This window comes from Hetaerina americana, unplaced genomic scaffold (assembly GCF_022747635.1).
Source record: "Hetaerina americana unplaced genomic scaffold, ioHetAmer1.1.p SCAF_8, whole genome shotgun sequence".
Classification (NCBI taxonomy): Eukaryota; Metazoa; Arthropoda; class Insecta; order Odonata; family Calopterygidae; genus Hetaerina; species Hetaerina americana.
In genome coordinates this window covers 65,813,814-65,885,902 of record NW_027287427.1, presented here as the reverse complement: position 1 = coordinate 65,885,902, position 72,089 = coordinate 65,813,814, and the positions used below count along the sequence as shown (strand labels likewise).

At 39.7% G+C, this 72,089-nt stretch overlaps 1 protein-coding gene across 1 annotated transcript; it reads right to left on the bottom strand.

Annotated features, from left to right (window-relative positions):
- Positions 1 to 41,943: 41,943 nt before the first annotated feature.
- LOC139698130 (uncharacterized) lies at positions 41,944 to 63,669 on the bottom strand. The gene is made up of 3 exons (XM_071597054.1): positions 63,653 to 63,669; positions 62,672 to 62,813; positions 41,944 to 43,673 (listed from the first exon to the last, which is right to left on the bottom strand). Exons 1-3 carry the CDS (start codon positions 63,667 to 63,669, stop codon positions 43,386 to 43,388), a joined length of 447 nt encoding a protein of 148 aa, XP_071453155.1. The 3' UTR covers positions 41,944 to 43,385.
- Positions 63,670 to 72,089: the final 8,420 nt, after the last annotated feature.

Here is a 72,089-nt window from a genome sequence, read left to right as displayed (position 1 = left end):
TCATTGCATGCTACTTACTCTATGGATAAGGTAAAATTGCACGTGAGACCTGTTTTTGCGAGGTGGGACCTTATTACCCGAGCCCGACTGGCAGTTCGCATGCAGATTTGTTCGCAGATGACTTTAATGTAAATTCCACCGAATCATTTTGATACAGATAGCAAACAGCAAATCTCTGTTTAGAAATCTCCGCCATATCCGAAATAAAAAGAGCCAAGGTGGTGAAAACTGCTCTGAAAGTTCTGGTCATATCATTTTTCTGTATTCAGGGAATCAGATAGAATATTGAGCAAACACGCACAACTTGAAAGGGAGCACACTATAGGGATAAACTGAAAATTCTCGAAGACCATTGAGTCGCGAAAACCTACATTTCAAAGAAAGAGGCTGCATGCAGGACCAAATCAATGCACGGTCGCACATCGCAAACATTTTGTGCTGAATATCTCGTTAAAATTAATATGAAGTGTGTTATTTTTTCCCCTTGAACCACAGACATATTCACTTGTGACTTTTCTTATTCCCAGATATTAATTAAGAACTACTTGGAGATCATTTTTCTCAACAGAAGCTGTTATGAAGTTATTTGTAGCAATTGTCAAAGGACCTTTTAAAAAAGGTTTTCAGCGTATAATCAAGGGCTTTAGAAAGAGTGAGACGATCACACTGCATTCAATATGGGTTATTTTTAGAAGAGGTATTTTGGAATAAGTAAAGGCTTTTTGAAAAAATGATGATTAAGTATTTAAAAGCCTTTGAAGTAAATCTTGCTGGCCACAAGTTAATTTTTCGCGGTTGAATAAAATTTTCTCGTAATTGGTTTTTTTGAGCTTTGCTTATATTGCGTTCAAATATGATTATAAATAAGGAAAATCAATGAGTTGGCATTAAATTTTATACCAAAAAGAATAGAATAGATGGGCACATATATCTGTTTCCTTGGTCTTCACGTAAAAACTAAATACCAATATCCAATTTTACCACAGACACAATTTCTCAACTCAACATACTATAAGCAGTAGTGGATACTCTTGGAAAATTATTGAATTTAATCAACGCTTCCTCAATTTAATTCAATAAATAAGACGAAAATAATTGAATGTCACTGAATAAGATCGTGTCAAATAGATCAGAGACTTGGAATGTTAGAAAAATGTTGAGGAGAGGGAACTTAGAAAATATAAAGCAAAGAATGGAGAAACAAATATAAATATCTTAAAGTTGCGTGAAGTGAGATGAAAGGGCAGCAGGGATTATCGGAGGGATAATTATATTAACATACATTAATACAGCGTAAGGGGCGTAGAGCCGGCAAAGCATGGGAGTGGCAATAAAAAAGGACCAGAAAAAGAATAGGAGTAGTAGGAGCTGAGCCAGAGAATACTTTTGTATAATTAAAAGCAGAACCATAGAATTTGTTAGTTTTTCAGGCTTGTTCAGGTCTGCATGCCAACAAGTAACCATAGCGAGGAAGGTATAAACATTTTAAATTATCAATAAGAGCAATTAATTGCCGGTTTAACTGGCAGGAAACATTTGATAAAAGATGGGGGATTGAAACTCAGTGGCAGACGAAGGGTGAGATGATAGTGGGGCAGGGTACTACCATTTAGGGAAAAGTATGACCGCGGGGAGAAATTAGTAGAGTTCCACAGAAAACAGGTTTAATATTACATATTATTATATTACGCAGTGTACTGCAAGGCACCGCAAGGGTGTGTAGCAAGGGGTGATTACGCACCAGACCACTTTTAACTCGAAATACTCCCTACCCCCAGCGTCGTTGGACAATGCTCTTCTGATCACTTATCGTTCGTGGGAAAAATTATGTTTTAAGTTTAATTTAGCGTAGGGTGTCAGGTTATCGTGCTACTCAATTTTAAGAACTGTAGCGATAATTACTCTATATATCCGCCCAAAATTTACTTTCAATAATAGAATACCAATAATACATAATAAAATTTGAATATTATTCTAAATAAGTACTTATTCTACCAATATATATTTACTTGGAAATTTCATGAAGTTCAAAGCGGTTTTATCTGTAATTATGTACTAAACATATAAGAGTAGTTTTCTCTGCATATCTTTTCATGTTTTGATAGAGGAAGATAGAGTAAACTGCTCTTTTAATTGAATGCGAGTACACACCTAAATTCTTAATTTCCTACAAATATTGTCTCAATTCCCACATTCGCAAAAGAATTCAATTTCTTGCCCATGCAATCGGTACCGATTTCTGAAAAATCAATGTTAACGCCGTCTAAAGTTATCTTCCAATATGACGTAGATCTAAACAATATTTGCGTGAGCTGATAGAAAATTAATTAAAATGAAAAAGGAATTCAATTACTAAAAATCATTCACATATATTTCCTTCGTACCAAATATTTTGATTATCAACGATAGGGTCAGACTCATATCCATTTCATTCTAACCTATAATATGTAACAATACTTTATACACTAAAAAATATATTTTTCTTTCCAAATATAATGCACACTTGTTCTTCCCTAAGAAAATTTTAAAAAGAAATACAGGAATATTACCGAGCATTCATTCTCAAGAAAATCAACCCTTCAAAACTAACCTTACGTATTTGACTACCATTTATCAAATCACTCATCGAGAAGGACGACGGAGTGACCCTTGAATGTAACCCTGCTCCAATTCGCAAATCCCCCTTCAATCGCCTCGCTTGTTTTTCACACACCGACGACGCCCCTTAAGAAATATTTTCCCGCGGAAACCCTTAACCGGGGAAGGGGCCGGAAGAAAGATTTGGAGTCGAAATATCCTTAAGCATTCGCGAATCGCCTCTCTTTTATTTTTCCACCCTCTTTTTCTTTTCACACCGAAAACACTCTCCCTCCACTCGCCGTTTCCAAGAGGGGAAAAAAAGTTCCGTCGTTCTCGCATATTTCCCTCCCCCAACTTCCTCTCCCCTTTTTTCCCCACTCCCTTACTCTCACCCAGACGCAAACCCAGACGTCCATTCCACGCCGTCTCTTCTCCTCCTCCTTAGACGGGATCGGAGACGCCAAATGACTCCGGCCTCACGGTCTCACTCCTTCGACAACCCTCCGCCTTTCTCCCCCATGCCCGCCGCCACTCCCCGCAATCCCCTTCTCTCCCTCCCCCGCGGTTGAATCATCTGGCGAGGGGAGCGGTTATTTGGAAGAAGATGATCAACCGCACCAACCCCCTCAGTTCTCCATAAAGATGAGTTTTTTGAAAATGGCGTTGGGTTGAGATTGTACGACTGCGAGGTACTTTTCTGGAATTAAGTCGCCTATTTAGTTTTCATAAATTAACTGTGAAATTTCGTTATGATTTCGTCATTAAATAACATGGTTCATCATTTTTTTTATTTTATTGTTTTTTATTTCAAGTTTAATTCCGTTTACACCAGATTGATGATATGAAGAATGGGATGCGAACGAAAAACAGTCACATAGTGATTGAGCAATGCGTCGACAAATACAAAAGAGGGTTAAAGGAATTCCTTAATTAAGTGCCATAATATTTGGTATTTCACATTTTGGAATGCCTGTGACGCTTGAGTTAACGATAGAAGTCAGAGAAAATACTAAGCATAGATAGATTCATTGTTTTTCTCAAGCAAAATCAGAAAGAAGCATTTTCCCTTTTCACAATCCTTAATCATTTTAAAATTCTTTTTTCAAGAATTAGTTTCCTAGCTATGATACACAATTAACCCACTATATCTCCATTCTTGGGTTGTGTTCACGCCAATGACATATCTACATCTACATCAATACTCTGCAAGCCACCAAAAAGGTGTGTGGCAGGGGATGCAGCACCAGGAGGAAAGGGTAAGGGATGAGGGGGTTAAGGTTTTTCAAATGGATGGGGAAAGGTAAGGGGAATCTGCAAAAGAAATATATAAATATAATCGTATAACCATGCGCAGTCGCTACCTTGTAGGTTAATACTTATTATGTCGAGCCGGCTCCTGCGGGATTTCGATTACAAGAATTCTGGTCTCTTTTGAGTTGAAGAGATAGAATTTCCAAAAATAGTTTTACGAGCAGGGAAAAAGTTTTCATAAATGCCTACAAGGAGACCATCAAAATAAGTCTTTAGTGGTCTCTTAGTAGACATTTATTATAAACTCTTACCCTTCTGGCCAAAACCTTTTTGAATATTTGAACCCTTCAACCACTAAAAGACCAACATAATAAATCTTTGATGATCTCCTACTAGAGATACAATAAACTAAAACGGGTTAGATTAAGTCTTTCTTCGAAATATTTGAACTACTAGTGTGGCAAACTACTATGAGGCAAAATAGGATTGAAATTCATTCTAAATTCTCGTAAAATATTGAGAGTAAATGAAGCCAAAGGTTAAATTTCTGTTCCTGGAAAAAACAGAATCCCTTTGAACTTTTAAACACACATAAAATAATCATCTCTTTAAAAATCCATTGCTCTGTGCGCATCATTTTCTTATGAAGAAAAAAGAAACTTGGTTTCATTTCTGCAATATACAAGTGTTCTCCCAGCTATAGAGATAATCGTGGAAACTAGAAATCATCATCTTCAATTTCATCATCTCTCATCGCATTGCCTGGGACGATACACTCCCTTCTCACCGCATTCTCACTTTCGTCCCCCGGTCTATTTTTTTACCTCCATCGGGGCACCCGCAAAGTGAAGCCCCAGGGCTTGCTCGGGGGACGAGGGAGAACCAAGAGTTATCGTTATAGTCTCCCATTTAGCCAAGTCCATGAGCTTATTTCTCTGCCACGCGCCATGTTGTATCTCTCTCTCTCTTTAGGCTCCTGCTAGGCAAGTCTCCTTCTGATACCTATCCTCCCGAACAGTTCTCTACACCCTCTCAGCTTAGGAAACTTTTAGCTAAATCCTATCTTGAATCCCAATTCCTCTGTACCCTCGCACCACTCTCAAAAGCTAACCCTATGCTAAACTCGTGCCCAAGCTTGTACCCCTACATAAGTCTCTAGGGCTCGTACTAAAGATTCAACTCTAAAAACCATTTAGATTCCCTTACCTCATCGCTTTAACAACACTTCAGAGTAACATTTAGTGACCCGAAACTAGCGAACGAAATGGATGTGTATACATGAAATGGGTTCATGTATACACATCCACACACACTCGCACTCATCATTAAACGCAAAAATATAATGTATAATCTTGAATGATCTATAATGTCACACATATATACCTACAAATAAATAAAGTTTGATATATTAGTTTAAATTGGTCATATGGCCCCGGAGGCAGTAAGGATCTCCATTTAAATAATCATTTAACTGAGAAATATTTAAAACGGTTTCAAGCTACAGTGTCCTGCTTGTATAAAAATGAAACTACATGTATATACAGGTATGTTTATACATGTAGTTTCATTTTTATGTGTATGCATATAAAATTTGTTGTCTCAGGCGTAACTTTATGGAATGTGCATAATATATTGAAATGAAATGGAATAATTTACTTTGTAATTCCACACACTTTATTTAAGGGAGTTACACGAATGGTATGCTAAACGAGATGCTATATCCCATTATTTACTACTTTTATGCGTGGAATTGTCCCATAAACTTCATTGGGTCGAGGGGCTATACTTTGATAATGAAGTCCGCCAGACATGCAGTGGGATTTCCTTTCAAAAAAGAGCGAAAATCAACCATAAGCTTGCGTTACTACGGAAAAATAAAGGGTCCAGTTCAAAATCAAATAAAGTGTATGGAATTACAAGGTAAATTATTTCATTTCGTTTCAATATATATGTATATATACACACATTGTAGATTCTTACTTGAAGAAGGCCTCTGAGAAGGCCGAAAGCGTAAACAATCTACAATGTGAATGTCCTTTTAAGTGTTATCTATTTTATTAGTGCTCTATTGTGCCGTCCAAATTTTATATATATATATATATATATATATATATATATATATATGATGTAAAAGCACTCACAAGAGCAACATAACATTTGGACGGCACAATAGAACATAAAATAAAACCGACTGAGGCCTTCTTCAGATTCCAAAAGTACAATCAATCTAACATGTGAGTGTCCATTTACGTGTTATCTATTTTATTTTGTGTTCTATTGGGCCTTCCAAATGTTATATGTATACTGTATATATAAAGAACCAGTTAGATCATGTACATATGTGCATGCGCAAACACAATAGGTATGAAAAAGGATCGGGGAAGAAAAAAGTGTAACAGATCCGTTCCACTCGTCTCGTTAACTAACTCCTGACTAAAAGGTGCCTTGAAGTGGCGTAAAAGCGTTGAGGTAAAGGTGTGAGTGAACGAGAATGAATCTTTTGGGAAGTGCCGGTTTTGTGGTGTGCTGGGGGAAGAAGAGGATGAGATTGCGGGGAAGTGGTGATGCTCTGAAGGTTTGGGGATGGATTCAGGGAGACGTGAGGGCAAGTTGGAAGGGGTGGCGGACAAGGAAAGGGGGGTTCGGAACGCTCCGAGAGAGCGACAGGATATTGGGGGACGAAAAACAAACGCCGTCGCACACCGGGAATTTACTAAAGTCTAGTTGGATGGCTCGCTCAAATGAAGTACTTTGTCAATCTAGGGCCCGTTGAAGTTACAATACTCTAGAAATTTAGCCATTAATATTCACTTTACCTCAAATAAACTAAATCATATTCTCGCTGGTATTCAATTCATTCTACCTGAACCAGCCTTATTCAACGATCCTTTAAGAGTGAACTAAATTTAAAATTAATTGAGTGTGAAGTTAGCATTCCCTTGACCGAAGTGTGTTTTATCCTATGATAACTTACAATCATTTGGAAGCACTATGATTATCTCACCTACTTTGTCAACGATATTTATTACAGCATCTACATGAATACATTAGCTCTCAGTAAAACCTGGAAGAGAGAATTTTTTGGGATCAAAATTGGATAGGAAAGCGATAACTTCCTTTTGATATAAAGGGTTAAGATCTTGGGGCAGGGGGGCATAGCAAGCAATGTCGATTAATTGGTGTAATACATCAGCGTCGTAGTCGTTTAGTTTAGCACTAGGACGGATGACTCTTCGTCCACCATCGTGATTATTTATCATCCAAAGATGTATCCATTCTTTCTCCACCTAATCACAAGACCCCCCACTTCTATTTGCTGCCCAAAATTCACAAAACCAATACACCCGGACGCTCCATTGTCTCCAGTATCAACTCACCCAATGAACGAATCTCTGCATTAATATCCCATTACATTCAACTCATTGTCACTTCGCTCCCTTCCTTCATCAAAGATTTGAACCACTTTCTGGAATGATTCCATGTAGGCTTCCGCGGAGATTATTGATGTAGGAAGTGGTTCTTTCGGGTTTTCTTCCGCGTGTATCCATTTTTCGGACGATATTTCGCCAACGTTCCAGTTGGCTTCCTCAGGTCCACTGAAGTGCCGATGCAGGTTTTGGTCCAATATATATACCCTCCGTTTGGCGCCTATTTTTAGGAGGTGTGCTCTGATTCGTTGAAATCCTTGAGGACACGTTTCCACGCGCTGGCGAGGGGGTAGCCGTCCTCGCGGTTGAAATTTCTGGGCGTTTTTGCAATTTCAATTGCCTCTTCCTCTTACGAAGAAATTGCAAAAACGCCCAGAAATTTCAACCGCGAGGACGGCTACCCCCTCGCCAGCGCGTGGAAACGTGTCCTCAAGGATTTCAACGAATCAGAGCACACCTCCTAAAAATAGGCGCCAAACGGAGGGTATATATATTGGACCAAAACCTGCATCGGCACTTCAGTGGACCTGAGGAAGCCAACTGGAACGTTGGCGAAATATCGTCCGAAAAATGGATACACGCGGAAGAAAACCCGAAAGAACCACTTCCTACACTTTCTGGAATGTTTACACTCCATTCCAATTCCTCAAAACACAAGTATTCTCACGGCCATAACATACGTTACATCCCTTTACACCTCCATACCCCACAAAGAAGGAATAGAATCCCTCTAATATTACTTCTCCCTACGAGCCATACCACAGGCCCCGTCCACAGATTTCCTCATCGAACTTGCCCAACTCGTCCTCACCAAAAATGCATTTAAATTTTAAAACAAAATCCACTTACAAGCAAAAAACATTGCAATGGGCACGCATATAGCTCCTGCATACGCCAATCTTTTTATGGAACAACTCGAGCATACCTTTCTCCAACAACAAACCCTTAAACCACTCTTCTGGGCCCGCTAAATTGATATTGTTTTCCTCCTTTGGTCCCACGGACGCGAAACTTTATCTCCCTTCGTTTTTTCTATCAACTCCCCCTTCTCGGTATCTTTCACTTCATCTATATCTAATTCTAATATTATTTTCATAGATATCGACATGCACCTCCAGAACCATAAATTTCATTAAAATTTCTTCATTCAAATCTTGAAAAAAATGCATATTACAGCCTAAAAATTGAAATTATAAATTATTCTAGGTGTATTACTTTTTAATACGTTCGCAAAAAATTGACACAACCCTCACGATTTAATGAGAACCTGATGTACCCAATATTTGATGAACATGGCATGATGATATTAGTTGCCGAAAATGTAAATATGACTGCTATGACCAATACATTTTGTTTTAAGCACACTATTTTAAAACTATATTATTTATTGGAGAATAAATGACCTGGGACGTAAATGTTTCAATCGGTTACACATTTTGCTATTCATTGCTCATAATCCGATGCATTTTTAGCATGGTTCATCCAAATTGTGTTTCATAGTTGAGTTATTTCATCTAATATGCGTTTCAACTTAAAATTGCTATTAAATTGAAATGCAACAATTTCAGAGTGCAAAAACCAAAAAAATCTCGGAAGAAACAGTGCTAGTTTTTCTCCCGATGAAGACGGAGCTAAATTCAGCCGAAATTATTAAGAAATAACGTGCGAGTTTACTTTTTTTGTGTCCTTATATTGTTTTTTGCTGTCCAAGTGTTTTATTCAACAATTCCATGTTACTCCGACGAAATCATCTATATAATCTATATATATATATATATATATATATATATATATATATATATATATATATATATATATATATATATATATATGTATACTCATTTATAAAGAAACAGATATAAGGAAAAGGGATAGGAACACACACAAAGGACGAACACAGGAGAGGTGGGGTAGGCGGAATCCAGCAGATCACGAATGTAAAAATATTTCCTAGACCGTGATATATATATATATATATAAACTATGTGATTTTTCGGGTACCAGGTCTTCCTGAGAAACCATAACCGGCTCAGGGAAAGGAACTGGCCCCCCTACCCTGATGTGTTAATTTCACACGCCGTATAGGGCTTAGTACTGGGTGAACTCTACCATCACCTACCAAACCGACCTTCGGGTTGATTACTGTGTCTATGGTTTATATATATATATATATATATATATATATATATATATATATATATACACACACACATAAAGATAGGAAAGACATGCTGAACGTAATAAAGGGAGGAAGGATCAATTGCAGTGTTGGGTCATGTTATGTCTTGGACGATGTCAAGAAATGTAAGAATATTTTGTGTCCATCCAAAACCTACATTAAACGGTAAACTAAATTAATTCTTTACACATGGTAGAATATTAAATTTAGCGAATTAATGAACAAAACGAAGGAAAAAATATTTCTAAATGTTTGCTTTTAACATGAACTCCATGCTCATTTGTATACGTATGAATTACTAGACTCATTCTAATTTATCAAATGTTGATAATATTTAACTGAAATAATATTGGTGTACAGGTGTTACCAAGTATGGTTTTAATTATTATTTACTACGGTTATCAACCCAGAGGTTGGGTTGATACTTTACCCAATTTATTAGTGTATATGTTTGTATGGGGGTATATTTGTTGGTACCATAAAGCAAATGGGCTGCAAATTTTTAAGAAGTAAAACCACCTGCACACAAAGCGGGAACCCTGTGTTCACAACCGAAAACTGTTTTACCTTTTAGCCTACGAGACAAATTATTTGCAGGGAAAAATATTTCATTGCTTCATATTCCTGTCTCTCGATTTATTAAATGGCTTCACTTGCATATTGACCTTCTCTAACAATGAGTACGTTCAACGCCTGATAAAATGTCTAACCGATACAATCTCGGAGGAGCTTATGAGAGGCTTCCGTAAATTCTCGTTAGAACAATTTAAAGGGCGCTCCAATTTGGCTTCAACTTGGTTATCCAGAAAACCCCTCCATCGAATTAATTAATCACCGCTAACGGATACAACTCAATATGACTTGCGTCTGCGTAACGCAAAGTGCGAGCAAGCTTAAGTAAACAAGAGACTCGAAAATGCTCGTCGGGATAGTTTTAGGTTCCCATGACGCCCGAAGTAACAAATTTAATCATTCATTCCAACGGCACGATGATGGATGAAGAAGTTTAACAAAAGACTAATAAGAAAGAGGACCCATTGTCCGTTGCACAAAGAACCCCGCCATGCTTCCCAGCCAATGTCTTTATGAATTTACGAGAAACTAAATCTCACTACCTTCTCTTCCATCTCTTCCTCTCCTCCCTTCCCTCTCCTCCCCCCCCTATCCCCGGTACACCTTCCCCCCCTCCCCTTCCTCCCCACCCACCCGTGCGTGGAGCATCAAGGCTCTTGCTTCTCTTTTAAGGCGTTTGGTCGTCTATCAACACCAATTTCGAGACAGTCTCAAAATCGTTTTTAGCCCAAACTTCATCAGCTTAATGTTCCTCTCTTCCTCTTACCTCCTCTGCTTCCTCCAATCCATTTTTACTTCCTGAAATTAAACCCCCACCCCTTCTAGTCCGTCCCCACTCCTCCCCCAACCCCTCTCTTCACTCCATTCCTCACGCTTGCTTTCCCTTTTCTCTCTCCCTCACCCTTCCCTTTCCCTTCACCTCTCTCCCTCTCTCTCTCTTTCATCATCATCCTCTCTCCTCTTTCACTCCGGCAAATGCCTTTGATACGCAAGGAGAGAAGTTTAATCCTTTTAGCGATCACGCGCTAAGCCAAATATATTTACCCCGTCGTGCTTTTGAGCAAAATCAATGCCTTTCCCACTAATACGCGCGAGGCGAGTAATAGAAAGATCCCCTTTTCGGAGATGGCTAAAAGTCATAATGCATCCAGGGAATGACTGAATATTTTTTCTCGTAATTTCTGGAGTTTTATTATCCATGAGCGCGTGTGGCCTTTTGAAAGAAAACACGAGCCATCGGAAGCCACTATAATGACGACGGAGGGAAAGAGAGGTTAGTGGTAGCGTTCCTCTTTGGGGAAGCAAGCCTTTCAGAAATATTCATGACCTTGTTCAAGAATACTATTTACGACCATAATCGAGATTACCAATTGTTTACCAATTTAAATAGTAAATGGAAAAGAACCAATGGTAATTAATGACGCAGTGTGGTTTCATAACATAAAAGGAAAATTTTAATCGTAGAGATCCTTACATTTCGCTTTCATAAATCCTTGACAATTTATACGACTTTGAAGTAATATAAAGCCGCGCCGACAGGAAAATGAATCCTGAATATAAAAAGTTAGAGTCATTTCATTGCTTCGGGAATGTTTTGGGAGTGATCACAATATTCCTTTGGGCTTACTAAATGATTTAGGATATTATACTTAAGGGAATTATATACACTACCAGAATATGCCTTGATTAAATCTGTTTATTTTGTATAAATTCCGGAAATGTAACAACTGATTGATTAAAACATCTCAAATACAATGGTATTGTGATCGCATACCTATTCCATTCCATCTATAAATTTCCTCGTTTTCTTTAACGGCGTGTCAAATCAGTCTAAACCCAATGCAACTAACTGAACGCAAAGTTCTAAGTTATTTCCATCACTATGAAATATTATTTAAGTTCATTTATAGGCCGAGTTTAAGGAAAGATAAATTAGTTAAATTTATAATCTGAAATTTTTCAACAAAAAAAAACGCAATAAAATTTAATTATACAATGGTCAAGGTTGCTTTTTTGCAACAGTGAAATAAACGTGATTCTGCAATATATTTAATATTTTAATTGTCACTTTGACTCTATCTTTTAAAGCCATGAGTTTTCCGATTTCCAATTAATATAAAGACTACACAAAGTATTGGTGAACCATTTTCAAAAAATTAAAATTATATTATGAACCCCTACTTAATACGTTTCCACGAATCAAAATACTATCGAATTTCCATTACTCTGGGTAAATTGGAATGCGAAATAAATTTAAAATCTATGTCGAATCCCTCCCAAAGTCTTGAATCCTCTATGAAATTCCAAAAGAAAGGTAAGATTTTGAAAGACTTACCTTGTTTTCAAATTAAAATCCTCTAGCCTCGAAATACCAGACTCCACCGAATGGCTTTTGTAACAAAATTCCGTTATCGCTGCAAAGAGAAATATATATATATTAATATATGTCAGGGATACAAAAATGTTGTTAATTCTTAAGAAATAGTTCATCGAGGACTTCGGGTTTTGAGCCGTTAATCATCGTGAGCTTTTTAATGTAAATAACATCTTTTATTAGAAAAAAATTTTAATGGGTAGTAAAATGTAAACATGCAACGTTATACTCTTGGTATATAAAAAATTTACATATCCATCGTAAGTTAGTTAACAAAAGTGAATTTTTAATATAAAATACTTCTTTACCAATGACTTAACACCATCGAATCTAGCGGTTTTAAAATATTTTCTCATTAATACTTGAACTCAGAAATCCTGACTGTGTTTAAATGTATAAAATTTCATTTTCAATCTGTTTAGAACTCGGGTAATTAATTTTTTTAGCAGTTGGCATTATTTTTCATTAGTTCAGCCATTAAAAAAATTGACAATGCCTTATGGCTAGCGTACTTCGGGGTTTTTATAAAAATAATGATACAAAAAGCAATTATACACGGACATTTATAATTAATTACACCCGTTCTCCAAACAGATAAATTTAATGACATTTTAATAGCATAATTATAACTTTCTGCGGAGAAATCACTGAAAAGGGGTTCATAGTAAATGGGCTGTAATTGCGCCCTAGTTCCTTTATGTAAAGGACATACATGAATTGGATTCTTTTAGAACCTTCTCAAGAACTTTTTTTGATGCAGTCGGTGAATTGTAGCGATTCTGAGGTAACTCTGCGGTAGTTTGCAATAAAGCATGTCGATAAATCATGCTAGGAGTTACTGTGCAAAACATATGTCGTGTTTCATTTTTATAAAAAATGGTGTGCATAATAATTCGAACGTATGGAGAAATGTGTCACTGAGAGCCAGCAGCAAATTTCTCCATTCGTTCGAGTAATATATTTCACTCACATAGATCAGAGAAAGACTCAGAGCAAACTCCGAGAAAAACCAAACATGATGGAGCCCATATGGGATATTCCATTGTGCGGAGCCTATCTGATATATGGTGCCGAAGGAAAGAAACTCAGATGCGCTCGAGTAGGAATCGAAATAAACCCTTCCAAATTCCATAACGACCTATAACTGGTTGTCTGTTGTAAAAGAGGATACTATGAAAGCTTCACAAATATAAATATGGTTAATGGAGTTCTCCAAGAATCCTTTACTGGTCTTTTTGATAAAGAGATGGGGGAAAATAATTTTTGGGACGACCCACGCGGTCTTTTTGGCGCTAAAGAGCGTACTTGCTCGGCTACTCCTTTTCGCTCGAGTTTCTAGTGGCGATGATTCCAAGATTAACTTCTCAACGGCGGGTCCTGGGTCCGCGGTCTCATTATGCAGGCATTCTCCCCCGTTAATCTTCGGCCCGCTCCGAGACCAACTCCTCTCCGGGTCGTCTCGCCACGAAATTCCTCGTGACCCCCTGCCGTTCACGGAACCCGTCCCCTCTCATCACCTCAACCCCCCCACCCGCGCCCATCACGAGAGAGCTCGGAGGCGTCTTCACGCAAATGTGTGCTGGAGACGGCGTCAGGAGACACCCGCATCCCCCAGTATCCATCTCCTCCTCCTCCGGTCCCTTTCTTCCAGGCCTTCGCGCGAATCAATTACCGGGAACCGATCCCCACCCCCCTCGGATACGCACCACCCACCCATCCCCTCCGTCTTACCCTTCCACAGTTCCCGCACGTCTCCTTTCTGGTCGTGCACGTGTCAGCCCGACTCACATCCAATCGGAGTCCCCAAACACGCATACACACGCACACCCGTCTCCCCTACATCCTCCGCACGCAATAACATGCACCTTCATCTCCATACACCGTCCCACTCCGCCACCCCTGGTCCGACCAACCCTCCCAAGGACCCCTAATCCCAAAAACCTCACGTCCCTTTCCCTCCTCACTCCCTCCCTCATCATCCCATCCCGACCCCCTCAAAAACCTACCCCTTCTCTCCCTTTTCCTCATAGCGTATTTCCACGCAAGAGACCCTGTTCGCTCATCTCTTAATGATGAAATCGAAATGAAATTAGGCAAAGCTGACTCTCGTCCCCGAAGCTCCTTCCACTTACCCTGCCACCCACCCTCACTCCACCGATCCCCCCCAAAAACGGCTTCCCTCCCTTCTAACCACCCGCCCACTCCCCTACCACGCCTCCACCCCGTCCCTCCATTGCATCTCCGTGTCGTCCACCCCATCCCTCTCCGCTTCACCATTGCTGTGTCCCCGCCGCACTGTACACCCGGCGCTTCCTCGCCCAACTCCCCCCTCGCGTCACCCCACCCTCCTCGGACCGCTACGGGTCCTCTATCTTCTCTCCCTCCTGTCCGCCGCACCTTCTATGGCCGCCACCCACATTTCACCCTAATTAAATGTGTCTCTGGGTGGAAGGAGGGTGGTAGTGCGAGATTGGGGGTGTGGGTTGGAGGTGGGAGAGTGGCATGGGTGCTCCGGTATAGGGGGATGGCCCCGTGTGTGCGTGGGAGCTCGTGTGCCAATGTGGCTGTCACTGTGTGAGTGTGTTCCGGTGACGTTGTTAAAAGGGGAATGAGGGGGGAACTCTGTAGAGAGTGACAGAGGGAGTGCTCAGGGGCGGAGTGCTTGAGGAGGGGGAAGGGTGGACGCGGGAGGGAACGTCGTCACGTCACGTCACGCTCGAAAGGAGGCGAGGGGTTTGACCTGGCCAAGCGTGACACTGGCAGTTTTAGGGTTTATCGGAAGTGTGAAGTCGTGTGATGACGTCCGAATCGTTCGCGCTGAGCCAAACAGGTAACCACCAAGAAGATTAGTCACTCTGTGATTAGTACGTGGAACAAGCCGCTGTCGTTCACGGCAGAGTTCACGCAACAGATTCGCGAACACGTTCCACCTCGAGGCGTGAGATATAGGTGCAGTTGAAAAGTAGTCACTCAAGTGTGACATGGGATAAGGGCGCTTGATAAGATTAAAAAATTTTGGGCACAATTTCAATGATTGCAAAGTAATATATTATATAGATATTTCGTTCAATGGAAAGTTATAAATAGCCTTGAGCTAGATTCACGACATGGTAAAATATTCAGGAATAATCGTGAAGATATCAAATTCCTGTAGACGCTACAGTCACGTGAAACTAGTTGATGAGTGAACGTAATTTGAATGCGGAAAACAAGGTGTGCATTATTATTAGTTTCCCGTCATCACGAATAAAATTCCACTATGCCTCGCCATCAACTATCTCTCATGCCGATACAAATTTGTACGGCTACACTGGAAGAGGAATGAGATTAATGTCGAGAAAATCACATCTTAAGCTGTCAGCATATCGGAAATATTTCGTCTATTCAAAAATTTCACGAGGAAATTCAAGATCTATATTCGCTAAATTCTATCTGCCGTCGGTGAATAAGTAAAAGCATTATTAGGAATACCGACAAAAAAATCGTGGATCATTTCAGAACTGAATGTAAGCGTAAAATATCCCACTCTACAAAGACATACACCTGAAACCCAAAAATCTAGGAGTGGCTTATCGGAATCCTAGGGGCATACGGTCACAGGATACTTCGGTAGAGGGAAAAGATAACATACAGGGTGCATTCCAAAAGTATTTTTTTCAAGCAATTTATTCAAAAGATTTACTCAAACACTGAAAATTCTTCAAAATACTGTCCTTGTGCCCGTACACATTTTTCCAGCTACTCTGCCATAACCGGTACGCGCCCTGGAAGGCGTCTTCGAGAACCTCTCGGCCACAGCTGATTGAATCTCTTCTATGGACAATAAACGGGTTCCTTTCAGGACTGTCTTAATCCGAGGGCACAAAAATAAACCTGCTAGGGCCACGTCAGGACTATAAGACAGTGGGGCAGCGTTGGCAAATGGTGTTTGGCCAGGAACTCGCGGACTCGTAGCGCGTTGTGGCAAACACCTTGGGCACGAGCTTGGTGCACACTTTCTTCATCGCTAAATCTTCAGTAATAATTCGAGAAACAACAGTAGACGACAATTTTAGTTTGTTGGAAACCAACTTGATACATAATTGGCGGTCGGAGTCCAACAATGATCGAACAAGAACCACTTTGTTGTCGGTTTTGCTGGTTGACGGCCGCCCAGAGCGTTGTTTGTCGTGAACCTCTTGCCGGCCCTTCTCAAAAGCCTTTAAACACCTCGTAACTTGTGAGTAGGACAGAGCAGAGTCCTCATAACCCTCACGAATTATTTTGTCAGTCACCTCAAGAGATATTTTCAGTTTACCACAAAACTTAGTTATCGCATTACGTTGCTTGACCTTCGATTCAATTGTTTTCCTGACACGGTCGGCACGCAGAGACTTCCGTCTTGCTACTTCCACAGCTTGGAGAGCACTGAGACCGGTTTCGCGGCAAATCTTTGTGTCCCCTCACCTACTTCAACTGGATCGATCCCCCTCCAATTAATAGGAGTGGCGCGGGAAATTTACATTACTTTTGGAGCGCACCCTGTATGTTCCTCACTCGAGAGAATGGCGATACTATATTACCTTAGTCACACTCGCATCCTCTTAACCTGGTTTCCTCTAAACCTGTAACGAATTCTAAATCTACATCTTTATGATACCCTGAAATACATGGCTGGACAATTTGGCTGGGGACATCCAGCACATGACGTGCAGCATCACATTTTAACTTTTGCCTAATTCTTACTGGTCAATACACATTTCAAATATTGAATATAATATCAATTCAGGTTGAAAATCTACGTCATCTAAGTTTGAAATATATCCCTACGCATGTAAGATCAGCTCCAAGTAAGAAAAAGAAAAAAAAGGTTTGTCTCAAATAATCACTATGTACTAGATTCATTATAGTTTTAAATAAATACTTTTGTCCCTTGCGTGGTCGTTTGCAGTTATTCTGATCATTTAGCATTCGAGAGAGAAATGGCATCTTAAATCTATTGGTTCTACACTTTATCTCTCCAATATTATATCTATGATACGAGGGTCATCCGGAAAGTAGTACCCGTTCGTGCCGCATGAAGTGCTGACGACGCGAGTAGCCGCTGGACGAGGTCAGATAGCTTCAGTGGCTTGTCTGCCTTCTCTGAGCCAAGTTGCGTGACGCTAGCATTGCCTGTGTTGTTTCTGTGATTGTTTACAATGTTTAAAAAAATTGAGAACGCCGCCAGTTGTGAAGTGAGGGCAGTGATTAAATTCCTCAATGCAAGAAACGTTCGCCCATGTGATATTCATCGCCAATTAAAGGAGGTGTATGGAGACAATGTAATGGACGAGTCGTCTGTTCGGCGGTGGTGTCGCAACTTCAACATGGGGAGGGGGAACACACACGACGATGAGCGTTCGGAGAGACCGTCTGTCATTACAGACCAACTGGTGAGCTCAGTTGACGAATTCGTGAGGAACGATCGGCGCGTCACAATTGATGACATCTGTGAGCATTTTCCCAATGTTTCTCGAACAATTGTTCATGAAATTGTTAAACACCATCTGCATTATGCAAAAATTTGTGCAAGATGGGTCCCTCGCGTATCTCAATGAGCTGGCGGCGAAGGACTATGCAGCAGGAATACAGAAACTTGTCACACGTTATGACAAATGCCTTAATTTGCTTGGAGATTATGTTGAGAAGTAGTTTAAAGTATCCTCTTTCAAATAAAATTTTTTATGTTTGTTAATATTTACTTTTGTGTCTTTAGTTCACGAACGGGTACTACTTTCCGGATGACCCTCGTATTTCCTACCGTAGTACGATGGGACTAATAATACATTTTTTACATCATCGCTAAAGAGTTTTGCTTCCAATTTATGCAAGAGATTAAATCTGTATATTCACCTTTGCTCCTTGAGTGATTCCCAATTTAATTCCTCCAACAATCTAGATACGCCGTTTATCATGCCAACGTTTTTAAAATCTAGCTCCTCTACGCTGCACGCGATCTACGAGCAATTCTGGTTAAAAGGTTCTGTGAAAAATACGAGAAAAAATAACAATTTACGCAAGCTTTACTTAATTTTTGTACTTTATAATGATGCCAAAAAAGTTAGCACGAACGTAGGTGAACGAAGTAATCTAATTTTTCCCTGGCATGAGCCTAATTTGAATAATTAAAATTTTTGAATTAATTGGTGTTATCCATCATAAATTACCGTTTAAATAATATATGATCCAACAAAAAAGTGTTTAAGTCAAAAAGGGTGATAATAATGGTTGAAAACACGTAGATACATGTGTTTTGGAAATATGAATTACTGGAACTTTCCACGGTAAATATTTTGACCCCGATGATGGCTCGATAACGTCCACGCTTGCCGGCGAAGAGATCACGGCTTCCATTCCCGCACAGGTGGGTTTTCCTCCACGGGAAGTATGGGTATTTGCAATTTTCTTCATTGTTATGTTTCGGGGTAAGGCAGAAGGTGGGACTTCATAGTCTCAATATAACCACAATAAATTATGATAACGTTGAACCGACTCCTATTCAAGCTTCTAATGGTTATGCGCGGTTAAAAATCCAAAATCCAACCTACAATTCCCTATTGCCACGAAATCATTTGCAGGGATCAATTCGCCAATGCTATAAAATATTAGAAAGTAAGTATGTGAATGATAGGGTACAATGTATTTGGGACCTGAATTTTACAATTTCACAATGAGAATATGTTTCCCTAGTCAAGTGATATATTTCACTAAGGTCCCCTCTTTATCTCATAGAAAAATAGACACATCGTTGCCTATCTAACTCTCCATATTATTTCTTAAAGTTTCCCGAAATTCACTATTTTGTTGAGTCAATCCGCTGTTAAAGGTGTATTTTTAATGAAAAAGTATTGTAATCATCCAAATCTTCAATTCCACGTAGTTTTTGCTGCCTTTACTTCCGTTCAACATGCCTATTATTCTCCTCATACGTGGCTTGCCTAAGGTTCTCCCTTCAATCACAGTCTTCAAAATTTCATCGACAGTTAAATCACCCTGTACCCTCTTCTATTTTCGCTGAATTTCTGCCAACATCCTTCTCTTCTCCTATGCCACGCCTATCACTTCGATTCTTTTCCCAAGCGTTCACTACATTTTGGCCATTCTTCTCGATATCCACTTCTTAAAATCTCCCAATCTGTGCTTCTTCTTCCCTGAATGACCATGTTTCCGCATCATATAAAGCTACACTCCGAGTCAATGTCTTCAGCAATATTTTCTATACACCCTTACTCAAGGTATTTTTCATCCACTACTTCCTCTTTGTATTAGCTCCATGATCTAAAACAGTTCTTCCTTTCATTTGCCTTATAGTACTGTCGTCTTCGTCCAAAACACTCCGTAGATTGGTGAAGTTTTCTGCCTCTCGTTGTTATCCCTTCGAGGTTTGATATTTAACTTAACCCTCTTGTTTCTTGAGGACTTAATTATCTTTGTTTCACTTACGTTGATTTCCATTCCCATGTCCAGCTCCATAATCATTAACTGATTTTTAGAGCTGAGTAATGATGATAATATTACGTTTGAATGAAAAAACTGTTATAATTTAGAAAAATCAACATTATCAAGGCAGTAAAAAATTCCTGGAGTTGTAATAACTCCTTTCTATTTTAGCCTTAGTGATTTTTAATTTCCTTATAAATCGAAGCATTCCATCGAAGAAACTAATTTTATATGCATCACGATTATTAGTCTGGTGAAATATCAATGACTATCGGACGATCTTTCAAACGAAATCTCTAACTTTGGAAGTTTTCATAGGTCCAAGTTGACAGGGAATGAATAGAGCTAGTGTATAGAAGACGAAGGTAAGAAAAGAGGAGTTAGAGAGGAATAGTCAAAGCAGACAGGTTTGTGGTTTGCGGAGGAAGGGAGGTGGAGTGGTTACTGAATGGGGGTGAGGAACTACGTCCAAAGTCAATCAAGCGACATTAATTTTAAATGGCAATATTGGCGGATGGCATTGCGTTAGATAGGAAGAAAATTGAGATAGGAGGGAGAGAGCTAGAGGGATTTGCCAGTTCTCAGAAGGTCGGGAATGGGCGGTGTAATTTCAGACAAATTGCAGAAATAAAAGCAGACGACAGAATCGGTGTATAGCCGGTCGGATTGAGATAGGATCAATGCGGTTGTCGCGGGGTTTAGTCACGATCATGAGGGAAGACAGGATAGGGAGTCTATGGTTAAGAGATGAAAACGAGATGATCAAGAATTTCGAAGACGGATGTGTCCATATTCTCCTGTGCCTTTCATCGTATATACGTACATGGAGGAAATAGTACAAAAGGCTTAGGAAAAATTGGAGATATGAATGAAAAGCGATAGGGAATACATAAAATCAGTTAATTTTCAAGTATGAGTTAGCAGTCAGTCAAAGGGTTGCAATCAATTTTGAGCGCACTATAAAGCCAGTGTTATTAGTATGCGGTGAAAATGATTGTAAACAAAAAATGTATAGGAATTTTTTTTTCAAAGGAATGCTAAGAACAACATTCAAATATGTGGTCATAAACAGGAGCAGGTCGAACAGTTCACCAATATCGGAAATATTTGGAACCAAGATAGACTAAGTGTTAGAGATATCACAAGAAGAATTGTATTGGGACTTTGTTTAATATGGCGCGGAAATATGGTCGTTGAGGCAAGATGATGAGTATAGATTGGAGGTTTTTTAAATTTCGGTGTGGAGAAGGATGAAAAAGGTAAGTGGCCAGAAAGGAAAGCAATATATCAAATAAGTACTGTCGGTGAGGGAGGAAAGGCCATTGTTGAGGAAGTCCGCAGAAGGAAGGAAAGGTGGACGCAGCGTTTCGATTGAAAAAGGGATGTCAAAGACTGTGATAGAGGGGAGAACGTTAGACAAGCGAGACAGGAGAAGGAATCAGATAGACATGATGGGCGGAATGAAGGGATGTAAAAATATAATGAATTTAATTAGAGTTAAATGGAGGGTCGGGGGGTTGGGTTGTGTTAATAACATCGTTTTTTAGTAGTTTCCCATCCAAAATCTACCCTAAATGATGGCACATCAATAATAATACTCGTAATAATGTCTTTTTTGGCGTAATTGGGGCACATCGTTGACCGAGTACTCGGAAAACATATACTCGTATTTATGGGAGAGCTTTATTGCTAAATTTGTCAGAAGAATGAATACTTTTCCCTACGACATAGAAACAATAATTCACAATATTGGTGGACTATAAATGAATGTAAAATAAAATAATACTATTCCATTTAATCTCCCAGCATTTCGAAGGAAGAGATTCTAATTAGATACCTACCGCGTATATGCACAAGAATTGCTTTGCCGAAATTAGCCTACATTTTAATCGCTTATAGAGTGCATATATACCACCAATATGTATTTCAAAAACTCGAGCTTCTTAAAACATAATTATTATTCAAATAGTCCATTCTAATAGCAGACTATTTATACAAAAGCAAGTAGAAAATTCAAATAAGCAAAATGTTATTTTTCTTCGTTTCTCTTTGAACAGGAAATTTCAATTTCCATTTGAAATACATACAAAATTATTCATCAACCTATTTTACATTGAGTTGATGAAATGATAGGGATAAGATAGTTCAGGTAGCAAGACGCTAGATATATATCCCATAGCTAAGGTTGGTTTGAGAAAAACCGTGGAGTCTTACACTTTGGTGGTTATTTGAAAAGTCATGCTCCTGAAGTAACTCTTGCACGACTTTTAGAAAGCCTGGTGTTCATAAAACTGAAATTTTCCAGGATTAAACCAATGTTTCATCCAAAATTGGCTCTGTCACAGCCGCTCCTTCACCAAATTTGGAGACATATATGCGTTAAACATGAAGATTTATTCGCTGTTCATTTCATTTTAATCAGATAAACAAAGTAAGATGACGATCGAAATTAAAATAAACCAAAATCGTCTATGTGCAAATTGTACGTGATTTTTAGGAATAAAACCGTATGTCGGTATAGTCCTAGGATACTAATATGAGCTATATGAATCCAGATAAAACCTTCCTTTACTTTAGATCAGCTCTTCACGATGCCCGAAACGAAGTGAGCGCACAAATTGAGACGACAGGTTCGAACTTGGGGACGGGGGAGTAAAGGAGTCAGGAGAGCACAGAAGCTTTATCATGGGATCTAATCACATTAGTTTCTTCCGATTTATCGATGGACAGCGTTTCCTTGGATTTTAAAATCAAATTACAAAATGAATACCATGTTATTTCCCTTTACCTAATGTTCATTGCTTGATACATGTGCATCAAACGTAAGACGAACATGTGAAGTACTCATCGTATTCTTGGAAAAGAAAAAAATTAATTAAGAAACTAATTCACAACGGCATTAAATTCCTTGAAATTACAGGAGATTTTTCATTGAAAATCCGCTAGATTCCTTTAAAAACTGCTAAAAGAAGAGACTAATCTTGGTGATGTGTGTATAATGGTTGGATTACGAGGACTGTCCAGAAAGTAACCTCCGTTTCCTTGTAGCGTGAGAATTAGTGGAGAGAGCCAAATGGTCGCTGTATTGACGGACACAGTAGGTCGGTACGCCTCGAGCTGGAGTGATTGAAAGATCATGCACCGCTTGTCCTCTATTTACAACAGCGAGTCAATATGAGCAATTTAACTAAAATTCCTGTCAAATGTGAAGTTCGTTCAGTGATAAGGTTTTTACTGATAAAAAAGTTAAAAGCTGCTAACATTCATCGGGAAATTTGTGCTCTGAATGGACATAATGTGATGAGTGACAAGATATGTACGTCAATGTTGTCGTTCGTTTAAGAGTGAGAATAAAATTCTATGATGATGTCCATGATGGCCGCCCGTCTGTGGTGAACAATGAACTGCACCTGTAAATTGACCAAAAGTTCGTGAAAACCGGCGTTTTGCGATAACTGAAATCTTTAAGACTCTTTTGCATTGAAACACTGCTGAAAGGTTAGGCCAGCAAATGTTTTGTGCTCGTCTCGACAAGATACCGTCATCGTTTGGCTGCGATCTCAGGTGGCAGGATTTTTTGCTGGAGGAATTTGAAAACTATTTCAGAAATATGCCAACAATTTAAATCTGTTGGACGAATATGTATAAAAAATTAAAGGTATGTAGTTTTGAAATGTAAATAATAATTTTTTTGGTTTCTATTGGAGTGTATTTTTTATGGCGTAGCGGGGGTTACTTTCTTGGCAGCCCGCATAGCATGAGATCCCCTTGAGGCACGTAATGTGTAGGAAAGACATACGTAGAAAGGTACAGAAATACAAAGAAATACAATTTAGAAAAGTACAGAAAGCCCGTGTTTGCTTCCGATACTGAGGGAATCATTATGGCCCCAAATTTCACTGGAGAAATCAACCATAGGATAAGACTCCGTCGCCGAAAAATTCAGGTATTCGTTCTTCCATCGCAAGGCACACAATTATGCGCGTAGCAAAATCAAACTGACCCACATAAATATTTTTGGTTCTTAGGTTTCCGCGGCATTTTTCAGTTCTACTTCTCTGCATTTATAGTCTTCATCGCGTACGCTTAGAATGCTTGACAACGGCTTCGCTGGAGTTCCAACTGGAGTGGCTTCAGGTCGACGTTACACTGTGACGCTGGTTGGTACACCCGCGAAACAGTTGTCAATATAGTCAACGTACGCGGTGAAGACGAGAAAAAATATGAGAGAAGTTCTCCCGGAATATTTTTATTAAAAATCAAAGTATATTGGTTTTACAAAAGGACAACAATTATCGAATGCTGTTTATACACATTCGTGTGCACGAATAATTTTTATACGAGTTAATATCTATGTATTCATATGCATATATGAACTAATTGTTTTTGCATGTAAATCTCTCTGATGGACTTGAAGCGACATGGGGGAATTATGCAAATGTACAAAACCTGCCTCATCTACGAAACCCAAGGTGTTTATGAACGATTCGGTTCTGGGAGGTAGCCTGTGGCTAAGACTTGGTGCCGCGGTGTGGGAGGGAAATCATTTTGTTTAGAGATTGAAAGGAGCGTGGGCTGCAAACAACGGATGGCAGCGAACGGTAGGGGAGTGAGGGTTTGGGTACGAGCCGGGGGAGAACGAGAAATGAGCGAGTCGGCGTAGCTCCATCAAGGGGCAGCAAGAAATCAGTTAATGAAAGAATTATGAAGAGGGGAGGCGAAGGTGGGAGAAGAGGAGGAGGAGTGTAGAGGGGGACTAGTAATAAGGGAAATGAGATTTCATTCCCGCCGCATTTCCACGGGTATGCCTCCGTGGTTCTGAATGTCCCGAGGAAAGAAAAAATATATATGTATAAATATGTGTATACATATACACTATATATGCATGGCAGCAACGGAGACGGGTTGGGGTAAGCACATGAAAGGACAACCACCCGCTCCGGCGTGACAATCCTTTCCCCCCGCTTGTTTCTTCTCATCCCGGACACGAAAAAATTGAAACCACCCGCACTCATTTTTACCGATTAATCAGCCGGAAGGGTTGGCTGCCTCACCGCAAGTTCGACATCCGCGCCCACGTGGAAGAGGCGAGCGGGGAAGGAATCAGTTTACGGTATGGGGACGATGTTGGAGGATGAGGGGGTGGCAGTGATGTGGAGGTTTCCCCAAACCTCCCCGGTGCGTTGACGATTTTTTTTCTCTTCATAACCAACCAAAACTTTCAGCAATCAGGGAGGGGGGGCGGCTGACTGGTGGTTCTTCTTAGGGCGGAGAGAGACGGGAGGGTGAGAGAGAGAGAGAGAGGATGGAATTAATTATGAAAATTTTAAAAGTTTCGCCTTCTTCCTTTTAATTAAGAGAGAAACGTTTTTGGCTATTACCTACTCCTTCACTCTGTGGGACAGAGTGGATGATAACGAATTAATTACTCAAGTTGTTTGCATTCGAAGTTCTCTCTCTCACTCAGCGGCGAGGTGGGGGTTGAAGGCGGGGGAGGTTTTATGGGGAAAGGAATGGGAATGGTGGGTTGTGGAGTTGGAGTGAGAGAGACAGAGTCTTGCTGGAAAGGAAATGGAAATGCTACTCTTCCAAATCGAGACTCCATTTCGCAGACCGACGTGATTACATTTTTGTTTGGCTGCAGTCCTCGAGGGTCTTTTTTTTCTCGTTTCTCTTAAGCGTTTTGGATTATTCCCTTTCTGGATTCTACCAGCAGAATATGATCTGAGGATGGAACCCTGGCTCACCAATTGCGGGACTATGGTACAATCAAAAATATTCCCGAGATATTGTGATGAATGACTGAAAGTTTTTTTATGTGAATCTGCCCTTGAAAATTATTCAATTTTTTAGTCTTTCCTTAACACAAACATTAGCGTGTTACCAATACATATTAATCTTCACGTATGACTTACTAAAAGTCCAAAAACTTTAAATTGTGCTCTACCTTAAATAGGAATACATTTTTATGATACTCGTCAAAGGCATTTAAGGGAGTGCCAAATTAAATTTTTGCGTGGCGCTTGGTTCAGTTTAAACTAGAGTAGGACGATTAATATTCAAGTTTTTTTAATTCCAAGAATGGCTCTCAAATTTCAAAATTAGCTTTACGTTAGTGCTTCAAATATCTGTGGCACACCTTAGAATCTCTCCAAAGTTCAAAAGATGTATTTGAATTTTTAAAAGTGTAGTTAATTTCAATAAATAATTTGTTAGGTAATTATATTTGTATGGACACAAAAGAATATTTAATATTTTTAACCGAAATATTTATTGTCCCTATGTTATTCAATTAAAGTATATATTTTAAGGATCGTCTAAGTCCTCCGCGTCCAGCATTCTTAAAAAATTAATCAACATTTCCATTAAAAATGAACACACAAGCCTCGATTAGGTATATATTGCCTCAGGACAACGTGTAATTTGTACGGTATACTGCCTAAATCCTTAGGCATTAAAAACATTTAAAATTTGCAGAATATTAGATTGAAAAACTCTTTTTGAAGCTAATCTGATTCATACCGACGAGTAGCTTATGTGGCTACCTCACCTTTTGATGTATCATCGCTAGTAAAAGTGGTAAAAAGGGCAAATTAGGATAATCCGGAGACGCTTTTTATTTTCGTCATGGGACCATAAGAGTAAAGTTTTGGGATATGGAGTGTGTCGAATGTTTTTCGTAATTTAGAGGGAAGGCTCGGTGGAAATGAGGCCCATAGAGAAAAAGGTGACGAGAAAAGGCTGCTCGAAGAGAAAGAGACCAAACAAACAGAATACGAGAAAGATTAAGGCAAATGGCATTCCAGTGTGTTCAAGCTGTGGCGACACGAAGGAAAAGATTATATGGGAGCTCACGAAGGTTGAGTTAAAGCGGATTTTATGAAATCATCATAAAGATTGAAATGAGTGTCGGCAGATTTCACGGTACGCTGCCAGAGACTACTTCCATTCAAACTGGGATTATTATCAGAAGAAATTATACTCCAAAGGCACACAAAGAAAACTTTAATCTACCTCTTACCAAGTTTCATTAGGTGACCTCCTTCGAGAAATGCACTCCCTTTATTAATCTTCAGCCTTTATTATGTTACCCTTCCATAGTGAGATATGTCTTATTAAGTTTTAAAGAGCATCAAAATTACCTCATTAAAATTTGATCTCATTATTCAAATGTAGAACTTTCAGAGAAGGGACGCGATCCTAACACAATTGTGATGGAATAACTTTTTTTTCAAATTAACGTCAATTTTAGCTAAGTTAATAGATACGCATGTGAAAATTACGAAGTACTATATTGCAAAAGGCATCTCAAGTGCAATTCCGAATCGACCAATTCACGAAATCGTTTTAGTCGTCGAGACAAGGTGAACAAAAGTATTGTCTTAATAAAATTATTTCAGTGATCCGTCGTCAGTCCCATTAAGTAACTTCAAACCATATTGTGTAAAATCAAATGATATGGCCAACAAGTATTTGGAATTAATATCAAAATAAACTAAAATATATGTCTCACGCCTTTTCCAAAATACGCACCATTTCGTTCGCGATCCACAGATATCCCAACCCGTGCCCTTTCTGGCGAAAATGACGCGTTCGAGCTTTCAGTGGAAAAATAAATTTGACCAAGACAATTTTTTTCCGATGGTCTTCTTCACATAATAGACACCTTGGACAATCTGCAATCAGGACCCAGGCTTGGCTATGAATTTCAATCTTTTACACCCACGCGCTTGTTATGCGTGGATACAATCATTTTCTTTATGAAGTATTGTCATATCAATCTGAAAATTTCAGGTAATTTCATCGAAACATTCTGCTCTGTTAACTATACTATATGCTGAAAATGTCCATGAGGGATACGTGTCGTCGGTGGGAGAGCATCCGGTGTGATTACCAGACGAGCGGCAGTACAACCGCAAATTTTTGGCGAACCCCATCGAGGAAAATGTTCCGGGTGAAGTAGGAAATTAGGAATAGGGAAGACAGGAATTAGAGGAAACGTTCCCGTGAGATCGAGGCCGGAGGAAATAGGAAGGGAACGGGAGAAGATCAGTGCAGGAAAACGGGAAAGGGATGTGAGAGGGAGCCGGGCGCAGAGGTTTAGGACGACGGAAGCCTCGTGATATGATTACAACGAGGCTTTTAAGGGCACCGTCACGGCGATGTGGCAGCATTGACCTTTCCTTCCTTCCCGTCCCTCTCCCCCTGGAACCCTAAAAAAAACCACCCGCATCCCTGTTAGCGGCATTTCCATCCCTCCCCCCTTGCCACCCAGGACCCCCAAAAACCCCTCCTGTCTCCCTACCCGCTCCCATCCCGACCAAGAGCCGTCCCATGGACATATTCCTACGTCTCAATATCCGTTACCATGGTGATTAAATCCTGACCCCCTTAATGGCGCTGGCATTCTCGCCGTGCCGTCGCAATTTTTTATCCGTTCCGGGTTATTTGACTATTCGGTTCTGAGTTTGAAAGCGTGACCTATATGTGTTTTAATTTACCCACCCTACCCCGCACCGCCCCACGCGTACCCTCACCCACTCGTCTAATGGCATATGCCATATCCTACCCCGGTGCGCTGAGGGGAAATGGATAAGAATTGGTTTCCATTCATTACCCCCAACCCGCCCACCCCCCACCCTTTCCTCCATGAAGTAGTTTACGGATCGAATGATTCCGTCGTCCCGCCCGCACAGTGGCACCTAAACTAAGTATGATTGGTTTCGGAGGGGATTATTCCTCGAGGAAAAACTACCTCTTTGACCTTTCCATAGCAGCTTAAAATTAAGTCCACCCGCATTTTTTTTCTGTTTAACCCTCGAGGAAGCCATCAGTGCCCAGAATCCATTTAGGCTCATTGGGGGCATTCCGAGGGTATGCGTTCGGTCGTTTCAATTTAGACTCAGATGGTAAAAATGACAGGTTATCTATGGACCATCCACAATTCCTCCTGTCACCCCATTATAAATCGGATCCCATTGACCACCCGTAAATGAAGCCTCAGCTCATGCGCGCCGCGCTGGTCGACGGAATTTTGTTTCATACTGATCTCTTAATTCTCTTTGAGTTAATTGAACCCTTTTCCCATAACTTTTAGGGTTGACAAAAATGATGGCTCTCTTTATCACCTTCTTCTCATCTTAGTACTAAATTCAAATTGGAATCTTGGAATTATCACTGAAGTTTCAAAAAGTATTTGAAATTTTCCCTATATTTTAAATATGCAAATTAAAATATTTTTTCCCATTATCACAACTATTGTCACCCATGTCATATTTAATATTAATGTATACTATGAAGATTTCAAGCATGCCATTGAAATTTTTTGAGGACAATAAGCACATGAAGTAGTTATCAGGTGCTTGAAAAATAGAAGATAAGAATGCTTTTCGCTGCTTACGCTGTTTTATGCATTTTATTCCCAAGAAGTCTGTTGCTTCATCAAATTTGAGTAAATTTCTAAGCGTTCCTCGTAGAATAGGGAAACGACATACTCTTCTTCCGATCAAAGTAATAAAAAAGAGAACTTTTTCTCATATACCTGTCAAATTTTATTCACAGCTTAGCAAAAGGAGTCACTAAATAATAAAATAAGAAGTGCGAGATGATTTGTACACTGAATACGTATGCAATTTCCAAAACCCCATGGAACTAATAGCTTAGTTATTTTTATGTTCGTTACAGAGAGGAAACAGTTGTTTTCGAGAAGTATTGTCTTTAATCAATGACAAAGTTCATGGATAAAAAGCAGAAAGGGATAACACGTCAAATAATTAGTTTGTACGTAACCAAATACTGAGTAATTTTAATGAAATTTTATAGGACATAATTGCTCTGAGGACATAATATCCATTTAGTATTTGATTTTTAACATGTGGAATTATCGTAATCAAAGAAATTATTTCTGATTCAGAGAGCAGTAATATGACTTATTTTACGGTGGTATCACATTGAATAAAATTTCTATAGCCTTCAATTTGTAAAATTTACCCCAGAAAGGAATGGTGAAATGTTAAGTCCCTCCAGATGACAGACAATATGTGAAATAAAATCATTGATGGTATTTGCAAATTAACAGAGTGTAATTTTTCGATTCTGAATCTACTAAACACCATTTTGATAGACGAAATATATTACGAGAATGACTTACAATTGAAGATAGAATGCTAACACTATTACACTTAAGGTATGCGTCAGAGTGCATGAGATATCATTTATACATTCCCCATATTATATGAAGTGATGCCTCAGGGCTACTATCCAATTATTTATTTAAATCGTTCCACATTATCAAACATTTTCAATCAGCGGTGGATCAATAATTTAAATTAATTGGAAATAGATCATGGGTAACGTTCTCTTCCTATTATAAAATGAAGTTATTCGCGTATGCACATTTTCTATCTATATCGAATTAGGTAAAGAATATTATGAAATAGAATATATTTTCACCAACTACTTTGCTGTGTTTTTAAAGGAACAACGCTATGCATTTTGGTATCAATAATTTAGAAATTCGTAGAAAATCTGGCAAAGGCCGACCTTATTTAGTACTTTTTGGAAAATAAAGGAAGCTTGAGAATTATGAATATATCTACCGTTAAGATGAGATATTTATTATTATTTTGTGATTTGGTAGACTACCGTTGAAGTTAGGTTTTGAAGGGACGCAGACCAACCTCCGCTCAATTTCACAGCCCCAACTACCCAGCCAAGGCAAAACCCCATACACTACAATCCATTCTTTAAATTTGCATTCCTTCATTTCATCCAACATTCTTATTATTTTCCTCCTATTACCTTACTTAACCAGCGTCCTCCCCTTTGTATAACACTCTTCAATTGTCTATTGCCGATGAAAATGTTTTGCATCCAACTCTCCAGCCTATGGATTTCTCCCAATAATTTTATCTTCCCCCACCCTGCCTAGTATTGCTTCCTTTGTTTTCCTTTCCCTCTATTTCACCTTTTTCCATATCCTCCGTATCCATACTAGACATGTATACATACATTTGACACATGATAGATTGAGATATCACTTGACAGCGGACGGTGCTATCTCAATGACGTCTCCCGGGTGCCAAGCCCGAACACGCATATCCCCGGTTGATGGTCGGTCGCCTTGTCAACTGAAATATCGATAAGTATAGTAGTTTCTTCCTCACTCGTTCTTTATTATTATTTTCATCCATAGGATAGCACTCAATTTACATCAACTAAACAACAGGACATATGTCTTCATTCCAATAGGTTTAGTCTCGCTGGATCCCGCGGTGATTTGCGTTTGCGTATCTTCGGTGACTACTTCATGAGCACAGAGTAATGTTTTGAGCTTAAAAATTTTAACTGCTCAAATGAGATCGGAAATCAATGCAAAAAATTACGTTTAAGGATACGAACTTCATCAATTTAACAAATAATGTCATAAGAGGCTAATATTATTGAATCTACGCTCCTACGTAACTGTTATGAGATTATGTCATTGTTACTGCAGTGTATATGTCTTTTTGAGCTAAGAGGCATGCTGAATGCCGATGGAGTATTGAAGATGTTGAGAGATTAGAAGGAGGGGTTAAGGCGTGAAGGACAGAAAGAAGGAAATCAGAAACTATATCAAAATGACGAATGGAAATTTGCAGATCTCTTCAAACTTCAACCAGCGAGCCAAATCCAGCCAACGAAAGATCTTCGTGTGAGCGGCAAAAGTGATATTTTACTCGGGCAATGCACACATTGATATACAGGTATGCATCGATACACATCGATACACCTGTATGTAAGTTATGGCATTCTTATAGTGCGCCAAAGAGTTAAGTGTGAAGACTTTTTGGGATAATACCCGATTATTATACGGTTTTGTGTCGTATTCTGGGGGTGAAAGTTCTTTTTAGATGTTTTGCTAAACGTTTATTTAAACTGAATTGCATTAAAATCTAGAACTTAAAATGATATCTGAAGACAGGTTTTCATAAAAATTCCAAAGAGAAGAGTTATTTTATTCAAAGTAGAATGGACCATTAATTATTTCTTCTTGCAGAAAAAGGTAGTATTTTCGTCTCATTCGTGAGATATTTGTGGCAGAGTTTAAAGAGTACCATTTAAAAAATACTGGGTAACAAAACATTGAGAAACCGAAAGTATTTCAAGAATGACAATACTTTATTTATCGTTAAAAGGACTAAAACAAGGAAAATTAGGAGAAAGTATTTTACGGGGACGAATGAAAAAAACCCTGACATCAAATACTATTGATGTATTGTAGCTCAGATAATGGCCAAACAGGGTAAACCGCTAACTGATAGGAAATTTTCTAAGTGTGCGCTAGTAATGGCTGAAGAGATATGACATGGCTGAGTGGGCAAAGTTGCTGATACATGCTTATCTTCAAGTAAAGTTACTAGAAGAGAAGAGAAGATACGATTTTAAATGTGCTTTAATCTTAAGTATAAAAAGGAAAAAACTTTCCTTTCCCGCAAGTGACTGATAAAAGTAAGCTATGAGTCATATCTCTCGTTAGCCTACTTTTACTCAAGGCATTAATGGCAATTTGTAACTAAAGAATGAGCAGACCGGAATAATTTCAAATGCATAAAAAACGCTTGAACTTAAAAACAAAAACCCGCATGAGAAATTTCAGATACTTCTTGGCTGTTGAAGTTTGTAATTGGTATAATTAAACAACTCAACTGTCTAAATGTGCGACTTCTAGAAAAAGGAAATATTTTTGCACGATATACCTGTATTTTCTGACCTTATAATAACGATTCTTCTCCTTATAAACCTGGAAGTTTTTAACAAAAGAGATAAAACAAATTATTATCTCACATTTTCCATACTGAGAATATTTATGGAAAATCATATCGATAGAATTTAAATTCTGAGCAAGAACCTTGTCAGAAAAAAATTACTTAGTAACAAAACGAACTAACCTACCGCCTTAATTATTTTCACAAACATAAAAAGTCCTTTATTTTGGTTACACTATCCCTTTCATATTTATTTTGTTGGTACAAATGCATGAATAATATCAACAGACTAGTAAATTAAAGTGAATATATCTTCAAACTAACGTTACTCTGGATTTACTATTCATTTCTCCGTAAAAAATTAATTAGGTTTCCTCCTTTATTGCCAAAAAGTAATCGAGTTGAGCAATTAAAAATTTTGAGAGGAAAAATTATATTTTTTTAATTAGAATGTTAATTGAATTAAAGTAACAATGAAAATGACCTCGGTGTGCGGTAGCCCCAATATATTTTCGAAAAGATGTTCTCAGGAATGAATTATATTAAATAAATCAACCTGTCATGATTGGTAGATTTTTTTATAATTAAAAAAATGGGTGATTCGAACTTCATACCCAACCAATACTGAAGTAAAAATTCAAAGAGCCACGAAGAAACCTCATTCTTCACGTTCGTGCTGTTTAACAGTCATGTTGTGCTAGAGGTATTGTCTTGATACCTTAGTATAGCATTCATATCTTTTTTAATTTGAACGAAACAACTTTAAATATTCTCTTTCGTTGTCCCTTTTTTCTTCCATGATAGCCATCATTTTTAATATCCAAATGTTCTTGCAAATTAAATATATTTTCATCCTCTTATTTTTTTACAAATGGCCTTCCGGGAAAAAGTGTTTGAGAGCGAAATATGGCTCCTGTGTGAACATATTGGCTCATCCATGATTAATTACAATATATGAGGAGTGTAACTAATTGGTATCAAGTTGGAAGGGGCTTAGGAATAATGAAAACTTCGTTGCAATTTTCCACAGTTAAAACTTTATTGCCGACCATGGTTTCGATACACTGTATCATCTTCAGGTGGATCACCTGAAGATGATACAGTGTATCGAAACCATGGTCGGCAATAAAGTTTTAACTGTGGAAAATTGCAACGAAGTTTTCATTATGTCTCGATTCCACAATATCACGCCTGACTCTTCACTTTTCGGGCTTAGGAATGTATCAGTGATCAGATATCGTATATTTTTGAAATTATTGCTTAGGAGTCCTGTTTACAATTTTTGTAAGAGATTTATTCCGCACGTTAAACTTTGCTATGAGAGTACCTCCCAACTTAGTTTCTCTAATATTCTGATACTCTATTAAGTTTTTCATAATAGCGTCTTACAAATCTAGCACCTCTTTGCTGCGCTCTACCTATTTCAGCATTCAAACAGATATTTGACTGAGTGTCCAATTCATTGAACTTCTTTGGAAGATAGGACCAGTGATAGATAGTAATTGGGAGCCAAAACGAAGTCAGCATGGGCTGCCGAATCTCTATGAACCATACCTACGAGTAAAATGAGCCAAATAAACCCGGTGACTGGGGGGACCAAAATATACACTAGAAAATCCTTCTTTCGAATTATTTAATCATCTATATTGCTATAAGAAGATACGAGAATAACTCATATAACCTTATTCAATAAATTTCGTTTTCATCATGATACAGATTTTTAGTGTTTCGCTATCCAAGATCAACCTACTACAATGCTGCAAGGGGGATATGGTGTTACCTGATCATTCACACGTAGTCTCCCTCTGGTAGAAGGTAATGCAATCCTGAAATCCTGACATTTTTCGGAAAATCAGGTCGAAAAGTCAATGGGTAAAAATTGAACCGACGAAAATCAAAAAATAGCAAAAGGGGGACCGATACTCCCCATTTTCGTATCACTAATTTTTTGAGGAACTTGCTCACACTTACGTGATTGATGGATGTGGCGTGACAGTCCAGTAAATGGGACTTCCGCCAACCTAAGTGAGGTACCCAGCTCAAACTACCCGGTACCGTCATAGTAAAATCTCACCCTAAATCCAAATGGTACGATTTTCCGGTTACTTAAACATAGCGGATACCCGAACGGTGGCATATGGACGGAACTGCCTCCCAAACACACAGTGCGTGGATTACACCCACCTTAAGTTTTACTTCGGGGTGAATTCTGCCCTATCTTTAAAAAAAACAAATTTCGGGTAGACTAGCGCGATAAAGATGAATTGTCAATTAAAAAAATAATAAAGATTAAATGCAATTAAACATTCCGTTAACTAAATAACCAGCCGGTTTCGTGTTTCGAGGCATTGTGTGTGAGCGGTCATGAGAAACGAGGATGATAAATAAGGACCTTTATCAATTTACCCTCTGGCCTAACTGTAACGTGTACTATTCTTATGGATCGAAGTTGTAAAATTTTTCAGCTATTCAATAGGTTAGCCCTGAGAATGAAGAATGACTCTGTATAATTTTACTTAAATAATTTTAACTGTGCAAATGATCTCCAACAATTATAAGGTTAGATCAAGGACAAGAGACAGGTAATGGCAGATATCAGTGCAAAAGGTTAAGAGGGAATTATGAAATTTGCAGACAACAAGTTACTTGGATGAGCTGTCAAAAACCATTTGCTGGTTGGAAACCCGTTTTAATAAAGTATTTGAAACATAACTTTGAAAATTCATCAAACATGATGCTCTTTGCTAATAATTAACCTATAAATAGACCTATATCACCAATTTTCTTTCAAAACTTTGGTAATATGTTCATTTTCAGTCATGCTAATAGCAACTTGAAACTGGTATGCCTAGCCTATTTTTCAATTCTAGCTTTCGGATCGTAGAAGTGGTAGTTTTAGGGGAGGCGACCGACTGCTAAGGTCATTTGCGCCTTTAGGAATGGATGGGAAAGGATTTAGGGTGAAGAGAAACCCGGTGTTGGCATTGGCCTACTCTTTAATGACAGGCGCCAAGGGGTCCGCAGCTTAACATCCCATCCGACGGACGGCGTACTCGCTCAAAGTACTCTCCACAACACTTAAAGTAGGGATCGAGATACCACTGAAAAATATCTGCCGCCTCTGGGATTCCCCCCGAGCCCACTGGAGGACTTGGAGGCCAGTACGTTAGCCACCGCACCATCCCGATACCCTTTATCTAATTTTGCATTCACATTAAGTTTTTATATAGTCTAAATTCACTAATTCCGCTTCAATGAATGAAGAGAAATATGTAAAAAGCAGTTGAGTAGCATTGAGAAATTATGGTCAAATTGGCTTTAACTTTTAAGTGAATTCTATAAACATCTTTTGATTCTATTCGTATTCTCATTATATTAGCTTAGCCCATATTAAATCATTCATGCCCGAACCTAGAAATTAATGGCCTCTGCCTTAGTAAATTGATTAGAGTTTCGTAAACATAATACTCCTTGAAGAGATTCAGGTATTATACCATTGATCGTAGACAGTTTCACATTGAGCGAGCGTATCGAAAGATGTAAACTTGAGCCAAAATGAATTAAATGGCGCGTAATGGAATTCCGAGTCCCTTACAGTCGGGAGAATGCACCGTTTGATTAAACTGCTTGTCAGCGATCGCTTTTTAAGGGAGTCCTTTCAGCGACACCTCTTTCCTAGTGGCTGAGACACCGCACACGTTCGTCGAAGAATTCCCATTAGAGGATATCTCCACTATTTCTTCAACCGCGCCCCCTATTCACCAATCCCCCCTTCCGTGCGGCATATAACTCAACACTTCACTTAATACCTGGCAGACCCAAAACCTTCTTACATCCAAACACAACGAGTCCAAAACCCAGCGCACGGGAGACTAACAGCCCACCCCTTTTCCATTTCAAAAGCCCTTAACAATACACCCATGTGCCATCCTATAAATTCAGATTCCCTATTCTTCTAGCTGTTCAATTTCCGTTTAAAGTAGCGGGTTGAGGGCGTTCCCCGACAAGATGGGGGGGAGGAAATAGTGGTTCTTAAATGGGTGTGTCAGGGGGGAGGGGGTAAAGAGAATCGGTGAGAATTCGAGGGAGGAAATATGAGGAAAGACGGCCGAAAACCCTCTTGCGGTGTTCCTTAGCACGCTGGCAATTGGAGCCGCGACGCGCTGCGGAACGGAGAAGAGGGTGCATTTCATGAATTAAGGTTTGCACTTTCGGCGTCGGTAATGCCGATAGAATGAAACCTCAAATTAGCAAACGATGTTTGAGACCTGATAAGAAGCATGATGGAGCTCACTAAGAAATTATTCACACGTTTTAAAATGTGTGTACTTGCACTTATGAATTCTCTTGGATTATTTAAGCATATGCAGCAAATATGTAGCTAAGTGAACTGAAAATAAGGTTTCACCGAGAGGATATTGAAAAAAAGCGATGGTAAATAAAAGGAGCGTCGTTACTACTCTCTTGTTTAGGGCACACCCGGGAGCATTCAACCAACACTCAGAATTCTAGATTAAATCCCTTGGGTAAACTTGAGATGAATTAGTTTTCTAATGACGTTCAGCACAAAGGAGAAACCTCATTTAATGGATGACAAGCCCATTTATTAAAGATAGGAGAAATATATTGAAAAACAGATTTAATACGTCATTTTTTTGGAGAATAATGACAGAAAGAAATAGTTGCGATTCATTTTAACTAGGAAATAAACAGCACTATTAGGTGATATAATCTTTGTTTTCAATAGTCCTGATATTTTATTTTTCCCCAACGTCGATGATTTTTCGTTGTATTCTTGGTTGGTATGCTAGCATTTTGTTAACTATACCAAACATTTTCTTTACACATTATCCCTTTACTAATGTTAATGGTACATTTTTCACGAATTGGAGGATTTTTTTCTTTACCTAATATAAGTAAGTATTTTGTAAATACAATTCTTTCAAGAAGAATGCGTGACCGGTTTCTCTTGTTTTACGATACATTCCTGGTGTGAATGCACTCCCTGCCATATGCCTTCCTGGTGGCTTGCAGGGTATCATGCACGTTAGTCGAGTTATTTTTCAATCCGGACTTTTTAGGCGTCATGATATGTTTCGTGAAGGGCTGAATTTATATCTAGTGATGTTCACTTCTTTAACGGCTTGTTCAGATATAATGGATATAAAGAAACTCAGCTTAATTCTGACTTCAGGAATTTTTAAAATGGTAGTTTTATCCGGTAATCGCTGGAGAAGCAGGTAAATCATTTTAAATGTTTTCAAATTTCAGAACAAATGAGGGGGACCAGAGAGGAAATATTTTTATTCTAATTTAAGTAGTCTAGTACGTTGGTCACCATTATTTTATCTAACCTTTATTTTATTATTTTTCGTTATTAGTGGCTTGTCTTTCATTAATTAAATAGTATTTTTCACTTATATACCGTGGTTAACTTATATTATGTTAACATTACATCCATTTTTTTAATATTAGACATATTGTTTGGTAACTAACATTAGAGAAAACTTAATTGTTGAATTTGCATATCTGTTTAGGGATCACCCTCTACCACATACCCTGGCAGTGACTTACAGGGTACCGTGAAGAAGTAGTAGGAATAAATTAGGTGAGAAAAGGAAGGGGACGCCTACTGCGGCAATTTCTTCTATATACATATTTATTGAAAGGAGTCCGTTGCTTCCAAATTCTGCTCACGCCTCCCATCTTTGGACCTTCTTATATTTATGCCAGAAATACGATAACAACTGATTCCTTTCCTCTCGATATCAATATCAAAATAAACGTTCCCTAGAAGAGGCCATGTTTAAAGAGAATAACCCAATAAAATCTTTTCATGGGTTGATCATGGAGAATCTATGCTCTTGAAAGTGAAATTTATTCTTGTCATTTGGGGGATCGAGATGTTGCGGTGGCTATCGTACTGGCTTCCCACCCAAAGGGCTCGGGTTTTAATCCCGGTGGTGTTGAATCTTTTTCAGTGGTATCTCGATCCCTACTTGAGGTGCTTTGTGGAGGGCACTTTGAGTGAGTACACTGTCCGGCGGATGGGACGTTAAGCTGCGGACCCCTTGGTGCCTTTCGTAAATAGTAGGCTAATGCCGGGTTTCTCTCCACCCTCCATCCTTTCCTGTCCATCCCTATGGCGCAAATGATTTCATTCGATTGTCTATCGTTTGAAGTTGGTACGTTTTGAATGGACATACGAGATTAGACGTGCTACACTCCCATGCCTCGCCTGGCAGGGCACAACCTGACGCCCTCATCTACAATAAACTCTTCTACAATTCCGCATACTTTCTCCCTCGCTTCATTCCATCCAATGTGCCCATTCCTTCCCTCCTCCCTCCCTCGCATACCTAACGCCCTCTCCTCTATCAGTCTTCAACCTTCCATCCCCAATTCAAATGCTTAGCATCCACCTTCTTGCTTCCATTGGATTTCTCCCAACAATCCTCCCTGCTCCCCCACCATGCTTAGCACATCTTCGTTTGTTTTCCATCCCATCCATTTTACTTTTTACGTCCTTCTGCACACCCACATGTCAAACCCCTATCATCTTGTTTCAACGACCATGTTTCTGCGCCTTACAAAACCACACCCTATACAATTCAAATCTTATACTAATCTCTTCTAAACAACCTTGCTCAATGTTCCCAATCAACTTACTCCTCCTAGTGAAAACTTCTTTGTCTAACTCAATTCCTCTCGATATCTTCAAATTACTTTTAACAGCTCGGTCGTATGCACTTCCCACATAGGTAAACTTTTCCACCTGTTATTTTATTTGGTAGGTATTTGATAGATTGTGGTATCCAATTTGGTAGGGAATTGAGCTACCGATCGGGTCTCTTGGGATCATATACCGCGTGAAATCGTTGGAAAATCCTATCTATAGTATAAGCGGCGAAATTTTATCATATTTGTCATGTAACTTCATGGAAAACACACTGAAGTTGCATGCAAGGAAAAAAGTCCACACTCTTCATTGAATGTATGAATTTCACAAACCCTAGGATGGCTTCTCGATGAATTATACCCTTTTCGACGAAAGTCATATTTCGCGTAGAATCCGTTGTAAATGCGTACTCTTTTCAAGTGTCGTCAAAAGTTGTGTTTTGGTATTCACAGAGAAATACGCTGAATAAAATTTTGGATCCAGAAGCAAAAATGTCACAGTAGTACGCAGTACCTTCACATTCCTCCTCAAAACAGTTTTTTTTAAATCGCCTTTCAGGTTATGCTTAAGAAGTTTAATCAAAGCTACAAGCCATTTAACAGTTCCTTTAGTTGGACAATGCTGACACATTAAATGAAAATGTGTTTCAATACTTCAGAATTGAGGGGAATGGTGCTAAGTTACGGTGGTTGGCGTACTGGCTTCCCGATCGCCACTTGATGTGCTTCGTGAAGGTACTTTGAGTGAGTACACCGTCCGTCGGATTGGACTTCAGGCTGCAAACCCCTTCGCGCGTTTCCTTAAGAGTAGGCTATTGCCGCAACTGGGTTTCTCTCCACCCTTCCTCCTTCCCTATCCATTCCTAATGGTTCAAATGATCTCAGTTGTCGGTCGTATCCCCTAAATATCCTACTACTTCAGACCGTGAAATATATATTTATGAACGAGTCGTATGTATATCTACCATCTATCTCGTGTATTATACCGGCGATATTTTTCAGAAGATTGGTCAATTGATATGTATATTTGATAAATGGTACACAATTGAAACCTCAATGAACCCTATATGTCTAATTAATAAATATTTAGTTAGATAGAAGGAGAAGACACTAAGTATAACGAGGTAAGAAACTCAGGTAAACTAAGTAATAAGTTAATATGTGATTGGGGACTACATACAAAACCCAGAAATACCTCTGGGATAAGTAATACTTACCCAACACGAACCAAAGGCCGAGGAACTCCTTAAAGGCTTTCAGTCCTCTCACCAAACTCGTACCACTCCCCTTACCGGGCTTACAATAGACTGAGTGGAAAGTTGCCCTTCGTGAGTTACCCAGGCCACAGCTGACATGACGTAACTCACGAGCGATTGAAGCCTACGAGGTGGAGTAACTGTTAAACCTGGCAGAAGAAATCGGTTTTGTCAAACAAACCACGGATTCCTGTTGAACTGAGACACTCGGGCAACAACTACATAGAAATGCCCACCATTCGACTGAGTTTATCACATTCAGGCTTTCAATAAGTCATTCCATGTGGTTTGTCTTGTAAAATAGCACACCTGGTCTAATTTAGGGCATATGTACTCCCAGGGGCGTGCCATGAGATGCATCTGTACCTATCATTCCCTGTGGATCACCACAAAGGTGCGTGGATGACAGGGTTAGGACATCAGCCCTTAAATAGATGAGCCCATCAGCCCTTAATTTATGAGTGAAATTGTCCTTTTTATCGTGGGGCGTAGGGGATCACCTTATTGAAAATGGTATAATTTTATTTTATTAATAACTATTTGTACCAATTAGATAAGAGTTGCTATAGTGAATGCAATAAGAATAGGCGTGGTATGCCAGTCAGTTTCGGAGATGGAGGCGGCAAAACTGTTAAGGGAATCATATTTAATAAACTTCTATATTTGATCTCCGGTTGTTTACTTTGACTTAATAAATGTTTTTACTGCTTAACAGTAGAGTAATAATGGTAGTGTAAACTTTTTTTCAGGAAATAAATGAGAAATCTTCGTCGGGTTTAAATATTTTGTCCATTCTCTTGGCTTTTTCTCTTCAATTTAGACGCCAAATCATTTCAAATCAGGATCTCAACTTAATAAAAGCATTATTGTGTTAATTAAAATGAAATTTCAATGCATAAAATTGAAATACAAATAGAATGTATCGTATAACTTTAGATAAACCACTTTATTGTCGACATTATAGTCATTTCACCAGCAGCAGTTGGCATTCCGAATATTGGTAATAAGATTAACAGCAGCAAGTATTCTATTTCTCCAGATGACATCATAAATTCATTCAACACTAGATGTTTTATTGACAGTATATTTTATAAAATGATATGAACATTGTCCCTTGGTTTTCCAGTAATTGACTTCCCGTAACAGCTAGAGCTTTTGACATTTCCTTTGAAGACGCACATGGATGTCTAAATAAACTAATGTGTTTAATGCTTTCACAAAATCAATTTGAAGGAAATTAAAAATCCGAATGATCACAGCGTAGACATTAGATGAAGATTTGCTCAATCAATGGGCATTCAACCGCGTTGGTAAGTGCACTGACGAGCGAGCGAACTCTTTTTTAGGGTAAGGGTAAAGAAGGCAGAGTAAAATAAAGAAAGTCTGTATTACCGAATTCATTTCTTTACTTCTCTCATTTAGTTACTTACATAAGGAGCCATCAGAAAAGAAAACAACATAATTTACAAAATCTTTGGCATTTTCTTGACGAACAAATTTATTTTCTTTCATTTGGACTTAAAACAAGCAGCCAAAGGGAAAGCAAATTTAATTTCCCAGGGTTTGGTGGGACAAAAAAAATTCAGAAACAACAACATTCTTTGGAATTTTATCAGGAAAACAAATCTTTCTCTCAATCTCAATCTTTGGCAATGAAAATGAAATATCAATAAAAAAAATCTATAATATCAATGGCCATCGAATATTCTTTCACTCTCATCGTATACAATTTGACACTCTCAAAACCTTGATACGAAGATTTTTTCGTGGCTTCAGTCTTGAGTAAATTCAGTTACCTGAAATTTTAAACATTAATTTACAAAAACAATTTCCCTATATTTATAAAAGTGTTACATTTTAGATCAGGGTCCATGATATTTTTTTGCTCGACCAACGCTAAGCCACAATGGCTTGTACAAGTGAGGCCAACAGACCACACCTTTCAAAGGAGTCAAGTATCACAAAAATGAAAAACATACGGCCATGAATTAAATTCTTCCAATGACGAGTCACTAAATTTACATCAAATTTTTCAAATGAACATAAGATAAAAGACATTTCCAAAATCACTACCCAGTCAATTAACATCTAAATGCTCACGCAAGTGAAAGAACATAGGAATGACCTGCAAACAATGCCACCGTAATCCCCGTTGAAAGAAGAAAACTCGACAATCGATAACTTGATAACAATTCCATCCTATCGGCCCAGAACCTTACGAATTCGAAATATGTACACATTTTACACCTGAATCAAATGTCCTCGAGGATATGAAATCCAACATCAAATTTTAATAAGTAGAAAGGTAGGATTGAATGATTATCTTAAGTCTCAGGTCGTTCTTTTTTTAGAATATTGCACAGCGAGTTTTTATCATAAAGGCCAAAATGGCAACGTTTAGCTTCCTGAAGAACAAGTGTAGTCCATTGCCTATCTCAGCACATAACTCTTCAGTGGCAAGCCTGTGCGTCAGGTAAATCGTCCATTTAACGTGAGTTTCTTTAGGGGAAACAGTTCACCCTTGGGGAATGCGCCAAGGAGTCTATGCAGTTCATTAAACCCCCGTGAAATTCTTAGGCACTGCCTCACCTCTGTACGCACGGAAGAGTAACCTCAAACGCTCACCATCGTACGAGCTACTCGCTACAGCCACGAGACGTCCGAGAAATTCAATTTACATCATTCATCCTCTCCCGGGAACGACACCTTCGTCGGTTCACAAGTCACGGGTTGCATAAGGACGCATCCTCACGCGATGGCTTCACGTCATATTTCGGAGATCTCGTCTACCCCAATCTACATGTCGCTGTAGGCATCCATGGCGTATTCCAACAGGCTCAGCGGCCCGTTGTCCGGAACTCAAGTGCTCCCTGCCATCGAGAGCGGCGCGCCATTCGCGGTCTTGGGCGCTACCATCGCCGGGTGCCCGTGGTGCCCAGGGTGCGGACCTCCCATGTTGGACATGTTGTTGTTCATGTCTCCCGCGTTCGCCACCCGGACAGCCGTCGTGACCATTGGGGGACCACCTCCACCCTGGCACATCCCCTGCCCCGCTCCGCCGGGCAGTCCACCTCCGGGGGATGCTCCGGGCATGCCTCCGGGAGGAATCTGAGACGAGCCATTCAGGAGGTGAGCTCCACCCGGAGGCTGAAGTGAAAGAGAAGAGAAAAAAATAGTTAAATTAATAAGGCGAATTTTCGTTGCTGACAATGTCGCAGAGGCAACCTCCGCAAAAAATATTTGAAAGTAACGTAACGGCCGATTACTTTGTGAATTTAAGGAATTCCCGCATTTATTCGATTTTCATGATAATAAACATGTATTTTTTCACGTGTTAGAATAATTGAGAAAGCAACAGAGGTTTCTGACAAATATGGAGATACTTGAGAGACACGAAAGCCATTTCAACTCAGTATCTAATGTTTTTCAAGTCGTGAAAGAAATAAAGTTCTCAGGCCAATGATTTCCTCTTTCCATTTCTTCTTAATTTTTAGCAACGTATTGCATTCTCACATCTTTCATTCACTGCTTGAAAAATGAATTGGCAAGAATATTGGTTAATTTCAAAAGATCCCGCCTACAAATAAAAAATAAACCATTCACGGGTCAGAGAGACTGATTTTGTATTTGTTTACACAATTTTGTGCTATAAACTACACATACTACACATAGAGTACCTTGTCATTTTATAAGAAAAAATGCTCGGAGCAAAATTCGGAACTTCGCGTTTAAAATTAGATTTTTTTAAGTTTTATAATCAATTCCAGTGTGTAAAAACTGGGACGTGAAGGTTTTTCTTCAATACGTTAAGTAAATATAATGCATGATAAATTTCGAGGAACCTTAATTACGTTAATAAATACTTCTTTCGCCGTTTTCCTTTTTTTTTGGAGTATAAAAATAATTCTAATAAGAATTCTAATTAAAATTTTCTAATAAGAATTCATCAGTTAAGCATAAATGATATCTCATAATGATATAAAACAAAATATTTACTTAAAACTTAAATTAAACTTAAACAATAATAATTGTTCTTCTAGCCTCTTATATATATATATATATATATATATATATATATATATATATATATATATATATACAATCCAATTTCTTTGCATTCCAGTTATGACCTATATTGAAAGAACATGGAATATATTTGTAAACTTTTTGCCTATTTTCAAGTACTTGGACTAATATAAAAAATATTGACTATCATTAAACCGATGTAAATCGTACTCTAGAAAATTTTGCTTGAAGGAAAGGCTACTTACAAACGGGGTTAAACATGGAAATGACCTGAAAACTGATGACGACACCGTTATTAGAAGGGAGTGTAAAGGTCATAGGAAAAGCTCTACTGATTAAGTTAACCGATAGTTTCGTGCCAAGGAGGTTTTTCCTGAAAGTTTACACGTAATAGTGCAATTGAAAATTTCTTCTTTTTCCACCCACGATTTACCCAACGTGATTAACAGCCATTTGAATATTCTTGAAACAACTCAAAAGGGATTTAAAAGGAAACTTCGGTCTATGCCTCAGAATATTAGTTACCAAGCGAGTTTCAAAAGTAAAGCGCAAAAAGACTCAGCATACGAAGAAAAGTAGCTAAAGGGCATAAATTAAGTTTTAATGAGCGGATTTTTATGGTTGATAAATGGTGTAAGAATGGAACTCTTTAATTTCTCCTGGGATGAACGAAGAAATTTAATTAGACTAATTTCAGTGAGATGAATTCGTCAAACAATGGCATGGCATAGTCTCGGGAGGTATTTTTTCATCAAGTTATAAATGGGAATTATGCGTCATTTACCACATGAATTTACTTCGTAAACTGCTGAAGCAATTTATTATTTCTAAGATAAACTCCATTTTCATATGTTTTAATTCGATTCGAAACTCTTTTTTCTAAATATGGTAATTTTATAATACACTTCACATATCTTTTCTCTCAGTATTTTAACCAAGGCGGAGTTAAATAAAACCCTATACAAATTTACGATTATCTTAACTCTTTCCCTCCACCATGAAATTAACATGAGATGTCAGCAACGGTAAAACGTATTATAATTCTCTTTCGCTACATTTAGATAGAGGAATAAACTTAGTGGAGAGAACAACTGCGTGCTTGATTTTGGTGAATGGAATAGTAAGCATCGCATGATCAAAATAGCAATGCAAATATAAATAAATATATATAATCATTAGTATTACTTTAATGCATCATACTGTTAATTACCTTATCTATAAAATATTGCCGTAGTTATTATTTATTTCAAATATGCAAGGGTATACATTAATATATTTTAAACAGTAAACAAATCTAGTAGAGATGGGAAGATGTCAGTTTTGATTCAAGCATTAAATGTCCCAAGCATTTCCCAAGAGCGTAACAAACTATTATGAGCCACAAAGAAATAAAGAAGGTATCACGCGCGAAGTTTTGGGAACCAAAAATAGGATATTTGTCTTGCGGCACGATGTCAGTAAATTAGATTTGAGGGGCATAAAACCAGGAGTAGTACCCGAGCGTCGCTGTCCCCGACGCCGCAACTCTTGCAACGAATCTCCAAGAGCGGGAAGTTAACGAGATCTCCGCATTAAGTCAGACGCATTCCTCAAAGCTGAGCAGCAGCACAAACCGTTTCCCGACTTTCCTTCCTCCTCCTACCCCATCCCCCACCTACTTCCACCCCCACAAAACGCCATCCCCATACACACACACACATATTCACACTCAACCCCCTCCCCTTCCATTCAGCCCCGTCCCGACCGCTCAATCCAGTCAAATTAGCCGCGTGGACTTCTGGGAAAGGTCTACGACAAAGAGGAGGAGGTAGGGTAGGAGGGAGAGGAGGAGGGTTTTGGTGGGGTTGGAAGTGGGGAGAGGAGGGGGGCATGGCGTGGTGTAAGGTCATTGGAGTCATATCCAAGCCGGGGCAGAATGGCTCCCACGGCACCCATTGTTAAGGACGCCCTCTCCTTGGCAGTCAGAAAGCGGCGCCAATTTGGCGCTGTGCTCGCCGGCGGCCGGAAAGGGGGACGTCGGTGGCGTGGGGGTGAGGGAACAGAGTTGGTAAGGAGGGTAGCTATCTCCGATAAACAATACGAGTTGCGGAAAGGAGAGGAGAGGAGGGGGGAGCGGTGCAAGGTCGGAGAGCGGGATGCCGGACCGATTTTTAGGGGTGAGGACTCGCGGAAGGTGTTTAGGGTGCGGAGTGAGGAAGAGAGAGACAGAATTGTACGCTGTGAGTGCGTTAATTTGGTGGGTGTGGATGTGGCGTGGGTGGGAAGGGCAAATTAAACGAGTAGAGGCGAGTTGGGTGAGCTTTTCGGCAAGGGAATGATTGAGAAACGAAGAAGAAATATGGTGGAGTGAGCTTCATTTGACACCTTTGGCTAGTGCGGCTGAGTAGAAATCTAATGTTAAATCAAATATATCGCGCAAAAATAAAATAATTGAACAATTAGTAAGGGTACATTACCGATTTTAATAGGTTTTGAAGGGTCACAAACTTCATTCAATAATTTTTGTTCAATAATTATTGTTATATCTAAGCCGCCGTATCCATATATAATAGACGACTGGCCGATCCCGTAGACGAGGGATACTTCTGAGAAATAGATTATTACAACTGGAACATTAATTCGATGTAGTGGGTTAAAAAGCATTTTATATTATTTTCAACTAAGAGAAAAAGTGTTTTGGTCTAAATTCCAATGCGTGGATTACTTTCTTGTAATTTTTCCACAACTGAACCTACTCTTCAAAATAAATATTTTTCCTACGACAATATCAAATATGACTATTCCTTATTACGATAACTTTGCTCTTTACCCAAAGAATATTATATTACAAAAATCTCCTAAATATATTAATCGGTTTCCGTACAACCCGTTTATTTCGTAATTATTACAATATAACAATTTCAAATCCATTATGTAACGATCTGTGGTTAATTTTACGAAAAATATTTCAAGTGATTTCCCATTTCCCATTAGATTCACCATTTTAATGAATGTGGCTGATACAAATATCGTATTTATTTTAATATGTGAGTTTTTACTTAGCGATCACCCATTATGTAATTCTTCCCGAAAAATATTCCACAAGCGCGTTTGGATTGCACTCAAATTATCCCATCATTTTTCACTTCCCGACACTTCCTCCTTTCCACTCAATGAATATAAGCATGATAGTAGCATCGTCATCGGCAAATGACATCGGAACAACCAACCACCCCGTAAGAACTGACTGCTTTTTGCCTCCATCATTTATATTATATATATATATATATATATATATATATATATATATAATCTTCCGCCGGCAAGCCGAGATTGCACGAGATGGAGCCAAGTCAACCGTCGACGCTGTTTTATGAATACCTCCGCGCTCTCCTATTGTGACGGATGATTCAAATGTTCCGCTTTGATTGCCTCAACTGTTCCCTTAAGGGCAATGACGCCGCCCTCTTGATTTCGGGAGGAGTGGTTTTCGGTGTTGGTTTACGGGGGCGGAGTGTGCAAGGGAGCGGAATGAGGGAGCCGGGGGAGTAGGCAAAAGCGAGGGCGTTCTGGGGGAGAGGGTTGGCGGCGAGGGCGGAGGAAGTAACTGGGTGGGGGGGGAGGGGGGAGGAGGAAAGGCTAGTTAGAATGAGATCCTCCATCGCTGTAAAAGTTCACGCCGAGGAGAGGGAGTTATGATGGGCGTGTCGGTATCTTAATGGCTGGAGGATAAGAAACAAGTGAAGAAGGAGGAGGACTTTATGGCTCTCCGGTTTTTCCTTTTAGATTATCCCCGGATTGAAGCGAGAGGGGGGAGGGTGTGGGGGAGAGTGGATGGGCAAATGAATGAATGCAAATCTTGCGGCGTGGGGTGACGACGACGTGTTGGAGATGGGAATATTCTCTCCGGAGAGTTGCCTTCGAGTCCCTGGTAAGTTCTGGAGTGTTATTTTATTATTTGGCAACCGATGTGCGAAGGACACGTCGCTTCCGTGGAGGGTGAGAGAGAAAACAAAAAAAAAAGATTTAACCACGTGCATTATATTCTCAAATTATTTTACGACGCGGGGAACACTAAACTAATACTTGGCAGCCTTTGGGGACACGGTTCCTCATATCGTAAAAAATGTTCTCATTACGTCTTCCTGCCATTGACGCACTAATATCGACGCATATCAATATCGGAAGTTAGGAGAACTTATTCAAAGGCTCAATAACGCAAGAAAATAATAAGAATTAATGTGATCTACCATGTTATCGATGCCTTTTGCCTATATCTGACCTAATAGGACGTGTTGGGTTATGAGAAAAGTCAATTTCCTAGAGATTTATAATATTGAAGGAAATTCCTCAATGTAGTCCAATAATGAATAATAACTTCCAATAAGAGCAGAAAGATGATGACTTTAAAAAAAATTAATTTACAATATGAGGCTGGCTCTCCGATAATTTCCATATCTGATGGAAAAATTGAATAAATCGTCGAAATAATAGCAAAATTATGATAAAAAGTTTAATGGTGACAATGGCACATCAATTGTAAATGGGGAAGTGCTGACTTTCTCTGAGGTCATGTTAAACATACGCGCCTTCTAAAGTCACAAAAATGTAAGCGTTGGATGGTTTTCAATAGTCTGGCATCTTAACAAGAAGGGTGTCATTAGCATTCATGCCGTCATGGAACAAATTCATAACCCATTTCTAAATATCGAGGATATTACGTTTTGCACATACAGTTTTCTACGTTGAAATAAATATTTGTCAACAGGCATTGACAAAGAGGTAAATATTACAGAGCTAAAATATATCCGGGCTTGACGGAACCAGACTATCACCTAATTTTAAGTCTAGCATAAGGTTACTACTCGTATCAGGTCTATCTAGCATATTCCTCTAAAAATGATGACAAGGTCTTTTCCCTATACACTGGATTCCAAGCAGAGTTCAATCCGAGTAGTTAGTTACGATAAAAGATGTCATTTAATGTTAAAATTAAACTCAAAGTAAATCCACTAACGTAATTATTGACAATGGTTGAATTAAGTATTAATTGGAATAAAGTATAGGGTTTATGCTTCTTAAAAATTACAAAGCACTGAGGTTATATTACCATACAATCTAAGTGCTAATGTAAATAACCTGATTTAGACACATGAATAGAGCAGGGCACTGAGTATATTGGATGTCGGGGAACAGCTATAAACGCTTGTGAAACTCTGTGGTACCAGCTGGGAACGATTACCCACCTAAAGAGACAGCAAATAAAGAGCATTTTTCAAAACTTACATACACTCATCCGTACGTGGTGTTATTAGATGGGCAAACATTTAGTCCAAAATCACAATTCAGAATAACTGAATTGACGTCAGGGAACGGGGGCAGGAGAATATTATTTGTCGGAAATGGGGACGAGACGTATAACAATGTGTATATATCATAACGATGTTTGCAAATCATTAGCAGCGGGGCATACGCTTTTCAAAATCATTTCAGGACTCCCGTCTTCGTTCTGGCTACGAAATCCGAAGGCTTCCAGCCGAGGAGGAAGGAATCAGTACCTCAGAAGCATCGGTTCCGTGCCCGCCGTCGTCTCCTCTGTGCTCCTATTCCCTTCCCCGCCCGTGGATTTGGGACCTTCTTTCCCTCCTCCGCCATCCCTCGTTCCTTTTCTTCCCCCACCCGCTCTCTCTCCGTCTCAGAATCCTTTCCTCCGCCATCTACGCCCCCTTCCCCCCTCTACCTTACTCCCCAACACCCCTCCTACGCCCCATCCCGGGGAACACGTTATTGTCTCGGCCCCCTTTTCGTTCTTATTTACCCCGCCTTAATTGCCTCATCCATTTATTTCGCCCCGAGATACAAGCGACGCCGTGCTCACTCTGCCCCGCCTCCGCCCCCTCCTGCGCGCCACCCTTTACAACCTGCTCTCCTCCCTCGAAGAGTAGTCGCTTTGGCGAAGAAATAAGCGCCTCCGATCACGTTAACTTTGCCAAACACTCCAAACCAACTCATTTCCCGCTCTGCGTCACTCCGACCGCCCACCCACACACACCCCCCCTTCCCTCCCATCCTCCTCCGACCCCCTCCCCCATCATCCATTCCCTCCACACCCCGCCTCAATCAATCTCCGACTTCCTCCTCCTCCGCCCTCCCAAAATGCACACCCTTCGCCTCTCACCACGCCTCTACCCCCTTCTACCCTCTCCCCCCCCCCTCCCAACCTCTCCAACCCTTTCCCGTTCCCCGTCCTTCCCTAAAATCTCGACTCTCCCGTGTCGCATTCTTCGCAGGAATTTCTCCAATCTCAGGTGCAGCCGCACGAAGGGGCGCGGCGGCAAGCGCCACTATTGCCTTCCCGACCCCTTCCACACACACACACACAAACCCCACCCCACTCCCCCACCTCCGGGACAAACAACGGTATCGGGTACGATGGAACCGAGGAATCTGGGAGGATTTGGGTAACATGAACAGCGAGAAGCCGTCACGTGTCACGTTTAAGTGGCTCAGTCGATTAATAAATTACGAAGAAAGCACCATTACGAACACGTCTGGGAAATGCAATTCCGTGTAACCAAAACGATGGATCGACTATCAGATTCAAATTGCGTTTCAAGCCTTTCATTAACGTTCCTGACAACTGATCCATGCGCGTTGGCCAAGGGATTTAAAACCATGCCTATTCCTTAAAAAAGTTGTTTCTTTTAACAATTTTTACTTAGCACCAAACAGGGCGTGCCTTCTAGGACTTATTTAAAATGAAAGGATCAATTACTCACTACAGATTTAGCGTCACTTGAGGTTTCCACGATCGGATTTGGTGCTTGAACTAATGTTAATTTTTACGCATTTGGCTTTTATGTCATCCTTTCCTAGGTCTGCTCTTCCCAAAGAAATACGATGGTCAATTGCACTTTCTGCAATTGACCATCGTATTTCTTTTCGTCTTGCCACTGCTGATTTAGCTCTTAAGCTGACAATAATATCATTCAACGGGATACCTTTCAGAAAAGCATTTTTTGCCACACGTAACAAAGGAATATAGTTATTTTCTCTGTTCAAATTTCCGATACCAAACGCCAAAATGTTATTTTCGGTTTATGAATGAACAAATAAATTTCCGCGAAACCTTTGGATTACCCTGTTGTATTTCCGCGCAGTATTTCACCAGGTGATTGCGCTGAGGCAAAAGAGTTGGCACACCCCGTCGTCAAAATTGCCACCTGACCTTACTTCTAGTCTGGCCCGCACCTACTTTTGCGGTCACCATTCCCCTGTTTCCCGCAGCCACCCTCCTTAACACGCTCCATTGCTCATTCGACCTCCTTGATTTTCATTCTATTTTCATCTATCCCGTCACCAGCACCTTCCCTTTCTCCTTCTGGCCAGCTTCTTCTCTCCCTCAAACAATTCCTCCCTTTCCTTCGACCCACCACCGCGACCTCCCTTCAACCATTGTGTTCCCCCAAGAAAACAGCTTTCATGGGAGGAGGAGACTCACGATATACACAAACACCCTCACACACATAATTTGGAATACGTGTGAGTTTCTCCTTTGCGTGTTTCTGTGTTTTTGTTTTTTCTCGCTAGTGCTACCTTGGGGTACATTGTTATTCACATCCGTGAGACTTGAACAAAAGTTATATCTTTACCTATATATACATATGTTTACACGTCGTCCCTAATTTATAGCGGGGCAATAGTCTGTCAACGTCTCATTCCACACCCACACCCCCCACCTTGCATGTGTCTCTCCGACATTCTTTCGCTCTCTCAAATCTTTACCTCAATTAAGCCCCCTCCCATTTCCAGATTATTGATACTACTAATTTCCCGATCAAGAAACGGGTTAGGAGTCTTAAGTTAGCCCCCTTATTTGCATGAAAATCCATTATTTTAATATATTAATTTGCCATGCACTTGTGATTGAATTTTTTGTTGGCACCTATCGCAAAGGCAATTATTGTCACCCTAGACTACTTAAATAGATCATTTTTTGGTAAACGAATAAAAGTTTTGAATTTCTTTTTGTATTGTTTACAAAAATGAAGAATGAAGAGTGAAATCGTTTTTGAATTTAAAAAATGATGATAATATAATATTTATATTTAACATAAGCGGCATAGTGTCTAATTGAATCCCACTACTGTAAACTTTCTTCACCTCATTACCATAGCTCAAGTAAATTTTTTCAAGTATTCAACCGCTCAATTGGGTAATTTTGGAGATGATCTAAGATTCGCAACCCGTTCCCAAGCGTTAACTACGCTGTCTTGATATTGATTTTGCTTAAGTTCCACTTGCGGCGATCAGTGACTCAATTTGTTGCTTACTTCACATCTCAGCATTATAAGCACTGATTTGAAGGTGTATAACATAACCGAAATATCTATTTGTAAATGTCATTTTAAGCTTTATTCCTCAGCGCCGATGGTAATGTCTTAAGTTATTTCGTGGAGAAAGACATCGTTCCAAGCCTTTACCCATTTAAACTCTACGGTTATACTGTTTTCCCCTCGCCGCTTCCGCAGAACTGAGAAATGAACCGCCCTTGGGATTCTCAGAGCATGACTCACCCCTCGTCCTCGTCCTCTTTGAATCCTGGCGCACACATCCGTATTTTCCTTCACCTGCCCCGCGGCCTACTTATCCCCTGTCTCAGTGGTCGGGAGGGTGGGTGCAGCATTCTTGTCTCCCTTCTCTCCCCGCTGGAGTTTCACCCTGTTCTCTTTACATCACCCGAGTTCACAAAAACCTTCGCCCTAATGCTCCTGGTAGCCCTCAGCCCATTCTCTCCCAAAGCTGCTGTCAACTAGGAAACTCTATCGATGAGTACAATACGCACGCTCTTAACACCGTGTGTTTGGCTTGCAGTCCAGGGCGATTGGTATTTCTTAATGATCCAATTTTACGAATATGTTTCCTATCTCGCGTGAGGTAAAACTTGAGAGAACTCTTGTGTTTCTCATATAATAAATTCTAGACTACGATGGAGTAAAAGACTAACATTTCACTGAGTCGTTCTGCATTCCAGATTTGTGCATCCTTTCATCAAATTAAAAACTCATCTTATAATCAACAGTGAGAGTCAGGTAAAATCATATCAATAAGTAAACCATGCGATTCCTAGCCTACAAAACCGACTAGCTTCGTACGGACAAGTCACTTGAACTCGTTGACCACTATGCGTGAGCATGACCGAGGGAATTTATACTTTTTCAAGAAGAATATTTTTCATTCAACAAAGCTTTTAGCCACATTTGAACCGCGGGGGAATCTTTAAACTTACTCAAGTGTTAAGGTAGAGCATGAAATAACCAGAAACGTTTCGATGGGGGATGGATGAAGCAATTAATTTAATTGGATTTGAAAGGTTGAGCTAGAATTGAATTAGAAAAAAGCTTAAGATATTATCTCAAACCCCTAATGCAATTTAACAGATGGAAATGAAGACTTGTTTAGTGTAACTAATAGTCGAGCCTAAGGATGTCTCAAAAACCCATCCGTGGGTGGTGTGCGAAAACGGAATCTGCTCACCTAATGCAAATGAAAATTTGTACACTATAGCACAGCGCGAAATATATTAATACTCCGGTCGCACTTTCCATATTTTATTAGATATTCACAACACCTTTTCACTTCCAGCTTCGACTCAATGACGAAACGGACTCCAACAAATAAAAAGAACTAGCAACGCAGGATATTGAAAGGGCAACAAATCCCTCTCGCCAAAGTGACTTGAAATGGCAACACCGCTCCTCATCATCACCCAACCCTCCAAACCCCGCCTGTATAACGGTATGCGGAACAATTTGGCACGTGAAGCCCTAACTCCTTCCCTTTCCTTCACCCTCCCCTAGCATCCCACTTTGTACACACTACGCCCTCCATCCATCCCTCTTTGCGAGGGTACCGCTTCCACGCTCTTGTTACACACACCCTCCCCCTCACTCCAACAACCCCCACCATCCCCCGGTCCCCGCAAACGTCTACCGCCCCCCACAACCTCCGCCCCAACCCGTCTCCGATTTAGACTGCGAGGCGAGGAGACTACAGGATCGTTAATTAAACCGCTAGGCATAATAAGCGGGGAGGTTGGATGCTGCCCTCCTCCCCTGAAACCCCTTCTCCCCGTCTTCGATCCCGCCACCTCCCCTCTCCCCGGCACTACAAGTCCGACCGACTCCTTATGACACCGACCTCCCCACACAATCTTCCACCCCCGGTCGTCCCCTCTGCTCGCCGTCGAAGCATCCTTCCCCTTCTTACCTCTAATTCCGGCTCCTATACTTGCCGCCCTAGCCTCATCCCTTCGTTCCCTCTCCTTCTACCCCTTCCGGGACGCACAACCTCTCCATGAAGGAGAGTGTGGGTCCGTGCTCGAGGCGGACAAAGGCCGACGCTCTGCCATCGCAGTGAGCACGGAGAGTATCTCATCTCTTGTGCCCAGATCTTGAGGAGGAATAACCTGGGCGATCAAAACACACAGTGGGGGCCTAAACTTCAATGGGGTGACGGTAAAACTTAATTTCCGCTCGCAGACTGTCGTCATTATCGTTCAACTGTCATGATCTCTCTTCCACAGGGTCGCATGGGTCATTAAACACAAGAGAGGTGGATTTTGTATCGAGTATCGAAGTATAGATCTTCCTAGGCTGAGATAGGTAAGGCTGACAAGTAATAATTTCCGCGGATAGGCCCACGTGGTGCGACATTGATGTAATTTAATTTATTTCTCCGTAAGTTTCATCCAGTTAAATTCACATGAGATCGAATAAAATAATCGTACGGCATTTTTTATCACTAAATTGTGAAGATAAACTCTCCCAAGCTTTTATTTTCACGCAAGAGAGTAGCTAACTAACCACATTGCAAAGTCCGATAGCAAGATCAAATGGACTGAAATTCTGCCGAAGGGTGAGAATGTTGTGTAACCTCATGTTTTATTCTTCATTCATCATTTTTAAATTTTAAATGGCCTCGGTAACCAACCAAAACCTTACAGAACTACTTTACGAATTACTCTGCCGAGAGATTCGTAACCTGCAAATATCTCCAGAATGAGAAGCTAATTTAAATATGAAATTACTTGTGAGAAACAGGGACGGTCTGTGCTACTAGAATATTTTCTCTTGATTATGATTCATCTTAGGCAATCATTTACTGGGGTAGGATTACTACCTCTTCCCCAAATGGTTATGGAGAATATTACTTGGCGATTTTTCATATTTTGTCTTAATCTGCGCGTTTATCATCAACTCAAGAGAACATTCAATATTGTTCAACATTAGCCAAGTAAAATTATTGCACGAAGTATTTGACTAGACTTGTCAGTGAATTTATACCATGCAGCTCCTCAACAATTACCACTTAAAATCATACAAAGTGTGTGGTTTGTTTTAGTGTGCTATAATGGCTCACGATGTACACCAACAAGGATGAAGTGGAGAGGTATGGACGTGAAAAGAACTGTACTTTGTATAACTCAATGATAATGAGAATTATTCCAATTTGAAGCCAGAGATATTTGTTGAGAAAGAACGTGACTACGTGTTTTCACGCAGATGATGCAAACTAGCAGGAATGAAATACACCAAGGAGGGCAAAGCGTGAGTTATTAACTCTATACTAATTAGAACTCGGATGTTTTCCCTTAGGCAAACTGTAAAACATAAGCTATTTTAAGTAAAAACAATAAAAAAATCTGCGTAGTTATACTAATCGTAGGAATCACTCTGAGTTAACTAGTAATGTAGACTTTATTACGCTCGTGCAGAACCGATTACCAAGTCCGAGTACCAATTTAACAAGATTTCCTAATGACATGAAATGTAAATTAAGACCGACTAAGAGCTAATAAATGCGTTGCTATTCGAAAGATATAAGAATAATGACTAGGTGAGCACCAGGCAGTTGAAACGTGCTCAGTATTTATGATTCATTTTTGGGAGATAGAGAGAGCGAGTATGAATAGAAAGAATGCGAATCTTAAACCCAGTTTTCCCTTTATTCAACGAAAGATCTATCCCTAACACTCTGGGGATAGAACTTTCGTTGAATTGAGTGACGTCGTTAGACAGGTTCGCTGTAGTAAACTAGATCTGTCGTTAAACGCCGAGTTAATGATTGCTGCTCCGTAAATCGCTGCATCCCGTGACACACCTCGTCTCATCCTCACTGTCACAAGCTTGGTAGCTTCCATTTCACGGTGCGCTGACTCTGAATCCAAACAGTGTTTCAACTTTCCGACACAAATTATGACGGGACGGAAAACGGAATCAGATGAGGTTTCCGCCTTACCGTGTTATTTCATCTGCAGGGGTAATCGAGTGTAAATCGCTCGGACAATGGTAAATTTATTAAATTAAAATGAAATCGGGCTTCCTCATTACGCTGAATCATTCAAAGGTGGCAAAATTTCGGTTACAAACTAGCGCATTCATTTTTGTATTCATTATTTGGCTGGACAAATACCACAAATATTAAAATTTTAAATATATACTAATATAAAGCTGACAATTATTTCAGTGACATACATTTTCAGTGTTATTTCCAAAAGGTAAACTTCATGCATGGATTTGGGAATAAGATGCTTCAAATAAAATAATAACGATACAAATTATATTGATAAAACGAAAACAGTTATCGGGCTTAGGGAAGGTTAATGATAGACACAATTCAAAAAATTTCAAGCCAAATATAAAGAAAGATGCGATTTAAATTTACATGAATATATCGTATTTTGAAATTTCCCCGTGTTAATAAGAAAAATGTCCATCTAAAGGCCATTAGGTCGAACAAAGTTAACCCTAATCAAGGTAATAGTATGTGAAGGTATGAGAGAAAAGAATTTCGCCAAAGCTGGCCGCTTACGTAAACTATCAGCATTTCGGAGATGGGAAACGAGGCAAAGTTTTATTTGCGATATACCTTCACGTAGCACACGTCCTCGGGGTCCTTCTTACTCTTTTCTTTTGAGATAGCATGGGGTGACCGAGTGGTACCGTTAGCGTCCGTTCATTGATGTTCTATTGGTGAAATGCCTGGCGGCGAGGGAAGAGAAATCAAAGCATCGACTACGTTTACGAAGCGAATGCTCTGTTTATTTGCAACGACACCAACTAGATATACAAATGAGGTACCACCCCGTGACTTCCTATTCAGTTGGCTATTAGTAATATCATCACGGTAAGGTTAAAGTACTCTTTGTCCAATGTATGACCTCACCAAAACTGTGCAAAAACCTTTTTTAGTTTATTTTCCAATTTACCTTTTTTTCTTTACAGAATTACTAGAAACCGAAACTCTTCTCCTAATCTTTTCCACGAATACCAAGAGCATCAAAAAGTCAAAAGCTGATAAACTCGGAGTTAGATAATTCTCAATAATTCAATAGCCATGGCGAAATTCACCTGGATTTAGTGTAGAGTAGCATTTTAATACTTTTTATTCGCATTAATATATCGACCTCCCTGGGAGTAAAACTTAAATTCGCAATAAAGTAATGAAACATGGAAAGATTCTAAATCATACTAATGTTAAGTATAACCGAAACGCTTTTAATTCATGCTTTGGACCCAATCTTAAAATACTTGGAGAACTAATATGATAGCAAGGCTATCAATAACAATGCAGTATTAGTTTTTTTGTAAAAATGAGCTCAAATGGCATTTGGCTAATTTAGTGTCAGAGACAATGCCTTTTTTTCCTGTCAATTAGCTAAACTTTTTGACTCTTATTTCAATCAAAAATTTTCAATTAAAAATCATTTTTCCTACGTTATAATATGTGCTGGCTGGCCTATTCAAATTCCCAATAAAATTTCTAAGCTGTTATATTCGTCCAACAATAGAAAAGAGAAATTACACCTCCGTTTTCGGAGCCCGAAGAGGAAGATGCAGGAGAGGACTAAATTCCAAACGAAAGACCGTACAATCGTAAAAAAATATTTATGAACAAGTTGCAATTCTTAACTGTATTAAAAAATAAGCATACATGTATACCTAGAAAATTAATACCACAATGAGAGCTAAATTTTCCTCTCCTAATATTTTACGACTTTTAAATATAAAAGACCAATTTCGGTTGCGTGATTAGCTGGAGGCCTGCTATTCACTCAGGCCTAATATCCAAAATCACTGGAGTTATAGCAACAAAGGAACTGTGCATATTCACTTCGGCACACTAATAATGTAACTGGAACACTCGTGACTTCATTTGCCACTACAATATCCCACCACTATGCGAGGTGACGCAGCATTCACGAGACCACATCGATTCGTGGAATACCTGTTAAAAATTCCGAATCGTTCACCACCGCACCCGGCCAATTAGCTATTGTAACGTCCTAATTGGATCCTCGCGAAAACAGCCGGAAAGGACCCTAGACGAGGAGGATCCGGGATTGAGATATCGGCAGTGACATAGCGAAGGTAATAAGGTTGGGGAGAGGGAAAAGTGAATAACTCATACTTCAGAATTTTCACGGTGTAAAAATAATCCGCTTCGACGGGGATTCGAACGAAATGCTTCAATCAAGTCGTAAATTGATGGATCCGAGTACCGATCGTCGGACTCAGAGGAGTTGACCCCATTGAAGTAACTGTCGCGGAATTTCTCCCGATTCCTTAAATCCGTCACACATGCTATTAGACCAACGAAAAAAGCGAATTCCCTCATCTATGATGAGGTCCAACTTTACCCCGGTAAAAATTTCTTACTGAACGCTTTTCGTCAGTTGCCAAACTCAAGGCATTTTTTTAATGCTGATTACATAGTGTTCCAAAAGTTCAAGGAAGGACTGAAGGAAGAAAAGTCACGTTTCTTAATTTACGTAATGACCATCACATGTGTTTTTCTCTCGAATGTTTAAAGTTTTTCCCTGTCACCATGAGGATAAACTGATAAACATACAAATAAACAAAAATGAATCGCAGTTTTAACAAAACATCGTTAGCCTAAAAAAATCTAGCAGTCCGAATATTTTCAGAAGGGAAGCAATACAGTACTTATAGAGTAGAATTAATCATAACGTGATAAAGAGCTTGTGACATTTAGCATAATAGCATTGGAACAATCATCCTCGACAATGACTAAACCAAGGCGTCAAGCTGCTATAAACTAATTTCCAAATTCAGTGATTCTCGTATAAATAATGTGCATGAGATCGGACTTGGGTGGAGGGAAATTTCACCTCCTTGTCCCCCCCACCCGGGTCTTCACCATAGGGACTCGATGATGGCAACGGAGAAGAAACGCAGCTATCCCCATCGTGGCCTCTGCTTCGACAGGTCATTCACTCCGCGGCGTCCGCTCCCCAACGGTGACCGCCGGAGAGGTGGGGACTAAAATTCCCCGCGATCGCCATCATCATCCCTCCCTCCTCCTTGGCAGGCAAGCGCGACCCACCTCTCCTAACCATTCTCCCTCTCTCCCGTCTCCCACCTTCGCGGCATTAGACGACGCCGACGAAAGACCGGCCGGAGGGAGATGGATTAAGAGCAATGCAGATTAAGGACAGGAGGGAGGCGGGTCGAGAGGAGCGAAAGGGTTTTCGGGTGAGGGAGGAATTAACGGAGGGCGAGGTCCGAGGGGAGATTACGAGTAGAGAGAGCGACGGGGGGGAGGCAATGGAGTGGGGATTGGATTTAGGGACGGGGTGGGAGCCGGAGAGGAATGAGGAAAACCTGAGAAACGGTGGGGATGGAGTCCGTGTGCGCTTGGTTGGGTGTGAGCGGCGTTAAGGAGGGGTTAAAAGGAGAAGGCGCGGAATGAAATATAAGTCCCCGAAAGAGTGGAGGAGGTGAAGGAGGAGGATAGTTTAAGGTAACGAATAATCCAGGAGATGAAGACGCTGAAGAGACGGAGGTGGGACACCAGGGTGGGAAGGGGGGAAGAGGGCAGGACATGTGGGGGGGTGGCGGATGGGGAGAGGCTGAAGTGCCCATGGAAATTTCCGCCTCCGAGGGCCTTAGGAATGCAGGCTCCAGTTACAAAGCCTCTCTCCTCAGTTTAATTAACATCGAAGCGGCAGTCAAGGCGCAGTCTAGGTGAAGAGGGAACCGGGGGTGAGGGTGGCGCCCCTAAGGGACACGCGGGAGGGTTTGAGAGGGTGATGGAAGGCTTTAAAGGGCCACTCTCCTTCCTGCAGAGGGCGGGAGGGGGACGAGAGGAGAAAAGGGAGACCAAGGAGTATGTTTATAACCTCCAGTGTCTTCCATTGATGTGGTCACGATTACAATTCCCTCCCACGGCCTTCTCGCCCCGTCCATCCTCTCGGCGTTCCACCCCTCACCGCCTTCCGGTCCTTAAAACTCCCACACACTCCTCCCTCTCGGCTTCCTCTCCCAAGAGTTTTGAATCTGCTCCTCTCTCCCCCGTCCCTGAGAATCCTTCCCGCCTCGAAGCCTCCTATTCCTCCCTTTGTCTCTTCTCCCTCCTCAAAAACACTCGGATTCCACGCCGAAATTTTTTTCCCGAGGGAATTTTACAGCCCGCGCCCTCTCTCTCTCTCTCTCTCTCTCTGTGTACTTCGACTCCGAAACCCCTCGCCCCGGGGGTTAATTCTGAGAGAGGAGACTCCCGGTCTAATCCGACAACAATTTCTGGTATCCTTTTATGCGAGCGTATACGGCCGCTAGCGTGCGTGTAAAGACAAGTCTTCTCCTGGGGAAGGATTTTGTCCTCCTTCCTCCGAGGCCAAGGCAAGAGCGATTTTTTTTGTGTTGGTGGGAAGGATGTTTTTTCCGAGCCTTAAAAAAAATAAGAGGGTTAGTTAGGGGGAAGCGAGGAAATTGTAACGCACGTTGAAGACATTCTGTCGCCGTCTACCTGATCCTGCCGTCTCCCAGTCCCTCATTCCTTCTTCGCCCTAGCGTTTGCCCTTTGAGAGGAGTCTCACCTTCCCTTTCCCTCGGCACACCCCGTGAACTCCCCTCCGTCCTGCCGTCTCCTCCACCTCGCTCCGCGAGATTAAGTCGTTTCCCTCTCGCCCGCTTCATTCGCCACCCCATTGCATTTGTCTCCACCGCCGTAACACCGGACTTCGTGTTTATTCCGCCTTGAAAATTTCACTGCGGGGGAATACTCGCATCATGATTTAATGCGTGCTTATGTGGAATGACTGAAATAACGATTTTTATTTTAGACGCGGAATGAGTAGTGAGAAATATTTCGCAGGGATCGTTCCCTTAAAATTGTCGACATTTGTTAATTATTTACTAGTCTTAAATCGATAACTCGTGGGAGACGAATATATTGCAGCGGTTTGAAAACTATTAACAGAATTACCACCAACACAGTATCTACGTCGCATTTTTCCTTCTTATAGGAATAAAATACCAGAGAGAGGAAATATCTAGAAATCACTCATCTCTATCCTGCAAAATAACCCATCCTTATGGAGTGTTTTCTTCCAACGGAAAAAGCAGTCGGTGCTTATAAAGTGTTATATTTCCTATAGGAGCTGATAATTTCCGATCTTATAGCATGAAAATGATAGCGCAGTATGAGTTTATAGAGGCAATCAGATCGAACTACAATAAAAAATGTTTAATAAGTATGCGAAACATTTTGATCGCTTCTGGACGAAAGGATATATTTTTAATACGAGGTGTACAATTGTTTTTGAGAATTTATAATTAACACTGAAATATATGACCTGGTTCAAGCTTTAAGTATCTAAATAAACCAACTTTTGTTTCGGCTTACCTTATAATTCTATTTTCAAATTTTGGGGCATATTTTCTTCACTCTTTTTCCCACATTTTATTCATTTTCTGCGGATTGAGGCGAAATCTTTGATCTATTAACGTCGCTATGATATTTCAAAGGCTACAGATGTTGTTGCTATACCCATCATTTTGGTTACTACTGGCCCATAGCATGTGTAACAAATTAAAATCTGTTCCGATTAAACCACAAATGAAATATCTAACAATAAATTAGACTTACTGATAATGCGAGACAATAGTTATAATTACTTCATTAGTCGGCGATTATTCATGCGTGAAAATCATCATAGGTGAGTCAATCTGCACTTCCGTTGCACTATTCACGTCACTTCAATGCAACGAGCAAATTTTCATATGGATAAATTTCTATGGCATAAAAATGTTTGCAAATTTGATAAAGTAACATACCGGTAAGTTGCTTGTTTGCCTCTTGATGTGAGCGATGCTCGGTGGGTTGTAAACCATGTTCGCGAACACCATTCTCTCCTCGTAGTCATACTCGCAGAGTATCTTGTTTTCGCAGAGGTAAAAGCGATCCCCTACACAGAACCTGAAAAATATAACAAACACATTAATATGACTGTGAATACCTTTTAGAATAAGGGGTGTAGAGGGAATATTCAAATATTTCGCGATAAGTGTCATTATAACTGTAATTTTATGCTCGTATTTCTATCATGGAGATGTTTTTCCCACTAGAGAGACCATCTCCGAACAAACAAATAGGCTTACCACACTCGGGACCTTGTCGGACTCAAGGGAAATCCTCCAACGATCAAATAGTTTTGGAGTATCAACAAATGTAATTAAGTCAACTAATTGATGCAATGGGCAGGTATCGGAAATCAGATTACTCAGAGGTATAATTAAATCAATAGCTACTAATGTTTTTGACTGCAATGTCAATCTGAATCGAAATGTGATTCTATAATATTTCAGGTGCACGCAGTGTGTGAGATAACGCCTTTATACGTATCTAATTTCTGTGACCTGCATTTAAAAAATAAAAAGAAAAGTTTTCTTCATCCCGGTATTTGGTATAAAATTAGGTTCAATACTGTCGAAAGTAACCCGATAATAATAATTTCTTCATTCTAAAAACCTTATCCTAAAATTTGCAGGTAATATTGACTGATTAAAATCATAACGCTGACCATACGGAAGCTGTATTTTAAAAAGCGCTCTAGATTTGAAAAAATCATAATTAGAAAACATATGAATTACGTCTGGCTTCAATTTAACCTTTCCAAACCATTAAAAATAATTTTATTACCTTTATTGTATGCAAATATCAGGACGCTTCGATAGGGACCTGTTGTGAACTTGATATTCCTTCATAATGATAAGGGGAATGACAGTTTAATTATCCATAATTATTGATTCACATACCAAATTGAAATAACCATGTTATATTTTGCCATTTTTAGACATGCATGACTTCTGATATGTTTTTTTCAGAGCCATTTAAAAAACTGAAGATTAAGAGTTCGTGATGTTGCTATTCAATGAGCTCAAAATTCTTGAACGGTTTAAATACGGAAGTATAACAGTTTTAGAAAGGTTTACAAGTTATTAATTTCATAAATCTTTTCCCCCTCTTGAGAGAATGACTAATCCATAAGCGTGGACACTGAACGACGAAATAGTCTGGGCAACAGTACGAGGTGTCGCCTCATGAACAAAAGAAAGGCGAAAACAAGAAAAAAAGAGTGCCTGCGAGCGTCCACAGCGGACCAGTCGGTGAAGTGACGATATTCATTGTTCTGAAGGTTAAACAAATGAGCAACGACAAAGAGAAACGCAAAAGTGGAGACAATTGTTCGAGAGAAACCTAAAATATGATCCACGCCGGAATGGCCATCATCACCATATTTGCATTCCATTTTTGACCCAACAATGAATTAATTTTTGAGAAGCTAGTTCGACTATCCCATTTTATTCCCATCGAAGTGGTCTCTATGCATTTGCATCAAAATTATTCCTCGCATTTCAACGTATTGGGGGTGGGGGATGGAAATGAATGAATCTATTCGTTCGCAAAAAGTTATGCGAGATCACGAGGGGAGGAGGGGGCGGGGGTACATGAGCAAATACGCAAAATGGGAACGACAACTGGGTGAGGAATGTTGCCAGAAGGTCGTCGGTCGACTAAGCGTACACAAAAACCGTGAGAACAATTTTATTCGTACAAATATTATGATTCTGGCAAACTTGAGGAGAATTCAGTGCCGGAGGGATCAAAGTTATCTGATTGGGGAAAATATCCTGTTAAATACACGGACGCCACACGGCTCTCTCAAAATCCTTTCACCAAACAAATATGAGGGATAAAAAAACTTTGATTTTGGAAATATTTTCATGAAAGAACTCCAAAATTCAAAAATAAAATCCTCCCGGTCAAATTTTTATCGTATCTTAATCTAGCAGCTACCTTTGATGAGAGTTTTTTTTTGGTCAACGGCAATGGGAAAAATGAAACAATTTTTTAGATATTTTACATCATAAAGTCCCTTTATAGATTCCGCATAAATAATAAATGGTATTTCCCTTCTACTTTTTCCAAATTAATGACCCTACTAAAGGTTTCATCCGTCTTGGAACCAAAATACAAAGAGAATGTACAATATCAATCATCTACTTAGTCATGAAAATAAATTCCACGCAGCACGTGTATTGGTTGAGTAATCCGCAAAATTACTTCTCTTGGCTTCATTTGCCATTTAAATATTTTTTTCTTTGTTCGCTACACATACATACAAGCAAATATAAAGAGTGACGGAGGAAACTCTGGTTAGACCTTTTCATTTCAACGTACAACCCAAAAAATATGCACAAAACCAAGGTCGAGATGGCAGATTTTACCGAATTATTGTTCAGTTCCGGACAAAGTAGAAATATGGAAAAGCAATTATTGACATTAATTAGTTCTGCTTTGTAACTCTCTAGCGCAAGCATTGTCCTCACCAATGTAATATAAACCCGACGACCTCGTAAATGCAACGAGTCATTCGAAATATTGACAAAGCGCGTGAGCTCTCTCGCTGCCTTTAAACCCTAAGAGAGAATTGTTTGGTGAAAATACAGAAATTCAACCATCAAAAATAATACGTTCAATTAATCACTCCTCCGTTGACACTCAAAATACAATGCCGAACGACGTTTGCCCGGGGCATTATGCAAGAACTGCAGCCACTGTTTTTGTTTCCGCGCGGAACGATATCAGATCAACAAAAGCAAATACGGGGGGGTAGGGGAAGAGGAAAAAGTCAAAGGTGATCAAACAAAGGGATCTGTTTGAAATCCTTTGATATGTAACAAATCTCCCTTTCCCACTACGGTCATTGGAATCAAATATCCCAATCCGCCTTCAATAGCATGCAGCGTGCATTTCAGGCACCGATTATACCCTGTTTGGAGAGCAATAATCTTGTTTCAAAACTTCATGCGAATTTTTTTTTTTTCAATTTAGAGCAAAATGTCCGATTTTATGGTTAAAACATATTTAATGAAGTTTTTTTGCACATATCAGTCGATGCCATAAACTAATACTATATATTAGTATGTACTTACTTCGTTTTCGTAATTATCCAAATGTCTAGCATTGTGTGAAGGCACAAGATATCTTGTTCCTTTGCACAATTTTATCAGCTCAACATTGTTCTGATTAATACTAAAATATTACATTGCTTGAGCCCTCAATAACCATTAATTTCAGCTAGGCTGGGAACTACTTACGTAGCGAACGTTAAATTACAGATTGAAGTTCTTGCATATAAGTATTGAAAGGAGCTCTCTTCAGCAATGATGTTGAAAATACGTATATTATTACCCCCATCGTAGTACGGTAGGAGAGACCATGCTAATAAAATTAGATAGATTGAGTGCAGGACAGAGAGGTTTAAGATGTCATTTTGTTCACGAACAATAAGGGTTCATAATAATATTGTTCGACCGCGGTAGGGTCAAATTCGGGTAAAATTATCCTGGTGTGTATCCACCCCCTGCCCCACACCCTGCAGGTGGCTTGCAGGGTATATATAAATAAATAAATTAAATTAATAAATTTTCCAATGTCTGGACAAATGAAATGCCGAGGACTTAACTGGAAAAACTTCCTCGCTGCACACGCACTTCTCATTTCGATTAGTAGTGTATAGCATTATATTTTCCCGAATAAATGTAAAAGCTATTTATATTCCCATACAATTGGTATTTACATTATTATGGAAGATAGCTGTTGTGATTATTTATAAGCTTAGCTCATCCACAGTGAATAGACCATTATCTTTGGGCTTGTGTGGTTGTTAAGAGAGTTGGAAGATAATTTCTTTGGGCATTAATCATTACAGAACATTTTCTTCCTAATGCTAGGTTTCTTAGAATTTCAAACAAATATTTTGTATAAATTACTTTTTTTGCTAACCGAACTTATTTGCTATCAGAACTTAGGGCACTTGGAACCACGCAGAATGTTAACAGAATATTCCGTGAAATATTGCGATTGCTCAATTCAATGGGTATTCAACGCACCCGTGAAATGTAGCCTGAAGTGGAAGAGTTAATCAGAGGAACTGACGGTACCGAACGGTAGATTTTTCAACCTTACCATTAACAACATTATTTTTATAATCATCTTCAATGAAACACATTCTTTGGCAATTATATGCGGTCATTTCTATTCGAGTAATCACATAATTAACATGATAACGAATTACTGATATTCTGACTTCATAATGTACAACTCTCCTGTCGATAGTTTACTACAGTATGCCTGTATTGCAGGTAATTGATCACAAGAGATAATTCAATGCTATATGAGATGTGATCTTTAAATTAAAATCTACTTAAAGTTGTGTGCCCTAAGAGGAAGTATCCCTTTCGGACTCAAAACTACCTATTATCATTCTTTATCGTTAATATTGCGGTCTTCATGATTTTTGAAGTGGAATTGTTCCAATTTGCTACTCGCAACATCGGGAACTCACGTCGTTGCTGTTTGCCTCCATACATAATGCTGCGTGCCTCATTGCACAGCAATCACCGCGAACGCAAATCAAAGTAAAACAGCCCCAGTGCGTGCACGGGACAACCGAACCGTTGTCCTCGGTCGAGCAGAACAAGTAAAATCCCCTGGCAAAACACTTGGGGAGTTCCTGCGAATCCAACTCCCTCGGCGGGTCTCCATTCCCATTTTCACTTTCCCCGCCGCTGCTCGGGACAGGACAAACAGTTGAAAAGACCGCTCGCTCTGCATGTTTGGCAATGCGGGGGAAGCGAGCGACCCCTTACCTTCTCGATCCGCCGTGGGGTCTGGTGGGAACGAAAGCAACTGCACGGAGCAATCGACCGAAACTAATCGGATGCTCCCACGGGGACCGATCCAATGAAGAATCCTCATCATTCCCTCCGAAATACTAACTTTCTGACACCCTCCCTCCCCCCTCAATACCCTCCCGCCCTCCACAATGCGCCTCCTGCATCGGTGGACGCCCATTGGTCGAGTTCTGCCGGAAGAAGGTTGGATTGTGAGGTGGGAAAGAGGTTAAAGTGACCTTGATGGTTCTTGACCCCTTGGCTAATCGCTCGTTTCGGTCACCGCCCGATTGCACAGAGGATGGAAGATTTGTTCCACAACGTCGAGTGCCGTAGCAAGTGGAAAAGGACCGATCGCTCCCTATTTTTTTAGATTCAGACTGAATCAATCCAACGACGATGATATATTGATTGAAATTTAATTTCCGGGCCTCGAAACGTAATTTAATTAAACGCATCCGCCGTGAAGCAACATTGTATGCATGAAGAACACACAGTTTTCACAGTTCGCTTGATTATTTAGTACAGATTTCAACACGAAAACCTGCCAAACGGCGATAGGATATTCTCACGGATTAGGATGAATCTGAGCAAGAAAAAAAAGGCACATAAAAGATTAAAAAGAGATTATTGGGCAAGGTCCATAAGTACGGAGTTCAAACTAAAATAAGTTTCCATGACCGGGAATCAAACCAGAGACCTTTGAAATGCCGTGAAGATGTGTAGATCACTATGCTAAGACGCACGAGCTATTGAACCCAGCGAGGTTTTAAGCAAACAAATTTTTCGATTTTTTGGCCCAGACACCTGTGTTCGTATTTTACCTAATTATGCCTACTGCCTGTATATAGGTATGCTTTACCATATGGCAGCCCCAAGAGCAAAAGTCAAGGGGTGTTCACTCACCAGTCATTAGTGTATTTGATAATCATACTCATAATGTATTATTTTACTTCCGAGGAGTTTTAATTGTCGTGCGCGAATATCTACACTATTGCGGTCATGAATTTTTCCAGGAATATAGAATTCCTTAAAAAGTTTCGGCAGTCAATTCTCTATAATTTTATATCGCGATCGCCCAAACGCTGTTTTGCGGCGCTTTTCCATGGCATTAATGCCAATTAGTATAAGGCCAAACATATTTTTCAGAGATACAACAACCTGAACTCCAGCTATTTTGGAATTTCGCATCGGAGCGTGAAAAATATGCCTCAAAGGATAGTCATAACCTCACCATGAAGATGTTTTATCACACAGACTAGACTTGTGTGGATAATTTAAATTATATAGAACACGTTGAAATTTATCATCAAAATTCGATATAGTTAATATGATTACGATACCTGCGATAACTACAATATGGTGATACTCGATGTGGATTAGATTGAGGATATTTACTATGTAAAAAAATTTCGGTGGTGTTTTGGATGCATATATATAATCATATATGTGCGATGATATTGACGATATATTCGATATGGTCAGAATTATCGATATTTTTCGATATATCATAAAAAATCGCCACATCGATTAATTGCCAACGCCTCAATATTCGAATCGAACATCTATTCTATATCGAATATCGATATAGGGCAATTAGAATCAAACGACCCCAATGCAAGCCACAACGCAAGTTACCACGGCAACAGTTCCATTCGAGTGATTGCCTTTCAGAACGCAAGGCTTCGCGAAGGAGAAACGTTTTCGCGGGTGACGTACAGAGTCAATCCCATCCTCGCAGTCGATCTCCGCTACCGCAAGGTTTCCCCGCTCTCCTCCAAGGGTCCGGAGGGACGACAGTCCCTTGCAGCGTACGAGGGAAAGGGGGTCTCGCGCGGAGATCAAAGGGTCTTAGCTGGACGATCTCCTCGGGGGCCGTTGCATCTGTCGGTGACCAGCGCGACCGCGGCCCATCTCCCATGGCCACGGCGCCTTCCCGCCGCCGAGAACATTATCGGAGGCGATGTGCCCGCCGCCGTAATCTGCTTAGCTCGCCAAATGATGGGAATAAGAGGGCAGGGGTTGCACGTGGGGCGAGGAGAAGGGAGATCGCATGAGGAGGAAGGGAGGTGCCTGCGGTGGTGGGGAACTATCCACTTACGGTGCTCTATCGGTGATAATTGGCGAAAGACGAGACAGCCTGTAGACTAGAGATCTACCTCTAGGAATCTATGGCGGTGACGGAGGTTTTCAAGGTCAGGGAGAATCTTAGGTAAGTTCACATTGAAATTAAGACCTTTAACGTGAGAACCCCAACTGTTTGTACCGCTCACGTTAGTCGGTGCGTCGTCCACATAACCACAAATATTAGCACTTTAAACCATAGGTTTGTCTTTCCTGTGTTCGCAGATAGGAATTACCCGTCTATAATGGCTAAGGGAGGTATAATGCAGAAACAATTGAAGTTATAATAGCGGTAACACGATGAATATGTACGCGTAAGTATCAATGTCGACGCGTTAGAGGATATTTAATGATTGCTTGCTTGTCAGCATAATTGATAAAATTATCGTAAAAATGGCTTTTCCCTCACGATTTCAATTGACTTGGCATTCACGTTGAATGACTCGTAGGTCTTTATCAGCATTGAAAGTTTTAGTCGCTGGTAGCACTGGAATGCCAGCCATGATCTCACGTGAATGGAGAATACGTTCTCGCCCGTGATAGGGTAACTTAGCGACTTAACCTTAAAAGCTGAGCTTCGGCCATCTTCAGTATTACGTTAGTAGGGCGTCACATAAATTCTCCACCTCTCCAACTCTCCACCGATATCCTTAATTACAAATTTCTTTACTTAAATTCTTATGTTTGATTCCTACAAGATATTCAGACTTAAATGACCCATAAGTTTCAACAATACCCCGCAAGATGTTTTTACGTCATGCGTAGACTAGTGCACTCTCGTAATTGAGAAGGCAAAGGGGGTTTCATGACACGAAAATCATTTCAACGGCGAGTATTTTTGTGAACATGGAATTGAAATTCAATATTTTTAAAAATCATTGTGTTATACAACTTTATCGTATAATTTTTTATGAGAATTCGTTTCAGCAACCTGTTTAAATTTTATAGTTGTGCGGTAGTATTAAGACTATGAAAGAAGAGAGTGCAGGGTAAACGAGGTTGAAGAGAGGTCGCAGAAAGTATTTTGGAAGTGGTGAATGGCTTATTGAAATTAAGGTTTTAGCGTGCTTACACCTTGTTGTGTTAGGGGATGCTTGAAAAAATAGCAGTGCTTAAGGAGTACACCCACCAAAAACCTAAATTAAACCTTGGACCACTCCTATTACTCTTATATCTCTTAGAGTTATTGCTAATCTCAATGAGCTTTCGAACACTATGGAAAAATGTGATGAATTTCAATAAAGTGGCCTGGATTTAGGAAATGCTGCTATTGTGGTAGGAGCTCTCGAATCTCTAAAGATATCGTGCTTTCAAGTATTTTGCTATTCCAGAGAAAACATCAGAACTCACCATAAGTCATTATATATCTCCCGATGATACTTTTCAGGAACATTGGGAGCAATCGAAATTTTATTAAAATATAATTCCTCCATCTTTAACGCTTTCCGTAATTTGCTCTGAGCGCACAGATGGAAATAAATAACTGAAATGCAGAAACCCATAGTTATTTCGTAATTAAATATAAAAAACTTTAAAATTTAATTAATAAGGGGTATCCATTTCATCATTTTTTAATTTTAAAATTATTTTGAGTTTACTTCCAGAGGATTGAATTGTTAATTTTGATTGTTACGTTGTAAATAAAAAATACTTGGGAAGGGCTCTTCTTCTATCAATCGTATAAGAAAAATCGAATCCTGATGCTCTGCTCTTTGCTAAATACTTTGATTTCACGATGCTAAAATCGCTCCAACCTTGGAAATAGTCATCTTTAGGGTGTCCAAAGTCTACTTTAGAGGGCATTTTAAGGCTAAGTTTCCATTTTCTTGCCACGGTTATGCATATAAATCAGTTTTAGTGCAATCGAATTTGGTAAACTATGCAAAAATTTCTGAGTGTAAAAATCATTCGCCTTATCAAGGCGAATGATTTTTACGCTGAGAAATTGTTACATTGAAATGCCCATTAGTGGATGACTCCGTTAAAAGTTACTGTTTCGGCATCTCCCGAAGTTTCTTTGAAATTGGCAAACTATGATTCAAATCTAATTAAATGATCACTGCATTTGGTGATCCCCTGCTACAAACAATACTATAAATGACGGTAGACATCCGCACGCAATGGAAAGTGTTCGAAAGTTTTCTAGACAATTTGAAACCCAATTTATACTTATCCTTCACTAAAACTCTTATTTAAAATTATTTGAACCAGGCTCAATATAACAAAAATTAACGGTTCATTAAAAAAATTTTCTTCGTAGCATGAAAACTAAAGGGAATTTTTTTATTTACGTCATCATTGGGAAGAGGGTTTATGTAAAAAAGAATATGGAGCTTAATTTCTGATATATTTCTGACATACTTTCTGACCTAGTTCTGTCATTTACTTG

Bases quoted from the DNA above. Each gene is read 5' to 3' on its own strand.
- LOC139698130 (XM_071597054.1), bottom strand. The intron at 43,674-62,671 runs GTATGTTACTTT...CTTTCACTTCAG, and splicing joins GGCAAACAAGCAACTTACCG to CCTCCGGGTGGAGCTCACCT.